At 40.4% G+C, this 66,168-nt stretch overlaps 2 protein-coding genes across 2 annotated transcripts; both read right to left on the bottom strand.

The window, feature by feature from the left end:
- Positions 1 to 10,028: 10,028 nt before the first annotated feature.
- On the bottom strand, positions 10,029 to 19,513 carry LOC132821684 (extracellular calcium-sensing receptor-like). The gene is made up of 6 exons (XM_060834392.1): positions 19,374 to 19,513; positions 18,509 to 18,800; positions 13,075 to 13,908; positions 12,742 to 12,969; positions 11,075 to 11,198; positions 10,029 to 10,960 (listed from the first exon to the last, which is right to left on the bottom strand). Exons 1-6 carry the CDS (start codon positions 19,442 to 19,444, stop codon positions 10,029 to 10,031), a joined length of 2,481 nt encoding a protein of 826 aa, XP_060690375.1. The 5' UTR covers positions 19,445 to 19,513.
- Positions 19,514 to 36,071: 16,558 nt separating this feature from the next.
- Positions 36,072 to 41,876, bottom strand: LOC132821683 (extracellular calcium-sensing receptor-like). The gene is made up of 6 exons (XM_060834391.1): positions 41,740 to 41,876; positions 41,095 to 41,386; positions 39,181 to 40,014; positions 38,835 to 39,062; positions 37,121 to 37,244; positions 36,072 to 37,000 (listed from the first exon to the last, which is right to left on the bottom strand). The coding sequence occupies exons 1-6, from the start codon at positions 41,826 to 41,828 to the stop codon at positions 36,072 to 36,074; spliced, it is 2,496 nt and encodes an 831-aa protein (XP_060690374.1). The 5' UTR covers positions 41,829 to 41,876.
- Between the last annotated feature and the right edge of the window lie 24,292 nt (positions 41,877 to 66,168).

Below are 66,168 nucleotides of genomic sequence, written 5' to 3'. Positions count from 1 at the left end.
TAGACTTAGTTACTGCTTCTGACATGACTTTCTGCATTCAACTTTGAAATAGGACTGATGCCTGACTTTGTGGCAATGTTAGAAAGGAGATATGCCAGGCCACGAGGTTACAAGTTATGATTAAATACGCACTTCTGCTAGTAACCCACAGTGCCTCAAACACACATAGCTTTTAAATAAAAGATCTGTTTGAAATCTATCCCAATTAGTATGGCATGATGGAGGATATCCTCACTGTGTAGATCAGTCTTTGGCTCCAGAAAGACTCAGCTGTTACTCCTTGTGATGCTGTCATAAGAATTCATGGAATTCATCACTAAAGCAGAACTGACTTCATTTCAGTAGCATATATTTGAGAATACAGCAGTTTGGGTTTCCAGGAATTTCAAACTGCCGTTCACCTTGATAGGAAATTTCACAATTTCTTCATTAACTTCTGTAAAACTTTTATTGATCTGGATTGTGAGAAAAATAATTGTGTTACCAATTTCAAACAGAGAGACTGCCATAGAAACAGATGTTCTAAAAAGTGTCATACTTAACATTAACTCTGATTCCCTCTCCACAGATGCTATCGGACCTGCTGACTTTCTCCAGTATATTCTATTTTTATTACAGAGGTCAACCATTTGCAGTTTTTTTTTCATTTACTTGTGTCCTAAATTAATTATAGTTTTAGACCCAAGTTTCTGCACTTAGGAAGAAGAAGTAAACAGATTAACTTAAAAGTTAACATTGGTAATTTCAATTTAATTCTCCCCAATATATGCAATTTGGAACAGATAAAGCAAAACAAAATAATACACCCCCTCTAGAGAAAAACTACAAACAGTTCTGTTACTTTTCTCAGATGCTTATCCAAATCATTGGGAAAAGAATGAACATTAAGATTTCAAAGTGAAACAAAACCTTCAACACTTACACCAGGAAGATAGAGGTCTTGCCAGCTAAATCTTGTGAGCTGCAAAATTCTCTGACAAATTCTTTAATATGTAATACAATACAATGAAATTAAACAATCATATTCAGTTTTCTTTCGTATGCAGCTTGGAGGCCAGAAGCTCGACAGTGTGAAAACATTTGGCCTAACAAGTCCACACAAGCTCTTTGAGGATCATCCCATTCAGATTTAATCCCTGCCTTATCCCTATAACCCGACATTTCACATGGGTAATTCACCAAGCCAACACATTCATCAACACTATAGTCAATTTAGCATGACCAGTCCACTGAACAGCCAGTTTTGGACTGTGGTAGCAAACTGGAGCACTCAGAGAAAAGTGATGTAGACACAAGGAGAATGTACAAACTCTGCACAGACAGTCACCCAAGGGTGGAGTTGAAACTGGGTCACTGGCACTGTGAGGTTGCAGTGTTAACCACTGAGCCACCATAGCACCTTAACTGTGCAGCTTAGAATTCAGGTAATGTTCAAGGCAACGGCTTTGAATTCCATCATAGCAGATGGTGAAATTTGAACTGAAATTTAAAAAAATCTGGAATTAAAACACAATCAAATGGTGACTGTTAAATCAAACTGATCATCATAAATAGTCAACTGTTTTAATAATACCCTTTAGGGAAGGAAATCTACCATCTTTACCCGGTATGGCCAACATGCAATTCTAGATCCACAGCAAAGTAGTTCACACCTGCTCTTTGAGAAGGTATAGCAAGTATATTTAGCTCACAGGGAATTAGTAATTGGCACCAATTGCTGGCTAGCAACGCCCATATCTCAAGAACAAATAAAATGAGAAAGGTACACAATGTCAAGAGAGATATGAGTGTGATCAGGAGAAACTTCTTTATTCAAAGATTTGAAAGAATTTGGAATGTGCTGCCTGGGAGAATTAAGGAGATGAATTCCAGGTGAACTGGATCTACATTTGAAAGTGATGAATTAAGAGGATTGTGGATAGCTGGCTAACTCTTCTAGGGGTCATTTTAGACACAATGAACTGAATGGCCTCCTTCTGTACTGTAAAATTCTATAGTTTTATGATTCTATAATTCTATGGCTATCTCTGAAATTGACTGTGAACTCAAGTTGTAAAATTTCATGTTATATTCTCAAATATTTAGTACAAGAATCATAATATCACTGTATTTAGAAATGCATAATATGATCAAGCAGACTCAGTATAGCTTCATGAAGTAGAAGCCTGGCAAGCTTACTACAATTCTTTGAGGAGATAACAAGGATGATTGATAAAGTGGAAGCACTCAATGCAATACTTTTGGATTTTCAGAAGGTGTTTGATAAGGTACAGCACATTAGACTGCTTAATAAGATTGTTTGTATAGTATATGAGCATGTTTAGAGGATTGGATAACTAATAAAAGACAGAGGGTTCAGACAAGTGGGCATATTCATGATGGCAATCTGGAACTAGTGGCATGTCGAAGTGACCAGTAGCAGTATAATAATAATTTGCAATAAGTTAATGACTTGGGTGAGTCCAGTGAAATACTAAAGTTGGGTTTGTGGATGATACAAAAATAGGGGTAACGGCAAGAGGATGATACAAAGAGTCCGCAGAGAGGAATGGGCAGGTTACGTGAGTTTGCAAAAATTTGACAGGTGGAATAATGCAGGTAAATGTGAGGTTATATGCTTCGGTCAGAAGAGTTCAGGAGCTGAAAGTTATTTCGTTGCAAAAAGACGCAGAGATATTTGGGAGTCCTTGTTCCTTAATGACAAAACGCCAGCGTCCATGTTTAATAGGTACGACAGAAAGAAAGGGAATTTTGTACCATCATCTAAGGAAAGATAAAGTAGCATTGGAAGCAGTGCAGAGAACATTCATCGGGCGATATCAAATATGGAGGGGCTGTCTTATTAAGTTGAGTTTGCAGATGACACCAAATTGGAGGTGTAGTGGACAGCGAAGAGGGTTACCTTAGATTACAACAGGATCTTGACCAGATGGACCAATGGGCCGAGAAGTGGGCAGATGGAGTTTAATTCAGATAAATGCGAGGTGCTGCATTTTGGGAAAGCAAATCTTAGCAGGACTTTTACACTTAGTGGTAAGGTTCTAGAGAGTGTTGCTGAACAAAGAGACCTTGGAGTGCAGGTTCATAGCTCCTTGAAAGTGGAGTCGCAGGTGGATAGGATAGTGAAGAAGGCATTTGGTATGCTTTCCTTTATCGGTCAGAGTACTGAGTACAGGAGTTGGGAGGTCATGTTGTGGCTGTATAGGACATTGGTTAGGCCTGTTAGGCCTGACTGTTAGGCCTGACGCAGAGGGTGGTACGTGTATGGAATGAGCTGCCAGAGGATGTGGTGGAGGCTGGTACAATTGCAACATTTAAGAGGAATTTGGATGCGTATATGAATAGGAAGGGTTTGGAGGATATGGGCTGGCAGGTGGCACTAGATTGGGTTGGGATATCTGGTCGGCATGGACGGGTTGGACCGAAGGGTCTGTTTCCATGCTGTACATCTCTATGACTCTATGAGGTTGAGTAGACATGGAACATACTCTTTGCAATATGGAAGAATGAAAAGAGAACTTATTGAAATATACAGGATTTTAGGGGTCTTCATGGAGAGTTTGCAGAAATGTAACTTCCATTTGTGGGAGAGCCTAGGACCAGAAGAAAAAAAGTCAGATTAAGGGGTTGCACAGTTAAGACAGTAAAAAGGAGGAATTTCTTCTAAGACTGTTGTGAATCTGTGGAATTCTTTCCCAGTTAGGGCTGTTGAGTCTCATTCAATCAATACAGCCAGGACTGAGAAAACGCTGATGTTTCAGCAATAAGGGAATCAAATGTTTTGGAGAAAAGACAGGAAAGCAGAGCTGAAGCTATAAGATCAGCCATGATCTCATTGAATGGTTGAACAGAATCAAAGAGTCGAATGTTCTACTTCCGCTCCAGTGTCTTCTGGTCTTATCAGCTTAATTTCAAGTACTTCAGAAGCAAAAGCATGACTCAAATTTCCTAAAGCCACACATGCAAGGAGCAATCAAATAAATAAGTTTTAACAACACTTACCAAGGCATTAAATAGAACAGCAGATAGCATTGAATGTAAAATAATAGACTTCATTAAGATGGCATTTTATCGGAATGTTAACAAGGCTTCCTTACACTTAGGGCAGCATTTAATGGAGGCAATGGTCTGCTAGAGAGATGGTGGAGATTGGTCCCTTTCAAGAGAGAATGCATATAAACTTGCAGTCAGTCACCAAACCGATCTTTCTCATGAAAGAGCGGCAAAATGGCCCTCGTTCCAATGGAAGCTGCCTGAGAAACAGAGGCAGGTGGGCAGTTCTTCATTAACAGTCTAACCAGGAGTGAGTGGTTGATGCTGGGATTACATGCACTTCAGACCGAGGATTGCATGGGCCTCAGTATAGATGAGTGATGGTTGGGTATGTGGCGCTAGTGGGGAAGAGAGCTGCAAAGTCAGCAGTAAGTGAGAGTGGAAGGGTAGGCTGGTGGAGTGGAAGGGGGCGTATCTGTGCAGACTTCACAATCCTGAAATTTGTTCATTATTGAGTACAATTAAATGAGTGTCCCTTGGAAACCTGCAAGACACCCTGACAGGGGAGTACAAGATGGGATCGGTGAGCCATTGAGTGGGCATTATCCTACATCACGTTTTAGGTGAGGCCCTGGGAGTTTTGGACCAGCATGCTTCTTTTGGAGATTGCCCATTATATTTAGCACCATTTAGGCACTTAACTGGAGAGTTAGAAGCCTTCAGTAGGATCAATGAATGAAAGACCAATGGCCAGGTATGATTGTGCATGAGTAGAGAATTCCTGTTGGTATGAGTTGCTGCTGTGGAGACTGAGAGTGCCTCCCACTGCATTCAACCACCCACCTTTTTTTTACAATGTTGAAATAAGATCATTTAGTTTAATTGGTGAAACAACTGTGTTTCAGTTGACATAATGGAAATATGCTGCACTGAAATGGCGACTTCCAATAAGTGATCAATAATCTGGATTGGAACAGAAAGTCACAGATGCCTGTGTCACAGCTGACAACTTAAAAATCAGAAAAGCTGTTGAGTCTTTCGTGCAAGGTCATTTAACAGTAGAGACATAAAATGATATTGCTGTGATGAAAGCCATTCAGCCCATTGTAACTGTGGATGTGTCAGATATCAAGCTCCACAAATATTTAGTGAGCACTGGAGAATGGATTTTTCTCTTCCAGACATCAGCTTGAAGCTGTTGCCAAGACATTGGGATCACTAGTTGTCAAACAAAGATCAAGCAAGATCATTGGCCAAACAAATTGTCGCATGCTCGTTGACAGCAAACCATAAAGTAAAATGCATTGATTTGTTTTAACAAATAGTTAACAAATAATTTAGAAATGCATGTCAGATTGAAATATACGATGAAAAATCGTGAGACAGGTTATTTTAAGAATATTGCTTTAAAAAACATAAATGTCATTTGGGGGAATTTCATATGCGGCAAACATGAAATCAATTTTTCACAGTGAATGAGAGCGCTCAGTAGTCATTATCAATATAATTTACCATTAGAAGCACAGTTACACATGATTCAATGTGTTGTGATCATTTGCAAATGTTTTCTCAAGAAGTTGTGTAAAACAAAGGATTATTTTCAATTAATTGAATTATCCTTGATTTCAAATGTGCCGAGAGGCTGGGCTAGCAATGTCTGCTGCAGGGAACCATATAACCACTGACATCATCTTCTGATCTTCCATGATCAGCTGGGCACATGTAAACTCCAGAAATTATGGACCAGAAATGATGGCAATCACCTACTGTTTTCCTGTCGATAATATGGCCAACTGGTTAGTGAGCACATACAACCGAGGTGTCACTATTAATAAAGGGAAAAAAGAAAATCACATGGTCCCTCAGGAAATGAACATAAAATACTTTAGAAACAGGCCAAATATCTTTTTTCCATATTGCTACCAATACGGTGAACTCAAAGATTCAAATCCCTTCCCTATTCCCACTGCCTCCACTACCCCTCAATGTCAAATTAGCAAATTCTTTTCTATCTGCTTTGTGAAATTGATATGAGTAACCGATTTTGCTCACTCCAAAGTACCAAACAGTTTCAGCACTGTTATTTTTTCATAGATAAGACAAGTTTAAAATTGAAACCATGCAAAGAACAAATTTATGCAATGGGAAGGGAACTAAAAGTGACTTTGATCCATGTTTAAATAATATATGGTCGATCATAATTTTCAACTCTGATTAAATGTATAAGATGATCCAAATTATTGGACCAATTTCAAAATTCCTGTTCCTGCTGGTGATTGTGACTTGGATCAATTTTGTAAAATGGGTGTTGGTCAAAATAATTATGAATTGAATTGAATGGAATTGAATTTATTGTTGCATGCACCAAGGCACAGTGAAAAGCTTTGTCTTGTGAGCAATACAGGCAGATCACAGTTAAGTAGCATAGATGAATAAATGATAGATAAGCAGCAGCAAAAATAAAAACATGGGTACAGTGATTGTTAAGAGTTTCTGAGATCATTCAGTATTCTAACAACAGTGGGGTAGAAACTCTTTCAAAACTGGCTGGTGTGCGCGATCAGACATCTGTACTTTCTCCCTGATGGTAGAGGTTGTAGAAAAAAAGTGCCATTGGTGGACCTATTAAAATATCTGCTCCTCATTCGTGAACAGTTTCAAAGCTTTGTTTGGAAGATACCGAGCCTGTTATGTTCATCTTTGTATTGTTTTCTTTCTTCAGAGGAATAATATAATGTAAATAAGCAGACCAAAGCTGGAGGCAAAAATAGCCATTACTTCAATTGCAACAGCATATTTCCTTCAAAAGCTTGTCAGCTACACAGAAGAAAAGCATGGTAAACATCATGTGCTTAGCTTCATTGAAGTTATCTGGAAGCTTTCAAGCTGAAAAAACTACCACAAAACACACACAGGATAGAAATCCAATATAACAGTGTACAGAATAGAAGGCTAACAAAGATCTTACTTTGCATTCAAACACGCTTATCTCATTCAACTGACTGGTGGTTTTCAAAGGATAAGGTGGAAGTGCAACTAACAGATCATACATGTTGCACATTGTACCAGTGTAAGAACACAAACCATCAGCCACTGTTGTCTTGGTCCAAACCACCTCATCATATTATTGCTAGGAAGCCTTGCTTTGAAAACCATCACCATAACAATTGTTTCACTCAATACATCAGAAATGCAAAGAACAAAACTAATATCAAATGCTACATGGCACCACAAACAAAACCAAAGGAAAGCTTCCATAATGACTGTAATTGAACACAGAAAACAAAGTGTGAGGGCAAAAAGAAGAAGGAATCTTAATTCAGAGTTATTAGTTTTAATAATCAGAGTGTGTCTATTGACGTAGAATATTGCAAATTCACCAACAGTGGCACAGGCTCCCAACACTGCCAGTGTGACCAGAAGGATTCCAGTTGTTTCAAAACAGGGGCAGAAGCTCGATTTCCTTTTGGATGCACTAATCCTGTCTTTCATTAGATTTGAATTCCAAAGGACATTTTACGCAATAAACAGAATCTAAAACGTAGCACAAGACTTGGCCTTTATATGAGGATTCTTAACACCAGTGCAGTGCAGACATCAAGTTTAATTATCAATTCCTTCTGCAATGGTGTTTTCTTACAAATTGTTTCAGGAATTTCATCTTGTGCATATTGTCCACATTTAAACAGCAAATAGATTGTCGATCAAATAAAGGTGTCATTCTCAGTTTTCAAATCCAAATCAGGGGGCATGTATAAAATGATCCAAATTATCAGCCCAACTTCAAAATTCCTCTTAGTGCTGGTTATTGTGACTTCATTCCGTTGTGTAAAATAGGTGCCAGTAAAGCATTCAGCTTTATGGCTCGACACTCACTATCACTACACCAAAGTATTACTTCCTGAAATATCCACTTTTCATTTATAGACTTGTTTTGCAGTAGTACTGTTCAATGGCTAAAATTAAAACAAGATTTAGAACTTTCTTACTTCATTCATGCAATGTGTGGGTTGTCGGACATGCTAGTCTTTCTTGCTCATCTCCAATTACATTTGAGCTGCCTTCTTGAAATGTTGCAATTCATTTGCTGCAGTTGATGCATAATATCCTAAGGGAATAAGTTTCAGGAGTTTGATTGACCCAGCAAAGTGGAAGCAACTGAGACATACTAAAATACAACTTGTAGGAATTGGTGCTCCCATGTATTTGCTGCCAATGTTCTTCCATATGGAACTTGGCATGGGTTTGGAAAGCGATGTCTAAGGAGCATTGTTGAATTTCTGCAGTCTATCTTGTAGATGCTCTGACTGAGCATGGGTGGTAGAGGAATGTTTATGGATGTTATGCCAATCAAGTGCCTACTTTTTCTTGGATGATGTCAAGCTTCTTGAAAGTTGTTGGAGTTGCACTCATCCAGAAAAAGGGGTATGTTATACCTGTGCCCTATCAGTGTTAGTTTGGCTTTGGAGAGTCTGGAGGTGAGTTACCTGCTGCAGGTTTCCTAGCTCTAACCTTTATTGTAGCCAGATTGTTTATTTGACTAGTTCAGTTCAGTTTCTGGTTAATTGCAACCCCTAGGATGTTGGTAGTGGAGGATTCAGTGATGCTGATGCCATTGAATATCAAGGATAGTTTCGTAAATCCTCTCTTGTTGGACATAATCATTGCTTGGCGCTTCTGTGGCACAAGTAGGTTTGTGACCAAGATGAATAGCACTTCACATCAAACAAATGAATCCATTGCTCTCTGAACATTTTTAAATTAAATCTATTCAACAACTTTTCAGTATGCATAAATTTGCACCACTTTGTTCATACATTAATTTGTCCATTCATTTTAAGATTTTTTTGCATTTATATCACTTATCTTTAATTGCACTGTCTTTCTTTTTGTTGGGCTAGCCCCTGGTCAGAATTTGCACAATATGGTCCCCCATTGGCATAAATATGGTTGCAGTAACGTAATTAGCTTGCATGATCCAGCAATAAAGTGAGGCCACAAATTAGCACAATTGGGCTTTGAGAAGGAGCTATCTCAAGGTAACAGGGTCTATTTTGAACAAAGAATCTTAAAAATTAATATGAAGGGAGTTCTGCTCAAACAGCAGCTGCAGAGGTCTGTAGGAGACAGTTTGACAAGAAATGCCTCAGAACAAACAGCGTGAAGTTTTAGCCATCATTAAAAAGAAAAGTGGCATTGTCCAATAGCAGGCACAGATGATAAGGGTAGGATTATGACTGGTAAAGATCTGTCAGACAAGTTCATTGAACTGTGAACATGATTGAGTTTTAGTCTTAGGAATGAAAAAGCTGTTGTCTTATTAGGCAAGATTAATTAGTCAGAGTAGGGACTGTAAATTTCAGCTCAGAATACAGTCTGTGAGTAGAATGATTCCTGATGAAGGGCCTTTGCCTGAAATGTCAATTTTCCTGCTCCTCGGATGCTGCCTGACCTGCTGTGCTTTTCTAGCACCACTCTAATCTTGTCTCATTCTGAAGTAGGTCGATGATCTACTTTTCAATATTGCTGTCAAAACGATGAAGTGAAGATTCCAAACCCTCCCCTATTCCCATGGCCACCATCAGTTCACTGTACCTCCACAGATCTCCTCAATGTCAAATTTAGCATGTTAATCATGTGTTTTGTGAAACCAAGGTGAGGAATCAATTTTGCATACTTCGCATCGTCAGGTTCACTGAGTTTGTTTGATAGATAAAGAAGGCTCTAAATCAAAACTCCACACAATGAAGAAATTGAAGGAATGGGAAGGGAACGAAAAGTGATTTTGCTCCCTATTTAAATAAGCATGGGTGACTCAGGATTTTCAATTTCGATTAAAAGGAATTTGGGGTAGATGTATAAAATGGTCCAAATTATCAGCTCAACTTGAAAATTCATCTTCCTGCTGACCCTTATGACTTTGTTCAATTGCGTAAAATGGGTGCTTTTGAAACATTCAGCTGTATGGCTCCCCCTGTGGACTTGCAATTCACTATCCTTGTGATGAAATAATTGTATTCTAAAATATGCACAATTCATTTATGAACATTTTCAAAGCTTTTTTTCAAAGCCACTGATCCCATCATGTTCCTCTTTGTATTGCTTTCTTTCTTAAGAAGAATAACATAGCATTTTGGAGCAAAAATGCAAATAAGCAGACCAAAGCTGGAGGCCAAGATAGCAAATACTTCAACTGCCACAGCATATTTCCCTGGCGAACTTATGTAAGCTGGAATGAACGTTATCCAAACTGCGCAAAAGATAAGCATGCTAAACGTTATGTGTTTAGCTTCGTTGAAGTTATCTGGAAGTCGTCGAGCGAGGAAAGCTACCACAAAACACATGCAGGACAAAAATCCAATATAGCCAAAAACACAATAAAAGGCGAACGAAGATCCTACATTGCACTCAAACACGATTAACTCATTCGAGCGACTGGTGTTTTTCAAAGGATACGGTGGAAATACAATTAACCAGGCAGTACATATTACACATTGTACCAGTGTAAGGATGTAAACCATCAGCCGTTGTTGTCTTGGTCCAAACCACTGCATCATATTATTGCTGGGAAATGTTGCTTTGAATGCCATCACCACGACAATTGTTTTACTCAATACACAAGAAATGCAAAGAACAAAACTAATACCAAAGGTGACATGGCAGAGCATACATGACCAAACTGAAGGTGTCCCAATGAATGTAATTGAACACAGAAAACAAAGTGTCAGGGCGAAAAGAAGAAGGAAGCTTAACTCAGAGTTATTAGCTTTTACAATTGGAGTGTGCCGACAGACATAGAATATTGCAAATACAACAACAGTGGCACAGGCTCCCAACAGCGCCAGTGTCACCAAAATGATTCCCATTGTCTCGAAAAAGGAAAGAAACACAATTTCTTTTGGAATACACTGGTCCCGTCTTTCATTAGATTTGAATTCCAATGGACATTTTATGCAATGAACAGCATCTACAAAAACAATACAAGACTTGGTTATTATAGAAAAAAGAATCAACTTTGCTGCCATGCAAACATCAGGTTTAAGCAGCAATGCCTTTGACATAGGCAACTGTGTTTTCTTACCAGTTGTGTTACTAATTTCACCGCGTGCACATTTTATGCAATCAAAACAGCAAATGGGTTGTCCTTTTCTTTCTGCTTTCCTTGTTCCTTGATGACAGTTTTCAGAGCAAACAGCTTTAGGAACCTGATCAGGAAGATGAATACAATGATGGAGATATAATTGTAATTCCATGTGTCAAATTCCCATTCTGATGTAGAGGACAAAAGCTGTTTGAATTATATGATTACGACTGTATTATTAAAGTACTGGTACAGTTTGTGACTGCATCAAATCTAGTTTAAAGCCATTTTAAAGTGCTTGGGATAGATTTGCAGATACAGCAGCACAACAATTTTAGTCAATTCAGATTCACATTATAGCACTCAGGATTTGTCTGTGTAGTTGCTTCATTTATTATTGAAGAAGGAAATAGGGAATGAAGTGAATTCAATCAAATGTATTTTCTAGTAAAACTCTTTAATGTTTAAAATGAAAACCAGATTCAGAAATAAAAAACACTTTTCTTAATTCATATAAACAAGGTGGTATTGCTGGCTGGGCCACAATGTCTTAAGGGAGTAAGTTAAAGTATTTTGATTGACCCAGCGATACTGAAGGAACTGACACAAACTTTCAAGTCAGGACACTTAGTGGTTGCCTGAAGAACGTGAAGGTGCTGGTGTTCCACATGTACTTGATACCAATATTCTTCTGTGTGGAACTGGTCCTGGGTTTTGAAGGTACAGTCTGAAGGAGCTTTTTGAATTTCTGCACTCCATCTTATCGATGCTGCTACTGAACATTGGTGGTAAATGTTTGTGGATATGGTACCAATCAAGTGGACTACTTATTTCCTGGATCGTCTCAAGCTTCTTGAGTTGTTGGAGGTGAACCCATCCAGAAAAGTATGAGTATTCACCACGGTCCAGAACGGTGACCGGTGGTGATTCGTATTTCGAAAGTGTAGAGGTGAAATACCTCTTGCAGGCTTCCTTGCCTCTGACCCATTCTTCTAGGCACAGAACTTATAGGAGTGTTCCAGTTCAGTTTCTGGACAATGGCAACCTCTCAAATGTTCATAGTGGGGAATTCAGTAATGCAGATGTCATTTAATATCAATGGGAGATGATGATATCCTCTATTGTTGGAGACAGTCATTGTTTGCCACTTGCGTTGAATAAATGTGTTTGTGACCAAGATGAATATGAACCATAATGTCCTCTGCCATGAAAGTAAATTGCTCCCTGAGCTTCTTTTTCAAACCTACTCAACTATTTTTCAGTATGCTTAGACTTCAACATCTTTGTTCACATATTCATTTGTTCATTTAGTGTCACTAAAGATGTAGCTACATCTACATTTCTTGTTCTTAAGCTGCACTGCTTTTTTTTCTAGATTTAAATACATCACATGCGTAAACTCATATGAAGTGGGTGCAAACGTAACATTTTCCAGCTCTGACATTCTGGGATGGTCAACCTAAGTGATCTTCGAATTATTAGGCAAAACCTTTTCAATTTAATAATGAATGATGAGTTAAATTACAATCTATCATCAAGAAATAGGCAGTAGTGGGTGGAATGCCTACTTCATAAAACCAGCAGCTTGTTTTTTCACTTTAGAGTTCAGAAATTGAAAAAGAAAAATCACATTGCTTAAAAAAGGGATTATTTTTCAACACTCTTACCGACTTCTGACCACCACTCCAAACGATTGCCTCTTCTGTTATTGAAAACTCTTCTCCAGAACGAGCTGACCCATCATAGTGACCAACGCTTACAATGTCAACATTACCGAGGGCATTTGGTTGCCAGTTTACAATGTCATATGTTGCGACAGGGTCTCCGTTTTCACCGAAATAAACCTTTTCCCCAATCTTGGTTATGAAACTCACTGTTCTCATGTAATATAGCAACTTCAAAAAAAATTGGAACATTAATTGGAAATATTCAACAGTGAATTGTACCATATTGGATATCCTCATAAATATAGTCATGAAACTACGTTAAATGTTCCTCACCTGCCATGGTTGAAAATTTGAAAGATTTACACAACTTCCATTGAAAAAAGGTCCTTCCCCTGTTTTACACAATGCCATATTGTGAAGTGCATGAGCTATCGCATAAGTTGCTTTATACACGTTGTAAGTGATTCTGTATTGCGACATATCAGTAAATTCATTTTGGACATTCTGTAGATTTTCTCTCCCTGTGCATTTCTTTAGCTCCGAGTCAGTTTTTTGAGAATTAGTTTTGTTTCCATCACTTACACTGCAGCTGAAACAACTTTCCCAAAATGTTTTTACCAAGAGGTTCCCTGGATATAAGGATGGATGAATTTTCATTAGGAACTCCCTCAATCCTGGTATACTGACTTTGTGAATTGCAACTCCAATTGCACCAGAAGCAATCTTTTTGCTTTCCTTCGGAGTAAGAAGAAATGTGGAAACCCATGATTCGCTTCCAATCCATTGTATGCCGCTGACATTTTGTCTAATCATTTCTTTTAGCAGAATATGCATGTTTGATTCTTCCACAAAGGCAACAACAACATTTGCAGAAGATGTTTTTATTGTGTCAATTGTTTTCAGTAACTTATCTCGAGTGTATGATTTGTGAAATGACTCAGAAAAAGCTATACAAACACCAAATTGTTGGACTGCTTCTTCAAATGCTTGCATTCCAAAGTTTCCATAGTCATCATCGCTCTTAACTGTCCCAATCCAGGTCCATCCGAAATGCTTCACCAGCTGGGCTAATGCTCGAACCTGATAGTAATCACTCGGTATTGTTCGAAAAAATGATGGATACTCCTTTCTATTGCTAAGGCACGCACATGTAGAAAAGTAGCTCACCTGTCAAAAATAAAGCATAACATTTGTGCTACAATTATAATGTGCAATTGTTCATGTTATCAAGGCATAGATATGGGTTGAGAAGAATAAATATTTCACCTTGCATCTTGCTGACAGGAGTAGCCTGTATAAAAGACAAAATTAATTACATATGTAATAATTTCAAAATGTTGCAAATTTACAAATGATCATTCCAAGCTTTGCTCTTTATTGATTCGCCTTGTCCTAACTGCAAACACACAATGTTCAATTCTCGCAATTTAACGTGAAGAATGCTGTTGAACATTCTTTTACTCTCTCGTTACTGGTTAATTGGAGATAATTCAAACTTTGTGAAGTGTTGTATTGATGGTCCACTGTCAATGCAGCCGTATGATCCTTCCCATTGAAGGCTTTGGAGGGAAAAGAAAAGCAAAGTGGAGTTTACATGGCTGATTCTAGTTGACCTGATTTTATACCATTGTCCCAACTTAAAATTACTCTTCATCCAACCACTCATACTTTTTGCAATATTCCCAATGCCATATGTTTCTAATTTAAATCCTGGATCAATGTCAGGGTCATTGAAATGTACAGTATGGAAACAGACCCTTCAGTCCAAATCATCCACGCCGACCAGATATCACAACCCAACCTAGTCCCACCTGCCAGCACCCGGTCCATATCCCACCAAACCCTTCTTATTCATATGCCCATCCAGATGCCTTTTAAATGTTGCAATTGTAACAGGCTCCACCACTTCCTCTGGCAGCTCATTCCATACACGTACCACCCACTGCGTGAAAAAATGCCCCTTAAGTCACTTTTTCTTTCCCCTCTCACCCTAAACCTATGCCCGCTAGTTTTGGCCTTCCCCAATACAGGGAAAAGACCTTGTCTTTTTATCCTATCCATGCTCCCCCCACGATTTTATAAACCTCTCTAAGGTCACCCCTCAGCCTCCGATGCTCCAGGGAAAACAGTCCCAGTCTATTTAGCCTCTCCCTACAGCTCAAATCCTCCAGCATTGGCAACATCTTACTGAATCTTTTCTGAACCCTTTCGAGTTTCACAACATCTTTCCGATAGGAAGGAGACCAGAATTGCACGCAATATTGCAAAAATGGCCTAACCAGTGTCCTGTGCAGCTGCAACATGACCTCCCAACTCCTGTACTCAATACTCTGACCAATAAGGGAAAGCATACTAAACGCCTTCTTCACTATCCTATCTACCTGCGACTCCACTTTCAAGGAGCTATGAATCTGCACACCAAGGTCTCTCTGTTCAGCAACGCTCCCCAGTACCTTACCATTAAGTGTATAAGTTCTACAAATATTTGCTTTTCCAAAATGCAGCTCCTCACATTTACATAAATTAAACTCCATCTGCCACTTCTCATCCCATTGGCCCATCTGATCAAGACCCCGTTGTAATCTGAGGTAACCTTCTTCACTGTCCACGACACCTCCAAGTTTGGTGTCATCTGCAAACTTACTAACAATACCTCTTATACTCACATCCAAATCATTTATATAAATGATGAAAAGTAGTGGACCCAACACCGATCCTTGTGAAACTCCACTGGTCATGGGTCTCCAGTCTGAAAAGCAAACCTCCACCACCACCCTCTGTCTTCTATCTTTGAGCCAGTTCTGCACTCAAATGGATAGTTCTCCCTGTATTCCATGAGATCTAACCTTGCTAATCAGTCTCCCATGGGGAACCTTGTCAAACACTTTACTGCAGAGCAGAACATATGTTGCTGGAAAAGCACAGCAGGTCAGGCAGCATCCAAGGAGCAGAAGAATTGATGTTTCGGGCATGAGCCCTTCTTCAGGAGCCTGAAGAATGGCTCATGCCTGAAACGTCGATTCTCCTGCTCCTTGGATGTTGCCTGACCTGCTGCACTTTTCCAGCAACACATTTTCAGCTCTGATCTCCAGCATCTGCAGTCCTCACTTTCTCCTAGAAGAAACACCTTACTGCAGTCCATATAGATCATGTCCACCACTCTGCCCTCATAAATCCTCTGTTACTTCTTCAAAAAACTCAATCAAGTTTTTGAGACATGGTTTCCCATGCACAAATCCATGTTGACTATCCCTAATCAGTCCTTGCTTTTCCAAATACATGTAAATCCTGTCCCTCAGGATTTCCTCCAACAACTTGCCCACCACCAACATCAGGCTCACTGGTCTATAGTTCCCTGGCTTGTCCTTACCACCTTTCTTAAACAATGGCACCACTTTATCCAACCTCCAGTCTTCCGGCATCTCACATGCGACTATCGATGAGACAAATATCTCAGCAAGGGGCCCAGCAATCACTTCTCTAGCTTCCCACAGAAGTCTAGGGTACACCTGATCAGGTCCTGGGGATATCTCCACTTAAGCATTTCCAGACATCTGGTACTTGGATATGGGCCGGGTGCTGGCAGGTGGGACTAAATTGGGTTGGGATATCTGGCCGGTATGGACAGGTTGGACCGAAGGGTCTGTTTCCATGCTGTACATCTCTATGACTATGAAGGTGTCGCCATCTATTTTCCTACATTCTATATCTTCCATGTCCTTTTCCACAGTAAATATTGGTGCAAAATACTCATTTAGTATCTCATCCATCTCCTGTGGCTCCACACAAAGGCCGCCTTGCTGATCTTGTCGAGCGCATGCTTTTAAATAAAAAGCCTGATCACAGGGTTCATTTATTCAATGAGCAGTTTCCAAGAAGTGTGTTAATGTTAGAGTTAAAATGTGTGGCGGACAAATATGACAACTCACAAAGGTTTTGAAAAGTGAGTGATTTTACACTTAACAATGTTTTGTAAGGGCTGGAGTGCTAACTCACAAATTAAGTTAACATGACTCATGATGGTAATTCATAGCATTGACAAACATATGCATGAAAGCAAAATGCTGTTGGGCTCTTGTGGCGTAGTGCTAGGGGACTCAACAGCAGATGAAAAGCCATCTTACCTTTCTCAGAGGTTGCTATAGCATCACTAGATATCATGATTTGGAGATGCCGGTGTTGGACTGGGGTGTACAAAGTTAAAAATCACACAACACCAGGTTATTGTCCAACAGGTTTAATTGGAAGCACTAACTTTTGGAGCACCACTCCTTTGTCAGGTGGTTGTGGAGTACACAATTGTAAGACACAGAATTTTTAGCAAAAGTTTACAGTATGATGTAACTGAAATTATACATTGAAAAATACCTTGATTGTTTGTTAAGTCTCTCATCTGTTAGAATGACCATGATAGTTTCACTTCTCTCATATGTAAACCATAAAACCTTTTTTAAAAAGTTACATTCTCAGGTTAACTGTAACAACTGGTGTCGGAAGATGTTGAAGGTATCAACCCCCTGTGTTCTGTTGTCTGTGCCATAATGTTTAGACTGATTCTAATTTAAAAAATGAGTTACCAGAGTCTTACATGGATTCATGCAGTTTTTGAGCAAAGTACAACGTGACTCTGTTAATTCACTTTTTAGATTAGAATCAGTCTAAACATTATGGCACAGACAACAGAACACAGGGGGCTAACACCTTCAACATCTTAACTGGGCTGACACCAATTGTTACAGTTAACCTGAGAACGAAACTTTTAAAAAACGCTTTGTGATTTACATATGAAAGAAGTGAAACTATCATGGTCATTCTAGCAGATGAGAGACTTAACAATCAAGGTATTTTTCAATGTATAATTTCAGTTACATCACACTGTAAATTTTTGCTATAAATTCTGTCTTACAATTGTGTACTCCACAACCACCTGACGAAGGAGCAGCATTCCAAAAGCTAATGCTTCCAATTAAACCTGTTGGACTATAACCTGGTATTGTGTGATTTATCACTAGATAGGCTGGAATAAAACATCAATGAAAGTTATGACAAAGTAGTCAGTTTGATTCTTTTCAGATGTGGTTCATACTGTACATGTGGGATCTCTTAATACGACGAAAGGCTGAAGGTGGTCTTGCTGATGTTATTGGCATCTCACCATAACAACCAGTGGAGATTAAATTCAAGGATTAAATCTACAATAGGAAGTTTGTCCCAGTAATAGTGTCCACAATGCAATTATTGGCATGAAAACAAATGCTCCCATTTGGTTCATTAATGTCCACCTTCCATGTGACTCCGTGTACAGCCATTCACTCTTAACCTTGCTCACAGATGACCTGGAAGCCAGTTCAAGGGTAACTGGAGACTGGAAACAAATATTGATTTTGACAGCACAATCTACATCTCCAGAAAGAATGAAAATAAATTAAAACTGCAAAATTTTGTCTGGAATGTTCAAAGTTTTCTTCCTCATTTTTATTTATCTTCACGTTTCTGAAATGAGACTTTCGTAGCAGTATCTTCAAAGAGGAGTAGTAGTAGCATCATTATAAAGCTGCGGCTATTCCAAGTAAAAGAGAAATCAACAGCAAATTTCTGGGCGGGCACACCATCCTGAATTAATACATGAATGGGATGTCACTCACGAATTTAGTCTGTTTTAGATCACCAACAATCTTCCCAAATTTTGCATTGACAATGGATTAAATGACACATTTAACATCACATCATAAAATGCTGACCCAAATTACAAAACACCATCTCTTACCATAGGGATTCTGAAGGTACCAATGGAAGGTGCTATTGCTAAAGTCTGCGTAGATCCAGAATCAGCGACAATCGCAGAAACAATGGAGGAGCTTTTACAGTTAGCAGAATGTGCATTTGCCTCAGGGTTGTTTAGAAACGCCAAGGCTGCTTTTAACGATAACTGGGGCAAATTACAGGAATCATATATGCGGTATCCCAGAGTGACCCCAGGAAGCAGAGTTGTGTCGTTATTTATTTCCTCTATGGCAAAAATCATCGCCAGCGCAAAACGGAAGTGTCTGAACTGAAAGCTGCAGAGAAGGTGTACAAAAAAATTTAAAAAGGCATAAAAAACAACGAGAAAAAAATTCGATCGGGGGAACCCGATGTGTCAGCGATACTGTCTTTAATATGGAATTCGGTATATCTATGCTTGAACGCAAAATCTTCACTGACATTAAACAAAGATCTGACAATGTGCCCAAGTTCAACTAAGACGTTAAGGGGATCCCAGATTCCCTTTTTAAATCCCATAGATTTCAAAGAAGATAAGGAGAGCTTTCACAATGTCTTAACCAATAATTAGTCCTCATTCCAAAATGATAACGCAGGTTTCAGAGTTTTGATCACAGGACTAATTGTGGGAGCATGTGGTGGCTACATTGATTGCTATTTAACCGATATTCAGCATTGACTACATTTCAAAAGTACCTGATTTGTTATTAAGCCCTTTGGCACGAGATTGCAAAAATAAAGTTAACAACGTTTCTAATTGGCTTCGCACATTAACGCAGAATGTAATCATATATAAATGTGAAGCAGGTCGAAGGCAGATGATTTCCAATTTACTGAACAGAGTGGAGCCACTAATGTCACACACTAACCTGAGGCATTTTGCCGGCTCCAAGTGATTGCTGAATGAGAGGTCTCGATGCTCAACGTGGTAAGAGTGCATTGGAAAGATGCCACCCAATGTGATATCTCCATCCTTCGACAAACTCAATAAATCAACCCTACCCCAACTTTTGCAAGCCCGCTCATTACTGGACCAGGCCAGGGCAATAGCAGAATTAACCATTAAAAGAAACCAATAATGCATTTTTACAGGGCAAGTAACTGGTCTTGCCTGATAGTAGGGTGAGTGATTTTTATAAGCGCTTGCTATTTTCATGAATATTAAGTTAATGTGTGCCCAATCGATTTCAATGTCTGCTAAACATAATTTGTTTTAGCTAGTCCCTTAAGAAAACACATCACCACTTTAGTCAACATGAGACTCACAAATTAAATAATTGCAATTGTAGTCATCTGTGTACCTTCAATCCATTTACAGTGAGAAAGCATTGGAAACGTAGAAGACGAGGCAACAACAGTGTACAGAGAAACATTGTTGAGGTTAATACAATATCACAATCTCTGAAATGAAGTTCCAGGAGAAAACTTGAAGTGGAGATTCGGGACCATAATATCTGGAGCAACTAAATGTCCTGTACTTACATTTCTTATAAAGAGATTAGTATCGTGATTCAAAATTTGATGTTCTCATATTGGACAGGACCATGCTAATTCTGGTCAGATCAGTGTTCGCGGTGCATCACACAAATGCATTCGTGTGCTAAAAGCCACCAATTCTGGATTTGCAAACTGCCTGCACGACTTTGAATTATTTGAAACTATGAAATATCTCAAACCTATGCGCGACAAATAACCTGCTTAATGCTGTGACAATGCAATGGATTTGTGAGTGGCATGTTTCACTGAAGGGATGCAGCTTTTAGCATTTAAATACCTAGAAGCTCAGCACTGTCCTAATGACAGCCCCCAGCGCCCCCACCCAATTTATCTTTCCACCCTGGAGGCTCCCTGTCTCTATTCCTGATGAAGGGATTTTGCCCGAAAAATCGATTTTGCTGTTCCTCGGACGCTGCCTGACCTGCTGTGCTTTTCCAGCACCACTCTGATCCTAAACCAAGGTTTTCATGAAGTCAGGAGCTGAGTGGCTGTGGTGAAATCCAAATGGAGCATCCCTGGGGTTCAGATTATTACTGAATAATTTGCAGTTGATAACACGATCAATAACAATTTTCATCCCTTTACTGATGATATGGATGAGGAGAACGTGAGGACTGCAGATTCTGGAGATCAGAGTGGAGAGTGTGGTTCTGAAAAAGCACAGCAGGTCAAAGAGCATCTAAGGAGCAAGTGAATCGATGTTTCGGGCATAAGCCCTTTATCAAGAATGAGGCCCCATTCCAGCCTAGTTCCTGATGAAGGTCTCATGTCTGAAACGTTGATTCTCTTCCTCCTCCGATGCTGCCTGAACTGCTGTGCTTTTCCAGCACACTGATGATATAGATTATACTGGAGTGACAACTGAACAGTTTGAGGAAACTTGCAACTTACTTACTTTCCATTTCATTGATGTACTTCCTTTTTGTGAATGGGAATCTTGTGTGAGTTTTCTCTTTCCCGTACTTGTTCAATCTTCTATTCATTCTGTGACAGCGCTAAAAATCTTGCAATTGATCCATTGGTCATGGCTTATTTAGTTCTTTTGATCCATGTTACTTCTATCTTTTGGCTTGCAAGTCCTAGCTTGCTGGTTGACATTTCATTTTTAGGTATACTAGATTATTGTTTCTATCATGACCTGTGTTATTGCGGGTCCATTGCTAAGTTGACATTGATGGTCGCTAGCAGTTTTGCTACTTAACACAAAATGGCTGAAAGGGGTAATAGTTACATACAACAGATGTTCACAGCTAGACTTATACAATATAACAAATAAGGTGTTATTCTCTGTGGGAAGAAACATCAGCAAAGTTAATCAAGTGTCTGAAAACAGGCCATTCAAAATAAAGAAGCATTGTATTAAGGGACATTTTTGTGAGTATGAGAAAATGCTGGGTATCATTGTTGAAATGTGTGGTGCTGGAAAAGCACAGCAGGTCAGCCAGCATCTAAGGAGCAGGAGAATCGATGTTTCAGGCATAAGCCCTTCATCAGAAATAAGAGAAGGAGTGGAAGGCGGCTGAGAGATAATTTGGAGAAGGGGTGGGGCTGGGGAAGGTAGCTAGGAAGGCAATAGCTAAATGCAGGTGAGGCTGATGGTGATCGATCAGAGTGAAGGGTGGAGTGGATAGGTGGGAAGGAAGATGGACAGGTAGGACAGCTCAAGAGTGTGGTGCCGAGGGTGGGGAGGTAGGGAGATGAGGAAACTGGTGAAATCGATGTTGATGCTGTGTGGTTGGAGGGTCCCAAGGTGGAAGTTGAGGTGTTTTTCTCCAGGAACCAGGTGGTTAGGATTTGCTGGTGGAGGAGGCCCAGGACTTGCATGTCTTGGCAGAGTGGGAGCGGGAATTGAAATGGTTGGCAACTGGACGGTGGGGTCTTTGGGTGTGTGTGTCCCAGAGATGTTCTCTGAATCATTTTGGTGCATGTGTCAGCCTAGTGTAGCCTCAGTCCCAAGTTTGTCATTGAGTAAAAAATAAAAGGAAAGGTCTGAAGCTCTTTTCGGGTAGAAGTGACCTGTACAAGAAGGACTGATTGCACCTAAATTGGAAGGGGACTAATATACTGGCAGGGAGATTTGCTTGAGCTGCTTGGGAGGATTTAAACTAGTAAGATGGGGGGGAAAGAGCTCAATCTGAGACTGGTACAATTGAGAACAGAAGTGAGTCAAACAGTCAGGGCAGGCAGGGACAAAGCAGAGAACAAGGTAGTACTGATAAATTATTTCAATGCTAGGGGCCTAACAGGGAAGGCAAATGAACTCAGGGCATGATTAGGAACATGGGACTGGGATATCATAGCAATCACAGAAACATGGCTCAGGGATGGACAGGACTGACAGCTTAATGTTCCAGGATACAAATGCTACAGGAAGGACAGAAAGGGAGGCAAGACAGGAGGGGGAGTGGCATTTTTGATAAGGGATAGCATTACAACTGTACTGAGGGAGGATATTCCCAGAAATACATCCACGGAAGTTATTTAGGTGGAACTGAGAAATAAGAAAGTGATGATCACCTTATTGGGACTGTATTATAGACCGTCTAATAGTCAGAGGGAAATTGAGAAACAAATTTATGAGGAGATCACAATTATCTGTAAGAATAATGGGGTGGTTATGGTAGGGATTTTAACTTTCCAAACGTAGACTGGGACTGCCATAGTGTTAAGGGTTTCGATGGAGAGGAATTTGTTAAGTGTGTACAAGAAAATTTTCTGATTTAGTATGTGGATGTACCTACTTGAGAAGGTGCAAACTTGACCTACTCTTGGGAAATAAGGCAAGTCAGGTGACTGAGGTGTCAGTGAGGGAGCACAATGTGAAGCTTTCAGAAATGAGATAACAAGAGTCCAGAGAAAGTATATTCCTGTTAGGGTGAAAGGAAAGGCTGCTAGATATAGGGAATGCTGGATGACTAAAGAAATTGAGGGTTTGATTAAGAAAAAGAAGGAAGCATATATCAGGTATAGACAGGATAGATCGAGTGAATCCTTAGAAGAATACAAAGGCAGTCGGAGTATACTTCAGAGGGAAATCAGGAGGGCAAAAAGGAAACATGAGATAGCTTTGACAAGTAGAGTTAAGGAGAATCCAAAGGGTTTTTACAAATACATTAAGGACAAAAGGGTAACAAGGGAGAGAGTAGGGCCCCTCAGAGATCAGCAAGACAGCCTATGTTTGAAACTGCTGGTGATGAGGAGATACTAAACAAATACTTTGCATCAGTGTTGACTGTGGAAGAGGACACGGAAGATATAGGATGTAGGGAAATAGATGGTGACATGTTGCAAAATGTCCATATTACAAATGAGGAAGTGCTGGATGTCTTGAAAAGTATAAAAGTGGATAAATCCCCAGGACTTGATCAAGAGTGTACTAGAACTCTGTGGGAAGCTAGGGAAGTGATTGCAGGGACTCTTACTGAGATGTTTTATCATCGATAGTCACAGGTGAGGTGCCAAAAGACTGGAGGTTGGCTATTGTGATGCCACTGTTCAGGAAGAGTGGTAAGGACATGTCAGGGAATTATAGACCAGTGAGCCTGACATCAGTGGTGGGCAGGTTGTTGGACGGAATCCTGAGGAACAGGATGTACATGTATTTGGAAAGGCAAGGACTGATTAGGGATAAAGAGGAATAGTCAACATGGCTTTTTGTGTGGGAAATCATGTCTCACAAACTTGATTGAGTTTTTTGAAGAGGTAAGAAAGAGGGTTGATGTGGGCAGAGTGGTAGATGTGATTTATGTGGACTTCAATAAGGCATTTGACAAGGTTCCCTATGGGAGACTAGTTAGCAAAGTTAGATTTCGTGGAATACAGGGAGAACTAGCCATTTGGATGCAGGACTGGCTCAAAGATAGAAGACAGAGGGTTGTGGTGGAGGTTTGTTTTTCAGACTGGAGGCCTGTGACCAGTGCAGTGCCACAAGGATTGGTGCTGGGTCCACTATTTTTCATCATTTATATAAATGATTTGGATGTGAGCTTAAGAGAGATAGTTAGTAAGTTTGCAGATGACACCAAAATTGAAGGTGTTGTTGACAGCGAAGAATTACAATGGGATCTTGATCAGTTGGGCCAATGGGCTGAGAAGTGGCAGATGGAGCTTAAGTTAGATAAATGCGAGGTACTGCATTTGGGGAAAGCAAATCTTAGCAGGACTTATACACTTAATGGTAAGGTCCTCAGGAGTGTTTCTGAACAAAGGGACCTTGGAGTGCAGGTTCATAGCTCATTGATAGTGGAGTTGCAGGTAGATAGAACAGTGAAGGAGGTATTTGGTATGCTTTCCTTTGTTGGTCAGACTATTGAGTACCGGAGTTGGAAGGTCATGTTGCAGCTGCACAGGACATTGGTTAGACCACTGTTGGAATATTGCATGAAATTCTGGTCTCCTTCCTATTGGAAAGATGTTGCGAAATTTGAAAGGTTTCAGAAAAAACTTCCAAGGATATTGCCAGGGTTGGAGGATTTGAGCCAGAGGGAGAGGTTGAATAGGCTAGGGCTGTTTTCCCTGGAGAGTCAGAAGCTGAAGGGTGACCTTAATAGAACATAGAACATAGAACATTATAGTGCAGCACAGGCCCTTCGGCCCTCGATGTTGCGCCAACCTGTCATATCAATCTGAAGCCCATCTAACCTACGTTATTCAATGTACATCCATACGCTTGTCCAATGATGACTTAAATGTACTTAAAGTTGGTGAATCTACTATCGTTGCAGGCAAAGCATTCCATACCCTTACTACTCTCTGAGTAAAGAAACTACCTCTGACATCTGTCCTATATCTATCATCCCTCAATTTAAAGCTATGCCCCCTCGTGCTCACCGTCACCATTTTTGGAAAAAGGCTCTCCCTGTCCACCCTATCTAATCTTCTGATTATCTTATATGTCTCTATTAAATCACCTCTAAACCTTCTTCTTAGCCTCAAGTCGCTCAGCCTTTCCTCATAAGACCTTCCCTCCATACCAGGCAACATCCTAGTTAACCTTCTCTGCACCCTTTCCAAAGCTTCCACATCCTTCTTATAATGCAGTGACCAGAACTGTACACAATACTCCAAGTGCAGCCGCACCAGAGTTTTGTACAGCTGTAGCATAACCTCATGGTTCTGAAACTCGATCCCTCTATTAATAAAAGCTAAAATGCTCTATGCCTTCTTAACAACCCTGTCAACCTGGGTGGCAACTTTCAAGGATCTGTGTACCTGGACACTGAGATCTCTCTGCTCATCTACACTACCAAGAATCTTATCATTAACCCAGTTCTTCGCATTCTGGTTATTCCGACCAAAGTGAATCACCTCACACTTGTCTGCATTAAGCTCCATTTTCCACCTTTCAGCCCAGCTCTGCAGCTTATCTCTGTCTCTCTGTAACCTACAACATCCTTCGTTACTATCCACAACTTCACCGACCTTAGTGTCGTCTGCAAATTTACTAACCCACCCTTCTACAACCTCATCCAGGTCGTTTATAAAACCGATGGACCCAACACCGATCCTTGCAGTACACCACTGGTAAATGGACTCCAGGATGAACATTTCACCATCTGACTTCTTTCAACAAGCCAATTACTGATCCAAACTGCTTTATCTCCCACAATCCCATTCTTCTGCATTTTGTACAATAGCCTACTGTGGGGAACCTTATCGAACGCCTTGCTGAAATCCATATACTGGCTTACTCTCATCTACCTGTTTGGTCACCTTCTCAAAGAACTCAATAAGATTTGTGCGGCATGATCTATCCTTCACAAAACCATGCTGACTATCCCTAATCAAATTATTCTTTTCTAGATGATTATAAATTCTATCTCTTATAACCTTTTCCAACACTCTACCAACAACTAAAGTAAGGCTCACTGGTTTATAATTACCAGGATTGTCTCTATTCCCCTTCTTAAACAGGGAACCACATTTGCAATCCTCCAGTCTTCTGGCACTATTCCTGCAGACAATGACGATTTAAAGATCAATGCCAAAGGCTCGGCAATCTCCTCCTTGGCTTCCCAGAGGATCCTAGGATAAATCCCATTCGGCCCAGGGAACCTATCTATTTTCACACTCTGCAGGATTACTAATACCTCTTCCTTGTGAACCTCAAACCCACCTAGTCTAGTAGCCTGTATCTCAGTATCCTTCTTGACAACATTGTCATTTTCTAGAGTGAATACTGTCGAAAAATATCTATTTAGTGCTTCCCCTATCTCCTCTGATGCCACACACAATTTCCCACTACTATCTTTGATTGACCCTAATCTTACTCTTGTCATTCTTTTATTCCTTAAATACCTGTAGAAAGCCTTAGGGTTTACCCTGATCCTATCCACCAAAAACTTCTCATGTCTCCTCCTGGCTCTTCTGAGCTCTCTCTTTAGGTCTTTCCTAGCTACCTTGTAACCCTCAAGCACCCTAACTGAGCCTTCATATCTCATCCTAACATAAGCCTTCTTCTTCCTCCTGACCAGAGATTCTACTTCCTTCGTAAACTACGGCTCCCGTGCTCTACAGCTTCCTCCCTGCCTGACAGGTACATACTTATCTAGGACACACAGGAGCTTTTCCTTTAATAAGCTCCACATTTCTAATGTGCTTATCCCCTGCAGTTTCCTTCCCCATCCTATGCTTCCTAAATCTTGCCTAAGCGCATCATAATTGCCTTTTCCCCAGCTGTAACTCTTGCCCAGTGGTATACACCTATCCCTTTCTATCACTAAAGTAAACATAACAGAATTGTGATTGCTATCACCAAAGTGCTCACCTACTTCCAAGTCTAACATCTGGCCGGTCTCATTACCCAGTACCAAACCTGATGTGGCTTCACCCCTTGTTGGCCTGTCTACATACTGTATCAGGAAGCACCTCCACACATACTGGACAAAAACTGACCCATCAAGAGTACTCGTACAATCGTGTTCCCAGTCAATATATGGAAAGTTGAAGCCCCCCATGACAATGACCCCGTCTCTCTCACTCTTATCGAGAATCATCTTTGCTATCCTTTCCTCTACATCTCTGGAACTATTCGGAGGCCTATAGAAAACTCCAAACAGGGTGACTTCTCCTTTCCTGTTTCTAACTTCAGCCCATACTACCTCAGTTGACAAGTCCCCAAACACTCTTTCTGCAACTGTAATACTGTCCTTGACCAACAATGCCACACCTCCCCTTTTTTTACCATCTTCCCTGTTCTTCCTGAAACATCTAAATCTTGGAACCTGCAACAACCATTCCTGTCCCTGCTTTAACCATGTCTTTGAAATGGCCACAACATCGAAGTCCCAGGTACCAACTCATGCTGCAAGTTCACCCACCTTATTCTGGATGCTCCTGGCGTTGAAGTAGACACACTTCAAACCAACTTCTTGCTTGCCGGTGCCATCTTACATCCCTAAAACCTGATTTCGGACCTCCCTACTCTCAACCTATTCTATACTTGAACTACAATTTTGGGTCCCATCCCCCTGCTGGATTAGTTTAAACCCACCCCAATAGCCTTAGCGAATTTTCCCCCCAGGAAATTGGTACCCCTCTGATTCATATGAAGACCATCCTGCTTGCAGAGGTCCCACCTACCTGAGAAAGAGCCCCAATTATCCAAGAATCCAAAACCCTGCCTCCTGCACCATCCCTGTAACCGTACGTTCAACTCCTCTCTCTCCCTATTCCTTGTCTCACTAGCACGTGGCACGGGCAACAAACCAGAGACACAACTCTGTTCGTTCTAGCTCTAAGCTTCCATCCTAACTCCCTGAATTTCTGCATTAAATCTCCATCTCTCTTCCTATTTATGTCGCTGGTGCTATGTGGACCATGACTTGGGGCTGCATCCCCTCCCTGTTAAGGATTCCAAAAACATGATCAGAGACATCACGAACCCTGGCACCTGAGAGGCAACACACCAACGTGAGTCTCTCGCGTCCCCACAGAATCCCTTATTTGTCCCCCTAACTATGGAGTCCCCAAGGATTACTGCTCTGTTCCTCTTCCCCTTTCCCTTCTGAGCAGCAGGGACAGACTCTGTTCCAGAACCCTATACCCCACTGCTTTCCCTTGGTAAGTCGTCACCCCCAACAGTGTCCAAAATGATATACTTATTGTTGAAAGGAATGGCCACAGGGGATCCCTGCATTGCCTGCTGGTTCCCTTTCCATCCCCTGTCTGTAAACCATCTGCCTTTTTCTTGTACCTTAGGAGTGACTACCTCCCTGTAACTCCTCTCAATAACCCCCTTTGCCTTCCCAATGATACGAAGTTCATCCAGCTCCAGCTCCAGTTCCCTAACGCGGTTTTCGAAGAGCTGGAGTTGGGTGCACTTCCTGCAGATGTAGTCAGCAGGGACACTAGTGGTGACCCTTACCTCCCACATTCCGCAGGAGGAACATTCAACTGCCCTATCCTCCAATCGCACTATTCTAAATTCCCAAAAAGACTGTTGAAAAAATAAGGAAGGAATAAAAAAAAACACGTTACTTTACCAAGCTGGTACACAGATCCTTTTTTTTTGGTTAGAGGAGGAGGATGGGTGGGAGACACCACCCGAGTAGTGTTTTGGGTAATACAACTACGCAAATATATGACTTCCCAGAAGTCCTTCGCTCCTCCCTCGCACCTGTCGGCAAATGGAGGCCCGACTCCTGAGGTAAGTTCCTTTTAATGCGGGAAAACTCACCCTTCCCGGCAGACCACGCTTCACCAATCCTTCTCTCCTCGCCGCTCTGGCAAAATGGAGGCCCGACCCCCAAGGTAAGTTCCTTTTAATGCAGGAAAACTCACCCTTCCCGGTAGCCCTTGCTTCACCACTTCCCTCTATGGGTTTATAAAATCATGAGGGCATGGATAGGATAAATAGACAAAGTCTTTTCCTTGGGGTAGGGGAGTCCAGAGCTAGAAGGCATAGATTAGGGGGAGAGGGTAAAGATATAAAAGAGACCTAAGGGGCAACTTTTTCATGCAGAGGGTGGCACGTGTATGGAATGAGCTGCCAGAGGAAATGGTGGAGGCTGGTACAATTGCAACATTTAAGAGGCATCTGGATGGGTATATGAATAGGAAGGGTTTGGAGGGATATGGTCCGGGTGCTGGCAGGTGGGACTAGATTGGGTTGGGATATCTGGTCAGCATGGATGGGTTGGACTGAAGGGTCTGTTTCTGTGCTGTACATCTCTATAACTCTATGGTCTACAGTATTCTGAACTGTTCAGGTAACTGTAGAATTAGAAAGGCCAATGACAAATTATTGTGAAAAGGTTAGTTGCATCAAAATTTTTAAAGACAATAAAGATGCCCAATGCATTATTAGGGAAGATGAAGTATTAAATGGTTTAAACTCAACCTCCAAAAAATGATTGGCAGAGGAGAAAATTTGTAAAAAGAGAGGTCACGACTAGAAAAGTTAAACAATTAAAACTTAAGTGCAGATGTCGATAATTCAAACAAATTCTTACATCTTAAGCTTAAACAAAAGTGTATTAAAGACAGATTAAAATGTATATCATTACATCACTGAGTTGTTTGTGGAATCTAAGCAAATTTCATTTAATGGCTTGGTAAAGTTGTAAAGAGATTGAATTTCACCCTCATCAGTGGAATTCAAATAGATGCTTTTCATTAAGAAAAGGATAATTAGTAATGGAGCTCAGAGTGTAATCAGTACAAATTTATTTAAAAATGGAATTTTAGCTTAAATTCCACTAATGGCATGCAAATAGCAAGGGTAGTAAACTGCAGTTGCAAATGAGAAGGCCTGTTGTTTGATCTTTTAGATTGAACTGAGAGGGGGTTGTTCTCAATTTGTCAGCTGTGTCGCAGTAACCTTATTATTTGATTTGATTTTAAAGACTTCACAACATAGAACACAGAACATTACAGTGCAGTACAGGCCCTTTGGTCCTCAATGTTGTGCCGACCTGTGAAATCAATCTGAAGCCCATCTAACCTATACTATTCCATTATCATCCATATATTTATCCAATGATCATTTCAATGCCATTAAAGTTTGCAAGTCTACTGCTATTGCAGGCAGGCAGTAAAGAACTTACCCTCTGACATCTGTCCTCTATCTATCACCCCTCAATTTAAAGCTATGTCCCCTCATGCTCGCCATCACCATCTGAGGAAAAAGGTTCTCACTGTCCACCCTATCTAATCCTTTGATCATCTTGTATGTTTCTATTAAGTCACCTCTTAACCTTTTCTCTAATGAAAACAGCCTCAAATCCCTCAGCCTTTTCTCATAAGACCTTTCCTCCACACCAGGCAGCATCCCGGTAAATGTCCTCTGAACCCTTTCCAATGCTTCCACTTCCTTCCTATAATGCTGTGACCAGAACGGTACACAATACTCCAAGTGCCGCACCAGAGTTTTATACAGCTGCAATATGACCTCATGGCTCCAAAACTTAATCCCTCTACCAATCAAAGCTAACACACTGTACACCTTCTTAACAACCCTATCAATCTGGGTGGCAACTTTCAAGGATCTATGCACTTGGACAAAGAGATCTCTCTGCTTATCCACATTACCAAGAATCTTTCTATTAGCCCAGTACTCTGCATTCGTGTTACTTCTTCCAAAGTGAATCTCCTCACACTTTTCCACATTAAACTCCATTTGCCACCTCTCAGCCCAGCTCTGCAGCTTCTCTATGTCCCTTCATAACCTGCAACATCTTTCCACATTGTCCACAACTCCACTGCACTTTCGTGACATCTGCAAATTTACTAACCCGTTCTTCTACGCTCTCATCCAGGTCATTTAGGTAAGGAGTAAATGTATGGGTGGGTTGCGCTTCGGCGGGTCGGTGTTTCATGAATGTATTTTAGGAAGGAAATCTAGCATCTTTGGCCTGCACACAACTCTCATCCCACGACAAAATTGTTCACAATTTCCCTCTGAGCTGGCAATGCAAAAATATTTTGTTCACAGGGAATTAGGGATTGACAACAATCATTGGGCAGTAATGCCCATATCCCCAAAATGATTAAAAGAAGAAAGGATCACAATTTCAAGATTGTCAGCAAGGGAGCTAAGAGTTCAATGAGGGAAACCTTCATTAATTAGAGGGCTACAGATATTGGACTAAAGAAAGGACTAACTAGGCACCTCGTTTAGCCCTGCAAAATTCTATGATTCTAAGGTTGTCCCTGTAAGAATATTGGATCTCACATTGCCAAATTTCAAGTCATTTCTCAAGTATCTAGTTCAATAATCACAATATCAGAACATTTAGAAATGCATCATATGATTAGGCAGAGTAGCTTCATGAAGAGGAAATCATTCCTAACAAATTTACAAGAATTCTTTGAGGAGGTAACAAGAAAGATTCATAAAAGGGAAGCAGTGGATGTAATACATTTGAACTTCCACAAGGTGTTTTTATAAGGTATTACACATTAGACTATTGAATAAGATATGATCACATCTTGTTGGTGATAGAGGATTTAATAACTAATTATAAACAGAAAGTTAATAAAAATGGACAGTTTCAGGATGGCTAAGAGAAAATGAGGTCTGCAGTTGCTGGAGATCAGAGTCGAGTGCGGTGCTGGAAAAGCAAAGCATGTCAGGCAGCATTCAAGATGCAGGAGAATTAACGTTTTGGGCATAAGCCCTTCATCAGGAATGAGGCTTGTGGACTGGGGTGGCTGAGAGATAAATGGGAGGTGAGTGGGGCTGGGAATGTGAAAGGTAGATGAAGGTGGGGGGAAAGGTGATAGGTGGGAAGTAAGATGGCCAGGTCAAGAGGGCAGTACCGAGTTGGAAGCTTGGGACTGGGATAAGGTGAGGGGAGGGGAAATGAGGAAACTGGTGAAATCCACATTGATCCCATGTGGTTGCAGGGTCCCAAGGCGGAAGATGAGGCTTTCTTCCTCCAGGTGTGGGGTGGTTAGGGCTTGGAAAATCCCCATTTTCAGGATGGAAAATAATAACTCAGTGTACCAGCAGGATTATTGCTAGAGTCACAATTATTTTCAATATATCAATGACTTTGATGTGGAAAGGAAATATTTGATGTCAGGTTTGTGGATAACACAAAAATAGGTTGGAAAGCAAGTGATGAGTATAACACAAACAGTCTGAAGAGTGATATGAACACGGTAAGTGAGTGGGCAAAATATTGGCAGATGAATGTAATGTGGTGAAACATGATGTTATGCTCTTTGGCAGGAAGAATTCAGGAGCTGAATATTTTTAAATGAAGAAAGACTGCAGAAGGTTATAAAACAGAGACTTTTGGGAGTCCGTGTTCATGAATCCCAAAAAACTAGAATCCAATTTATTGGGTAATACAGAGTGCAAAGGAATGTTAGCTTTTATTTCAAAGGGAATAGTATGTCAATGGAGGGATGATTTAGTAAAACAATACAACAGACTAAGCAGATGACAGCAGGAATTCTGAAGCTAATTCATAGCAGACATGACAAAAGCTGATCAGAAATGTGTGCAGGTAGAAAGATGATGTGGTAGTTAAAAGGCACATGATATTTGTTAAAGAGAACTACACAACTACCCTGTAATTTGCACACAAAGGTGATAGTTGCAGGGACACTAAGCAAGGGAAACTAAGCACAAATGGCTAAAGTCAGTGAAAAGGTAGTGTCAGTCTTTAGTTTTAACACTCTGGAAGTTCTCATTCAGATAGCAATGCAAAAAAGAGAGAACTGTCTTTAAAATGGATAAGAGGAGCATGCCAGAAATAAGGCATGAATCAAGTTGACTGAAGAGGTCAGCAGCCATAGGATAGTTTCTGAACCTAGATTGAATGTCACAAGCAATTCAATTAACAAATTTTATCTGTCAAGCTGACTAGTATTGATTATAGTAAGTTCATATCCCGATAGTTTATAAATGGCAACCATATCATGGGTAACTTTGTTTAAATCTCAATGATTTGACACATTCAGATGCAAATGTCCAGAGTGGGATGCAAAACAATTTCATCAGGAGGCCCATGTGTCAGTCAGAATTGCATTACCAAGACTGAATGGTCCCTTGGAGTAGACATGGAAATACATTGCTTTTCATACAAGCTCGCCGAGGCTGTCATAGATATGAGAGTATATGAGAGATGAGTGACACTATACATGTCTCTAATTCCAGGAAACTGGTGAGGATCTGATGCTGGTGTTTAATACATGGTGTCATGATGCCAAACGAAGATGAGGCAACATAAACTGGATGGGTTGCGATAGTGTTAGAGGGTAAAATGTTTGTTGATGACATAAGTGAGTAAGGACACTAATTCTTGAGAATAGTAATTATCACACGCTTGTGTGCAAAGAAAAATCCAGATCAATGTCAGGCAGCATTAACTCAGAACTGTGTCATGCATAAATATTACTCTCATCTATCAATAGAGGTTGAGAAGCGAATGAACAATCAAGAAGGTTGTTAGGATGAAAATACCTCAATGATGTACCAGCTCAAGAAATATCAAAGCATCAGTTCACTTCATGCTCCAGCTGAGCAGATACTCTTGTATCTATGGGATTTTAAGTTTTTTCTTTAATGTTAATTCATTGGATACAGGTTTCACTGGCAGAGCCAACATTTATTGCCGATGTTGATTTGTCCTTAAGAAAGAGTTATCCAACTGCCTCCTTGACCCAGCATAGTTCATTTTGCACTGAAATCCTCTACAACATTGTAATGGAGAGAGGTCCATGTTTTTGAGCCAGCAACTAAATGAATGACAATACATTTTAAAATCTGAATGCTAAGTGGCCTGGAGGGAAATTTGCAGGTGTTAATGTTTCCATACATCTGCTGTCCTTATCCATTTGGATGATAGTTGTTATGATTCGGAAGTTGCTTTCGAATGAGTGTTGTTGAATTTCTCCAGTACATCATGATGATGGTACATACTGGTGTTTTTGTCCATTCATGGAGAAGGGAATGAATGTTTGTGGATGCAATGTAAATGAAGTCAGCTGCTTTGTCCTGGATGGTTTCATGCTTTGAGTATTATTGGGGATGCATTCATTCAGATAGATGGTGAGAATTCAATCACACCCCTGACTTGTACATTATTGAAAATAAGAAGTCTTAGCATAGTTTGAAGGTCAGTTGTTCCCTGCAGCTCTGATATGTTCTTAAAGCTGAAATGTATATATATAATTCTAGAGTCAGGGTAAACAATGAAAGGAAAAAGGCCATTTGGCCCATCTCACCTACAAAAGTAAAACATCCAGCACCAGAAATTCTAATCCTATTTTTGTGCACCTGGTCCATAGCCTTCAAGATCTTGGCATCACAAATACACATCTAAATACATGGAAAACTCAAGCTAGCCATTATAAGTTCTTAAGTTGCAGTTGGTTGTAACTCAGTTTCACAAGAATAAGGAGATCAAAACTGTCCCAATACCCCAAACATTAGTTTACTTATGTTCTGCATAAATCTAATAAATCTCCTGCACTTCTTTAATTCAGTCCAATTACAATAAAAACCAACATTTTATTTGTATTACTAATGTCTTGCTATAACATCATGCTATCTTTTGAGATTCATTTGAGTCATATGCAAGTCCTCTATACCAAAGCATTCGGTAGATATTCCCAATGAAATGATACTTCATTTCTCTAACTTTCTTACTGCCCACCCAACTAATCTACTTATATCCCTTTGTTTTGGTGTTGGAGAGGTGTGGTAATCAAAGTGCCCAGGAGGTGGATTGAAACTTAGATATTGTAATAAAGGTTAGCCCATACAATTTATCTGTGTACCTCTGCTGTTTCAAAAACTGACAGCTAAACGGTGACAATGACTGATCCATGGAAGATGTAAATTTATTTTTCGCTTATGGATCAAATGAAGTAGGAATTCACCTTCAAAGCAATATTACCATCCCACATCCCAGTTCCTAAGGTAACATCCCTCCATCCTAGGATTGGCATTCATCAAGGATTGTTGAATTGTCCTCCTGGGCCACTCACCACACCCAAGATAGTGATTTTAAAAAAAAGGTCGACAAATATCTTTTCATCCAGGATTGTTGACTTCTCCCACACTCAGAATTCAGTTCAAAGCAATGAAGCTTGATAAGTTAGACGTCCAAATCAAGCACCTTCATTCAGTCTATGAAAGATTTTCTTCCTGATGAGATAAGCATCTTGTGTTTAATAATGCTTTCTATAATTTTGCCCACAATGGGCACCAACATTTCTGTCATCTTTTGTTAAGAAAACACTTCATTTCTATGGATACATATTGTTGCAAAAGTGCATGAATAATGGAAAATGTGTTGAAACATAAACTTCTAGTCTCCAGAGCATTTATTCAGTGTAGAAAACCAAGTGTGTAATAGTCTGTAAAGAAAACAAACATTTCAAGAAGGGTTTATTAAATTAGGTGATTGCAGTGTGAAACTTATAGCTGTGATTTACAGCACCTCAGTGAGAAGCTTTGTAATACATTTTAGCAAAAGCATTTTTTGTACAGAATAAGCATGCAAGGCGCGCTGGTTTATCAACAGAAGTGTCACCATTAAAAGAGGGAAAAGTAAATTATTTGTGTACTCACTTGGAAAAAGAATATAAAATGAATTTTGAAACAGGAAGAATATCTACTTTTCCATTTTGTCACCAAAACTATGATCTTGAAGATTCCAAATCATCCCTCATCCCCAACACCACCATTCTCTCACCCTCTCTCCACAAACCCCACAATGTCAAAGGAGCACATTTTTAGGGACATGTTTTGTGAAATCAATGCAGGATAGGTAATGGCGCCAGGTTTCAGCACTGATATTTTTGGACAGATAAAGCAATTTTCAAATCAAAATTCCACACAATAAAAAATTCAAGGAACAGGAAGGGAACTAAAGTTATAACATTTCAATAAATATGGGTTACTCACGATTTTCCATTCCCATGAAATGAAAGTCAGGGGAGATGTATAAAATTGCCCAAAATATCAGTTCAACTTCAAAACTCCTCTTCCATTGTTGATTATGTAAAATTGGTGCTGTAAAAATGTAAAATTGGTGCTTACTGGCTGTCCTAATGGAATTACCACTCACTACTTTTATGACAAATTAATTACCTTCTAAAATATCTGTACCTCATCGAAAATTTTCAAAGTTTTTTTTGGAAGCCACTGAGCCTATCATGTTCCTCTTTGTATTGTTTTCTTTCTTCAGAAGAATAAGATAACATTTTGGAGCAAAAATGCAAATAAGTAGACCAAAGCTGGATGCCAAAATAGCAAATACTTCAACCGCCACAGCATATTTCCCTGGTGAACTAATGTAAGCTGGAATGAAAGTTATCCAAACTGCACAAAAGATAAGCATGCTAAACGTTATGTGTTTCGCTTCATTGAAGTTGTCTGGAAGTTGTCGCGCTAGAAAAGCTACCACAAAACACACGCAGGATAGAAATCCAATATAACCAAGCACACAATAGAAGGCTAACGAAGAACCTACATTACATTCAAACACGATTATCTCATTAGAGTGACTAGTGTTTTTCAATGGATAAGGTGGAAATACAATTAACCAGGCAGTACATATTACACATTGTACCAGTGTGAGGATGTAAACCATCAGCCGCTGTTGTCTTGGTCCAAACCACTTCATCATATTATTGCTGGGAAATGTTGCTTTGAATGCCATCACCACGACAATTGTTTTACTCAATACACAAGATATGCAAAGAATAAAACTAATACCAAATGCTACATGGCAGAGCATACAAGTCCAAATGAAAGGTTCACCGATGAATGTAATTGAAGACAGAAAACAGAGTGTCAGGGCAAAAAGAAGCAGGAAGCTTAACTCGGAGTTATTAGCTTTAACAATCGGAGTGTGTCTATGGATGTAAAATATTATGAACACCCCGACAGTGGTGGAAGCTCCCAGTAACGCCAGTGTCATCAGAATGATTCCCATTGTCTCAAAAAAGGAAAGAAACTCAATTTGCTTTGGAATGCACTGATCCCGTCTTTCATTAGATTTGAGTTCCAATGGACATTTTATGCAATGAACTGAATCTGAAAAGACAAACAACACAAGACTTGGTCATTATATGATGAATCGTAACACCCTTGCTGTAATTCAGACGTCAAACCTATGCATTCATTTCTTTGGTATAGGTAATGATGTTTTCTTACCAGTTGTGTTACTAATTTCACCTTGTGCACATTGTATGCAATCAAAGCAGCAAATAGGGTGCCCTTCTCTTCCTGCTTTCCTTGTTCCTCGATGACAGCTTTCAGAGCAAACTGCTTTAGGAATCTGATGAGGAATACAATGGTGGAGAAATATTAATAATTCCATATAGCAAATGTACAGCATTCAGTCTAATGTACAGGGAGAAAGCTACTCATGTTTCATTTATTTGGGCAGTACTTTTAAAAATAATTTTGCAGTGTGACTACATTATATCAATTTTAAAACTATTTGAAAGTACTTGGGATAGATTTTAAGTTACAGAAGCAGAACATTTTTAGTGAAATCAGATTCACATTATAGCATGTGGAGTTGCTTCATATATTGTTTAAGAAAAGATAATAAATAGGATGAAAACTATTTGTACTAATTCTGTTTAATGGCTAAAATGAAACCCAGATTCAGCAGTAAAAATGATTTTCTTAATTGATTCATGCAATGGGGCAGTCACTGCCCAATCAGCATTTATTTATTATCCTTTGACCTGCCTTCTTGAGCTGTTACAATCCTTTTACTGTACTTAGACCCATAATGTCAGAAAGGAGTAAGATCCTAGATTTTCCTTCACTTTTTAAGGATGTGAAGGAATAGGCGTACACTTGCAAATCAAGAATGGGGAGTGACTGTGTGGCAAAATTGCAGGTTGCCATGTTCCAATGTACTTGCTGCCAATGTTCTTCTGAATGACAATGGCTACGGGATTGGGAAGCACAGTCTGAGGAGCATTGTTGAATTTCTGCTGTGTATTTTGTAGATGCTGCTACTGAACTTTGCTTGTAGGGAGGTGGGGTGAATGTTTGTGAATCTGGTGCCAAACAACAGGGCTGTTTTTTTTCACCAGGTAGTTTCAAGCTTCTTGAGAACCATTGGATCTGCACCTATCCGGGAAAGTTGGAGTATTCCATCACAGTACTGTGTCTTATAGGTGGTGGTTAACTTTTGGAAAGTCCACAGGTGAGTTACTTGCTGCAGGTTTCCTCATTGCTGACCTGCTTTTCTGTCCACATAACTTATATGACTAGTCCAGTTCAGTTTCTAGTCAATAGTAACAGCTAGGATATTGATAGTCAGGAAATCGCTGATGCCGATGCCAATCAATATCATATAGAAATTAATAGACCCTCCATTGTTGGCGATAGTCATTGCTTGGCACTTGGGTGGCAAAAATATGTTAGCAAATAAGATGAATATACCAATAATGCCCCTTGATATCAAACTAATGAATCCATTGCTCTCTGAATAATTTTTTCAAACCTATTCAGCTACATTTCAGTATGTTTCGGTGTTTACATCTTTGTTTGTTAATTTAAAATATAGTGACATTTATTAACTCTTGCTCTTTAACTGAAATTGTTTACTTTTTGTCAATTTTAATACATCAGTTATGTGTAAAATCTGGTGTTGAAGTGAGTGCATATAAAATATTTTTCACATCCTGTGGGGTTGATCAAGCCAAGTGATCTTTGAATGGTGAGCAGAAATTTTCCACCCAAGAATGCCTGTTAGGTTGCAACTTTACTCGGTATCAGGGAATGGGCAGCAGTGGTTGGCTGCCTATTTGATGCAACCACCAGTTTGCTTTTCCATATCAGATAAGCGAACTTGAAATTAAAAATCAGTTAGCACTTAAAATGGAAATTTCTGCATAAATCTTACCGACTTCTGACCGCCACTCCAAACAATTGCCTCTTCTGTTATTGAAAATTCTGCTCCCGAACGTGCTGATCCATCATAGTGTCCAACATTTACAATGTCAATATCACCAAGGGCATTTGGTTGCCAGTTTACAATGTCATATGTTGCGACAGGATCTCCATTTTCATCAAAATAAACTTTTTCACCAATCTTGTTTACGAAATTCACTGTTCTCATGTAGTACAATAACTTTAAATGAAATAAAATGGGAATACATTTATGCTAATTTTAAATGTTCAACTGTGAATTCTGCCACAATGCATATTTATGTAAATGTAGTCATGAAACTACGTTAAATGTTCCTCACCTGCCATGGTTGAAAGTTTGAAAGACTTGCACAACTCCCATTGGAGAAAGGTCCTTCCCCAATTTTACATGACACCATATTGTGAAGTGCATGAGCTATCGCATAAGTTGCTTTGTACACATTGTAAGTCACTCTGTACTGCCACACATCAGTAAATTCATTTTGGACATTCTGTAAATGTTCTCTCCCTGTGCATTCCTTAAGCTCTGGTTCAGTTTCTCGAGGACTTATTTTGATTCCACCACTCAGACTGCAGCCAAAGCAACTTTCCCAAAACTTTCTCACCAAGAGGTTCCCTGGATACAAGGATGGATGGACTTTCATTAGGAATTCCCTCAACCCTGGTATAATGACTTTGCGAATTGCAATTCCAATTGTACCAGTAGCAATCTTTTTACTTTCTTCTGGAGGAAGAAGCAACGTGGAAACCCATGATTCACTTCCAATCCATTGTATGCCGCTGACATTTTGTCTATTCATTTCTTTTAGAAGAACACCCATATTTGATTCACCCACAAAAGCAATGACAACTTTTGTCGAAGATGCTTTTATGGTGTCAATTGTTTTCAGTAACTTATCTCGTGAATGTGTTTTATGAAATGATTCGGAAAAAGCGATGCAAACACCTAATTGTTGGACTGCTTCTTCAAATGCATGCATTCCAAAGTTTCCATAGTCATCATCACTCTTAACTGTCCCAATCCAGGTCCATCCGAAATGCTTCACCAGCTGGGCTAATGCTCTAGCCTGATAGTAATCACTCGGTATTGTTCGAAAAAATGATGGGTATTCCTTTCTATTGCTCAGGCACGTACAAGTAGAAAAATAGCTAACCTGTTAAAAAATAGTGGCAACATTTGCATTTTGACTACAAACTTGTAGTTGTTTCTGATATCAAGGCATAGATATTGTTTGAATCGAGCAAAGCTTTGAAACTCGCGACATGCTTATGGGATTGGTCTATCTTAAACGCATAATAAACTACTTATTTAATAATGGCTGGATTGATTACTCATAAATAAAGTTAACTCATGATAGCACATGATAGGAACCCAGCAAAATATTGACAAATAGATGCACTAAAGCAAAACACTGTTGGGCACTTGTGCGCAGTGGGAACATACCAACCTGTGGATCAAAGGCCATCTCACCTTTCCCAGAGGTTGCGATAGCATCATTGGACAGGTTGATCAAAAAATCAAGTAAGACTCTGATACAGTAAATTCGTTAGTTTAATTACTTATGAAGTGGTTCATTTAGCATGTATACAATCTCTTATGATGAAAGGGTGAAAGTGGAGCAGTGCTGATGTCACTATGGCAAACTGTGAAAAGTAAATTAAGGGAATACATCTAGAATAGAAAGACAGCCCCAGTAATGGTGACCATGTAACTATGTCACGTCAAGCCTAAATGTGACTCCATGTAATGTGATTCACTTTTAATCACTGCTCACAGATGATCTAGAAACCAGTTCAGCTCAAGATTAACTGGGGACTGGAAGCAAACATTGATTTTGTCAGCACTCTGTATCTCATGAAATAAGAATGAACTAAATTTGCCAATCTTTCAGAAGCATTTTTGAAAGTTTCCTTTATCATATTTTACGTCTTTTTATCAATAGATTTCTGAAATGAGATGTTCAAAACAGAATCATCACAATGATAATAATCAACTGGTTATGATGCTGTAACTACACCAAGTCAAAAGGAATCAATTGTAATTGTACTGGGCACTCAGACAATCCTAATAGAATATTCTATTGCGAATGCAAATGAAGATCCTGGAATGTTTTGAATCACCAAAGAAGTTCCAAACTTTGCAAATGTGGATTAAATGACACATACAACATTGTATACCATTCAACCAAAATTTGTTTACTCTGCACAAACAATTTAATAATGCCAGATCTTACCATAGGGATTCTGAAGGTACCGATGGAAGGTGCTATGGCTAAAGACTGCGTGGATCCAGAATCAGCAACAATTGCAGAAACAATGGAGGATTTTTTGCAGTTACCAGTGGAAGTGTTTACCTCAGGGCTGTTTAGAAACTCCAAAGCTGCTTTTAATGATAACTGGGGCAAATTACAAGAATCGTATATGCGGTATCCCAGAGTAACCCCAGGAAGCAGAGTTGTATCATTGTTTATTTCCTCAATTGCAAAAATCATTGCCATGGCAAAACGGAAAGGTCTGAACTGAAAGCTGCGGAGAAGATGGAGAAACAAGACTTTTTTAAAAAACATAGAAAGTAGCAATGCAGTCATATTAGAGGGAACCACAGAATAGCTGTTCTTTGATATAATTCCAGATAGTAGTAATACCATTGTCTCCAAACTGGAAATTGATGAATCAATACCCCAATGGAGAGCCTTAAGTTCAAAATCTGACTTGACATTCAGCAAAGCCATGAGAACGTACCCAATTTCAAATAAAATGTTAAGGAGATACATAGATCCAATAGAAATATTTAGAAGAAAAGCAGGAGATCTCTCAAAATGATTTAACTGATAATTATTACTCATTCTAAAATGGAGCAATTAATAGCACCCACCAACCTGAGGCATTTTGCCGGCTCCAGTTGATTGCTGAATGAGAGGTCCGGATACTTAACGTGGTAATGCACTCCAAAAATTCCACCCAACATGATATCTCCATCTTTGGACAAGCCCAGTAAATCAAACCTACCCCAACGTTTGCAAACCTGATCATTACTGGACTGTGCTAGGGCAACAGCAGAAATTACTACTAAAATGGAGAAAGAATACATTTTTGTCAGTGCGAGAAACTATCCTTGGCTCAGTAGGGTGAGTCTGTTTTATAAGCTCTTGCTACTTTCATGAAAATTGTGTTCACGTATGCCTAACTGATTGTAATCTCTGCTAAATATCAACATATTATTTGACTAATCCCTTAAGAAAACACATCACCAGTTTAGTCAACATGAGACTCATGAAGATAATTCACTGCAATTGACACCTGTGCACCTTCAATCCAATTACAGATTTAAAGCACTGGAAATATATGGAAAACCAGGCAGAATCTGCATAGAGAAACACCGTCAATATTTGAATTCAATGAATCCTCAGAAATTCTAAAGTAGTCTTCCAGTAGAAAATAGAGTGGATATTTAGGTCCACAATATGTCAAGTTACTACAGGTTCAGGTCCTGGAATTGCTAGCAATGGGAATTGCCCCAGTATCCAACTTTAGGTGTCCCCATATTGTGTGGAACCATGTTAACTCTGAATGAGTCATTGTTCATTGTGTATCTCGCAAATGTGCAAATGTGCTAAAGATCGCAATTTCTTTAATTGAAAAGTGCCTGCTCTATTTCAAATAATTTAGAAGGACAAGAGATCTCAAACACTTTCATGGCAGGTTAAGCAAGCTGTATAACGTTGCGACTATGCAGTGGCTTTATGAGTGGTATGTTTCATGGACAGGATGCAGTCTCAGCCCAGAAATACCTCGTGGACTGTACACAATATCATGCTTAAATTTCAGTGCCCGATAGCTTGACAATGTTGTCCTTGCTGATGAAATGCTGGCTGCAATACTGGAAGCACCAAAGGCACATACAGTAAACACAACCGACTTCATCAGCAAGGACAAAGTGGTCAAGCTAGTGGACCTATGCCTTACCACCCACTTCACAAACCTACAGACAAACCATAACATCTCCGATATCAGCATTCATAGCAGAGGCAGTAATGCAGAGACTTGAACAAACAGCTCTGCCACTCATCCAACCTAAACTTTGGGTCAGTCACTTGGATGACACCTTTGTCATCATTAAATGAGACAACTTACAAGAAAGCTCAATACCATCCATAATATCCTTACTGGCATAAAATTCATGAAAGAGGAGGAAAACAATGACAAACTGCCATTTTGAGATGTTGCAATAGAGCGAACAGTCAACTTCAAACCAGCATCTGCAGGAAAACAACACATATGGATCAAATACTGAACTACAGAAGCAATCATCCCAACACCCATAAATGAAGCTGCATTTGAACGTTATTTCAACGAGCCACCACACACTGCAGCACAAAGGAATTATGAAGAGCAGAGGAAAAACTACTCAACACCATATTCAAAAAGTATAGGTACCCAATGAACACAGTCCACCAAATTCTCAGCAACAAACCCAAACAAGCAGACAAAACATGCCCAGAAACCCTAGCCACTCTCCCCTACATCAAAGGCATCTTGGAAATGACTGCCAGACGACTCAGATCTCTTGGCATCATGGGAGTCCACACACCCACCAGCAGCTAATGAACTTAAAATATCTAACACAGACAACAAGCAAAACGAACATCGTTTACAAAATACCGTTCAAGAATTGCAATAAACACTACATTGGACAAACAGGCAGAAAACTAACGTGCAGGATACATGAACATCAAGTAACCACAAAAAGACATGACCCACTATCACTACTATCCTTACTTAAAGATGAGGAAGGACACCACTTTGTTGATTGGGACAACACATGCATCGTAGGACAAGCCAAACAGAGACAAGTACAAAAATTCCTAGAAGCATGGCATTCCAACTGGAACTCGATCAACAAACACATTGATTTGGACCCCATCCACCACTCTCTGAGCAAAAGAACAGGAAATGACATCAACACAGGAAATAACATCACCAACCCAAGGAAACCTAAGCACATAAATAGAAAGCAGGACATAACACCAGCACTTCACCGAAGGCTCTCTGATGATGTTACCCAGTATGGTGACGAAACACCTGAAAATGAACTTTCAAGCTCAGTGAGCAAACTTACATCTGTATTTGGATTTTCTTAAGGTGCTTGATAAGGTTTCATACATTGGACTACTTAGTAAGATAAGAGCCTGTGTTGTTAGTGATAGTACATGAGCATGGATAGAAGATTGAATAACAAACAAAAGGCAAAGAGTTCAGACAAGCAAGTATTTTCATGATGTCAACCGGTAGTGTGCCAATGTGTTCAATACAAGCACCACAATTATTTGCATTAAAGTAATGACTTGGGATGAGGACATCAAAGTAGGTTTGGGGATGACACAAAAATGGATTCAATGTCACGTGGTGAGGATGACGCAAAGACTCTGCAGAGGGATATGGAGAGCTTAAGTGAGTTAGCAAAGATTTGGCAGATGGAATAATGTAGGGAAATGTCAGATCACGCACATTCACCATTTAAATAATATTCAGTTCTTCTATTCTACTTGCCAAAGACTGCAGAAAGGGATTTGAGAGTGCTCGTTCATGAATCACAAACAGCTCACATCCAAGTTTAGAGCTTACTATAGAAGGCAAAAGGAATATGGGAGCCTTATCTGAGGAAAGAACAACTAATATCAAAAGCATGCAGAGAACATTCATCTGGTGATATCAAGTAGGGAAGTGTTGCCTTATGAGTAGAGGTTAAGTAGATTGGGACTATACTCATTGGAATATAAAAGAATGACAAGAGACCTTATTGAAATATAAACGATGCTTTGGGATCTTCACTGAGTTGGTGTGGAAAGGTTACTTCCCTTTTGTGCGAGGTTCCAGGAGAAGAATAAAAGTTTTTAGAATAAGAGGTCACACACTTAAGACTGAGAAGAGGAGGAATTTCTTCTCAGAGAATTGTGAAACTGTGGAATTCTTTCCCATAGAGATCTGTTGAGGTTGTGTCAATCAGTCTATTCACGATCTTCCATCAATGAGGAAATCAAATGTTTGGTGAAAAGGCAGGAAAGTGGAGATGAGTTTATAAATTAAATGCTGAAGCAGAATCAATGAGCAAAATGACTTAGTTCCGGTCTTGTATCATATGGCCTTATTGGCTTAATTTCAATTACTTCAGAAGCAAAAACATGACTCTAAAGCTTCTAAGAAAACCATGCATAGTGTCATAGAGGTGTACAGCACAGAAACAGATCGTTCAATCCACCAATTATCTAAAATAAATGTAATTGCATTTGCCAACCTTTGGCCAATATTCCTCTAAACCATTCCTGTTCATTTTCCCATCCAGATGCCGTGTAAATGTTGTAATTTTACTAGCACTTCCTCACCATCATATTGCCACATAGGTCCTTTTAAATCTTCCCCTCTCACCTTAAAATTATGCTCTCCAGGCAGCAGTGATTGAGTGAATCGTTCGAGGAATGTAAGGATAGAGGAGTGCACTTAAATAGCAAATCAGGAGGCAAAATGGGACATGAGATAACTTTGGCAAATAGGGTTAAGGCGAATTCAAAAAGGTTTTACAAATATATTAAGGACAAGTAGTAACTAGGGAGAGAACAAGGCCCCTTAAAGATCAACGAGGACACCTACGTATGGAACCATAGGAGATGCATGACACTAATTGAGTATTTTGCAGAAGTGTTTACTCAAAAGACTTGATTGATTGATTTATTTTTTGCCATGTGTACCGAAGTACAGTGAAAAGCTTTGTATATGAGAAAAACAGGCAGGTCATAGTAAGCAAGGATGGACAGATCAGAAAGACTTAGACAGAGGCATGCTGGTTACATTGCATAGAGTGTTCACTTGGCCAGAATTTTTACACATTTAGAATTTAAGTTAGAAGTGTAGAAATGTTATAAGAAATGTTAGAGTTAGATCTTCTGCAGAGAGCTTGCAAGGAGTTGTAAAATGTGGACACCATCTTGGATAGGGAAGGTAGAGATCTTGGGGAAACAAATAGTGTTATCTTGAAAAGTGCCCATACAACAGAGGAGAGGTGCTGAAAGCCTTAAAATGCATAAAGTTGGATACATCCCCAAGACTGAATCAGGTATACTCTGGAACTTTGTAGGAAGCTAGGGAAGTAATTTCTGGGCACTTGCTGAGATACTGGTGTCATCAATAGTCACAGGTGAGGTGTCGAAAGACTGGAGGTTGGCTAACTTCATGCCATTATTTAAGAAACCGCACATTGGATAGGCCATTTTTGGAATACTGAATTCAATTATGGTCTCCCTGTTATAAGGAAGGTGCTATTAAATGTGAAACAGTTCAGAAAATAATTAACAAGAATGTTACCAGGATTGGAGGGTTTGAGCTACAGGGAGACGCTGATTAGGCTGATGCCATTTTCCCTGGAGCATCTGAGGCTGAGGGGGACCTTCAAGAGGTTTATAAAATTATGAGGGACGTGGATGCAGTTAGTAGTCAAGGTCTTTTACCTGTGGCAGAATGCAAAGAGCAATAAATAAATAAATTTAACCAACAATGCACAAAATAGAATAGCAGACAGCACTGAAAAAGCAAATATGGCAGGATTTATTATCCTTTTGGGAAAGAATGCACAGTCAATCACCAAATTGATCTTTATTATGATCAAGGATGAGCGGGAAAGAGTGCCCTCCTTCCAATGGAGAGCTATCAATGGAACACAGGCAGATGGATAGTACTTCATTAAATAGCTGCACAGAGAGTGAGTGGCTGATGCCAGGATTACACCCATTACAGGCCCAGGATCACCATTGGCCCAAGAATAGCTGAGTGATGGTGGGGGAGAAGGGGCTAGTGAGGAAGTCAGCAGCAAGGCCAGCAACAAGTGAAGGGGGAAGGATGGAATTGTGGAATGTGAACAGAACCTCTCACTGTATATCTCCATCCACATTCTTTCAAATGCTACAATAAAACTTTTCAGTTTAATTGGTGAAACAATTGTGTTTCATTGGACATAATGGTAATATGCTGCTCTGAAATAGCAGTCTCCAATAGTTTGGATAATAATTTGGATTGGAATGTAAACTCACAACCTTCTAAGTCAAGCTGACAGTGTGAAAAAACAGATAACCTGTTGACTCTTTCATAAGAACATAGGAACTAGGAGCAGGAGTTGGCCATCTGGCCCTTCGAGCCTGCTCCAACATTCAATAAGATCATGGCTGATCTTTTCGTGGACTCAGCTCCACTTACCCATCCTCTCACTGTATCCCTTAATGCCTTTATTGTTCAAAAAATATCTTAGCTTTAAAAGCATTTACTGAAGTCACGGGAACTACTTCACTCAGCAGGGAATTCCGTAGATTTCCGTAGGGTGAAGGTGTTCCTTCTCAATTTAGTTCTAAATCTGCTCCCACCAATCTTGAGGCTTTGCCCTCTTGTCCTAGTTTCACCTGCCAGTGGAAATATCCTCTCTACTTCTATCTTATCTTTACCCTTCATAATTTTATATGCTTCTATAAGATCCCCCTGCATTCTTCTAAGTTTCAATGAATATAATCCCAGTCAGCTCAGTCTCTCCTCATAAGCTAACTCCTCAACTCCGGAATCAATCTACTGATACTCCTCTGCACGCACTCTAGTGCCAGTACATCATTTCTCAAGGAGGAAGAGTAAAACTGCATGTAGTACTCCAGGTGTGGCCTCACCATCACTGTACAGCTGCAACATAACCTCCCTGCTGTTAAACTCAAACCCTTTAGCAATGAAGGAGAAAGTTCCATTTGCCTTCCTAATTACCTGTTGTACCTGCAGACCAACCTTCAGTGATTCATGCACGAGGACACCCAGGTCCCTCTGCAAAGCAGCATGCTGCAACGTTTTACCATTCAAGTTATAACCCATTTTACTTTTACCTCTATGAAGATAGATGACTTCATATTTATTAACATTGTATTCTATCTAGCCGAACTTTGCCTTACTCACTTAAAGTATTGATGTTCCTCTGCAAAGTTTCACAGTTCTCTGCACACTTTGCTCTTCCACTCATCTTAGTGTCATCTGCAAACTTTGACACACTTCACATGGTCCCCAACTCCAAATCATCAATATAAATTGTGAATAATTGCGACCCCAACACCGATCCCTGAGGCACACCACTAGTTACTGATTGCCAACCAGAATACTACTCATTTGTCCCCAATCTTTGCTTTCTATTAATCAACCAATCCTCTATCCATGCTAATACTTTATCCATAACGCTATGCATCTTTACCTTATGCAGCAGCCTCTTGTGCAGCATTTTGTTGAAGGCCGTTTGGCAATCTAGGTACACCACATCTACTGGGTCCCTCTTGCCCACCTTGCTTGCAATGTCTTCATCGAATTCCAAAAGATTAGTTAAGTGTGACCTGCCCTTCATGAACCCATGCTGTGTCTGCTCAACGGGACAATTTCTATCCAGATGCCTTGCTATTTCTCCCATGATAATAGACATATTCCCCACTGCAGAATTTAAACTAACTCATCTATAATTCCTCACCTTTTGTCTATCTCCCTTTTTAAAGAGTGATATCACATTTGCTGTTTTCCAATCTGCTGGAACTGTCCCAGAGTCCAGCGAACTTTGGAAAATTACAAGTGCGCTTGCTATTTCTCCCGCCATCTCTTTTAGTACCTTGGGATGCAATCCATCAGGGTGAGGACAAACAAATGGTTTAGAAATGCCTGTGAAATTGAAGCCAAAGATGAAAAATTGTGAAACAAGTTATGTTGAAAATATTGCAGGCTAGAGAAAAGGTTTGGAAAGAGTTGGCTGTGTAGGTCAGCAAACATGGAATACTTGGTGAACCTGGAATGAATGTCGTGAGTCATTCAGTCGCCTAATTTGATCTGTCAAGTTGATTAGTATTGATTACAAGTTCACAGCCCTTTAGTTTATAATAGCAACCAAACCATGAGTACATGTGGAAAATTCATGCATCAAACACTATCATATGTAAATGTTCACAGTGAGATGCAAAACTGCTCAATTGGAGCTCACATACCTATCAGAATTGGGCATTGTATTGCCAAGAGTATTGGAATAGCTTCTTGAAGAATCCATGGGAGTGTAATGCTTGTCGTGGAAGCTGTCAGGGGCTGATGTAGTGTTGAAGGTATACAAGAGATGAGTGACACTATATGTGTGTGTTTAGTTCCAGGGAATTGGACAAGAGCTGATGCTGGTGCATAACACATTGTCTCATTGACCCTGAAGGAAGGGGAGTCAATGGAATGCAGCAGGCTGAGGGTAACCTGTTTGTTTATCCAAGAGAGTGAGTAAAATAACAGGTAGAGACATTCTGTGAGTAATAATTGTAACAATTTTATGGGCACAGAAAAATCCAGATCAATGACAGGCAGCATTAATTCAGGAAATGAATAATGCATTAATATCATACATTACCTGGTTTGAGCTGTGAAGGATGACTCACAGGAAGATCTTCCATCTCAGAAAACAGTATGATATTAGTCCAGTGTATGATCCAGCAATGCAGCTACTCTTGTATCTGTGGGATTTTCAGTTTTTCTAAAATTAGCGCATGGATTCAGGTTTCTTTGGCAGGATCAGCACTTATTATTGATACCTGATTGCTTTTTGGGATGGTGTTGAAATGCCTTGTCAAATCACTATCATCCATTTAGTTTAAAGAGACCTATAATGTTGTTTGGGAGAGAGTTCCATAATTTTCATCCAGCAACTGAACGAGTGGCAATGTATTTCCAAGTTTATGTGCTGAATGGCTTGGAGAGGAACTTACATATAATAATGTTTCCATTATCTGCTGCTCTTGCCCTCATTGATGATAATAATTTTGGTTTTGGAAGGAGGCTTGGTAAATTGCCACAGTATATCTTACAGTTTGAATATTCTGGTTCTTCTGTCCGTGTTCAAGGGGGAATGAGTGCTTGTGGATGCAGTATAAATGAAGTCAGCCGCTCAGTCCTGGATGTTGTTAAGCTTCAGAAGTGTTGTTGGAGTTGCACTCATCCAGAGAAGTGGGGAGAGTTCCATCACATTTTTGATTGCAACTTGTACATGGCAAAAGGTTTTTGGGGAATCAGGAGCGAATTACTCCCCACAGTTCAATATGATGGCGCAGCAGAGCATGCAACGCTCAGGCTCCTGTGCCTGGGCTTGTCCTACTCATCTGCAATGTTCTGTTTTCCTTCTATTTTTTTCCTTAAATTTACCGGATAGAGGGAGATCTTCGGCAGGAGGCGGCTTCGATGGGCTCTGAAGTAGCAGCAGCAGTTTCAGAGGCAGTGTGACTGCAGAGTTAGTCGGTTGGCCTGTGGTGATCGAGACTCTCATTTCCTGGTGGAATAAGCCCCGGATGGTAGCATGGTGTGGGCTGAGAGGCCCAGAGTGGAACACTATCTGTGGCATAGCGTGGACTGGTATTGCCTGTAGCCGGACAGTCTCTCAGCATCATGTATTGGCTGGGATGCTCGGAGCAGAAATCTGGTGGCGGGATGCTGTAACAGCGGAGAAGGAAATGTTGGACTTTTATTTTATTGTCCCAATGGCATTTAAGAATGAGCAAGAATACACACTGTTTATTATTTTCATATTGAGTGCACATGAAAAGACTGCATATTCAAATTGTGTTCATAGCTTTTGATATACTCTTATGCCCAAAGTATTACATCTAGTCATAGAACAGAAAAACATCTATTAGTCCATCGCACCTGCACCAGTCAAAACAAACACAATCTATTCCAATTCCATTTCCAAAACTTGGCACATAGCAATGTATGCCTTGGCATCACAAGTACACATCTGGATCTTTCATACTTGTGTGGAAGTTTCTGCTTGTACTGCCTTTACAAGTAGGGAATTCCAGAATCCCAGCACCCTCTGGGTGAAAAGGTCCTTTTCTCCCTTACATCTCCACTAAATCTACTACCCCTTACCTTAAATCTATATCTCAGTCATTATTCCTTCCATAGGGGAAAAGGTTTCTTCCTCTCTAACATTTTGTAATTTTATCATTCTCAGTCATATACCTCGCCAAACCTCCTTTGCCATAAGGGAAACAATCTGATTCTATCCAATCATTCTTTGCATTGTTAAAAATACCCAGCCAGGTTACATCCTGCTGCAAAAAAAAAAGAACTGCTGATGCTGCAAATCAGACATGAAAGCAGAAATTGCTGGAAAAACTCAGCAGGTCTGGCAACATCTGTGGAGAGAAAGCAGACTTAACATCTCAGGTCCAGTGAACCTCTTCCGAACCGATTGTAGTTTGGGAAATGTGGCTGTCAAACCTGTTATTTTTCCAGCAATTTCTGTTTTTATTTCTAACATCCTGGTGAATTTTCTCTGGGCCCTCTCCAGTGAAATTGCATCTCTCCCAGAATGTGATTCCAGGACTACAAATAAAACACTGATGGTGACCTAAACAACATTTTATACAGTTTCAGCGTAACCTCCCTGCTATTAAACTCTTTGCCTGAGTTATTAAAGGCAAGTACAATATATTGCTTTTTAACCACTAACCTGATACCTTAAGGGACTGGTGTGCATTTTTTCATTCATTAACATGATTAGGGCATCACTGGCTAGGCCAACATTGCCCATCTCTAATTGCCCGGACAGAAGTTAAAGATCAACTATATTGTTGTGGGTCTAGTGTCACCTGCAGACCAGACAAGGTAAAGATGGCAGTCATCCTTCCGTAAAGGATACATGTGGATCTTTTAAACAACAATCAATTGTGAATTTGACTAGCTTCAGATCCACACACTAAAGGGCATTAGTGAACCAGGTGATGATGGATTTGTTGTGATTAGACTCCTAATCCAAGGTTGTTTTTATTTAATTCAATTTCCAGCATATGTCATGGTCGGACTTGGAAATGATTTCCCAGAATCTGGGTCTCTGGATTAACAGTCCAGCAATAATTCTACTGGGTCATTACCTCCCTCGCCCCTCTGAGCCTTGGTGCTTCCCATGATCCACCATTCATCATGTATTCCTTTGCCTTGTTCATCCTGCCCAATGTCATCATTCAACCAACTGCAATCACATTTAGTTTCTGGTTTATAGTGGTCACCAAAGATGTACATGAATACAAATGTCCACAATGAGTTGCAACATAGTGAAGTTAGTTCTAGCTGCTGAGTACTGTGCAGATATACATAATGCAGGTTATGGAGGTTGTGACAGCTGCAGCCAAACCATACAAGAGGACAAAGAGTTTATAAAAGTGGTGAAAGGGATGAAAGTGATAGTGAGCCTTATGATTCATCATTGAAGTGGCAGTCACTGCTGCAGAAATGTGCAGATCTCTGGCAAAGATTTCAAGGACTGTTTGTACCCATGTCCATAAAATAGTGATGTCCATCATGTTCTGAGTGTATGCAGCTCCCGTGCAGTGTGAGGACATGGACACTCTCCATTCAGAGTGGAAAACACAGCTTCCGAGAGAAAAAGGAATTAGATGCAAAACTACTTATTCAAAAGTGGTGCCATCAGCTTTGTGAACATTCTAAATTTTACAGAATAAACCTAAATTTTTCCTTTAGGTCCAGTATGTTTAATGTAAATGTATTAAAGTTCCATTCACTCTCTGCTTCCTTCTGAAGTAACTGATATTTGATTTGCATCCTAGTTCCTTAGGTTCCACCTGTGCAACTACTCTAAATTCATTATTATCGTGAATGCAGAAGTTTTCTGTAAATAAATGGCTCATCGGATTCAAATATACACAGGACCAAATTTACAACATAATATTGTATTGAATCAAAACCAAATTTCCACAGTTGACTATAACCAAATTTTTCATTCTCGACTTTAAAATTATATGTAAAATCAGCATAATGATATTTCTTTTAATGAATAAACATTCTTTATCTCAGGTACACTGCAAAACAATGGCAGAATTGATGGTTGGAAGCCATTTTATCCATCATGTGCTTTTTTGTATTTCTGTCTTTTTTCAGCACAATAATGTAACATTTGGGGGCAAAGATACAGAAAGCTAGTCCAAAACTGGATGTTAATATCACAAAGACTTCCACAGCTAAGGCACATTTGCCATGAGAGCTGACATATGCTCGAAAAAACATTATCCACACAGCACAGAAGGTAAGCATGATAAAGGTGATGCACTTAGCTTTATTGAAGTTGTTTGGAAGTTGTTAAGCTAGTAAAGCAGCCACAAAACACACAGAAAACAGAAATCCAATATAACCCAGTACACAATAAAAAGCTATTGGTGAACCTACATTGCATTCAAAAGCAATTATTTCACTGGGGTGGTATGGTGGCTCAGTGGTTAGCACTGCTACCTTACAGCACTGGGGTCCTAGGTTCAATTCCAGCTTTCGGTGACTATCTGTGTGGCATTTGTACATTCTCCCTGTGCCTGTGTGGGTTTCCTCCCACAGTCCAAAGATATGCAAGTCAGGTGAATTGGCCAAGCTAAATTACTCATAGTGTTCGGTCTGGGTTGGTTACTCTTTGGAGAGTCAGTGAGGACTGTTTGGGCCAAAGGGCCTGTTTCCACACTGTAGGGAATCTAATCTGAAGTAATCACTGTTCTTCAAAGGATAAGACTGAACATATTACACATTGCTCCAGTGTAAGGACACACACAGATTGACGCTGTTGTGTGGATACAAACCACCTCATCGTGTTATTGCTGGGATGCACTGCTTTAAATGCCATTACCACAACAAGTGTTTTACTGAAAACGCATGAAATACAAAGAACAAAAACTACACAAAATGCTGTGTGATGCAGTTGACAAGACCAGGTGGAAGGTTCTCCAAGGAATGTGATTGAACTCAGAAAACACAGAATTAATGCACAAAGAAGCAAAAAAATTCAACTCAGAATTGTTGGCTTTGACAATTGGAGTATTTCTGTGAATGTAAAACAAAACAAATATTTTGATTGTGATGGAGGCTCTAAGAAATGCCAGTGTCATCAAAATAATCCTCATCAGATTGCCAAAAGACAAAACTCAATGTCCTTTAAGACATATTCATCTTGTCTCCAGTTCGACCGATACTCCCATGAACATTTTATACAATCCAGCAAATCTTAACAGAAGGAAATAAAAGTGTATTGGACAATGAATCTTGTCAAAAGTCTAATTAATTCAATTCTGAACACTTCTGTCAGTAAGATTTCCCCTACATTCTATTCTTCATTTATACTGAAATATTCTGCAAACTGTGATTCAGGCAAAACTACAAAGATGTCTTAAAATACTGAAAATTATCTCTCAGCAAGCAATTACATCAGTCAATCTTTCTTGTTGGTCCTTACCAGTGATGTTGCTAATTTCACCGTTAGTGCATTTTATGCAGTCAAAGCAGCGAAGAGATTGCCCTTTCCTTGTTGGAGCAAATTGCTGTTGGAACCAAAAGGAGGATAAGTGAAATTCTTTATTTGTTATGTTCTACTGAACGTTCCACCTTTCTGAGTGAAAGTGGGAAGGAGAATATTGGTGACTCTTTAGCATTTCAGGTGGTAACTTTATTATAATGTATACATTTTAAACTTGAAATATATTAATATTTGAAAAATGTGATACTGGAAAAACACAACAGGCCAGGCAGCATCTGAGGAGCAGGAGAATCGACATTTCGGGCATAAGCCCTTCTTCAGGAATGAGGCTGGTGTGCCAAGCGGGCTGAGATAAAGGTAGGGGGGGAGGGAATTTGGGGGAGGGGCACTGGGAATCCGATGGGTGGAAGGTGGTGAGGGTGATAAGCCGGAGAGGGGGTGGGGGCAGAGAGGTCGGGAAGAAGATTGCAGGTCAAGAGGGTGGTGCTGAATCCGGGAATTAGAACTGAGATAAGGTGGGGGGAGGGAAATGAGGAAGCTGGAGAAATCTACATTCATCTCGTGTGGTTGGAGGGTTCCTAGGTGGAAGATGAGGTGCTCTTCCTCCAGGCGTCGTGTGGTCAGGGTCTGGCGATGGAGGAAGCCAAGAACCTGCATGTCCTTGGCGGAGTGGGAGGGGGAGTTAAAGTGTTCAGCCACAGGGCAGTTGGGTTGGTTGGTGCAGGTATCCCAGAGGTATTCCCTGAAATGTTCCGCAAGTAGGTGGCCTGTCTCCCTAGTGTAGAGGAGACCACATCGGGTGCAGCGGATACAGTAAATGATGTGTGTGGAGGTGCAGGTGAATTTGCGATGGATATGGAAGGATCCATTGGGGCCTTGGAGGGAGGTGAGGGGGGAAGTATGAGTGCAAGTTTTGCACTTCTTGGGGTTGCAGGGGAGTGGAGGTTGGGTTGGTGGGGGGTGTCGACCTGACGTGAGAGTCGTGGAGAGAGTGGTCTTTCCAGAACACTGATAGGGGTGGGGAGGGAAATCCCTGGTGATGGGGTCTGTTTGGAGGTGGCGGAAATGGCGGAGGATGATATGATGTATCCGAAGGTTGGTGGGGTGGAAGGTGAGTACCAGTGGGGTTCTGTCCTGATGGCGATTGGAGGGGCGGGGTTCAAGGGCGGAGGTGCGGGAAGTGGAGGAGATGCGGTGGAGAGCATCGTTGACCATGTCGGAGGGGAAATTGTGGTCTTTAAAGAAGGAGACCATTTGGGTAGCTCGGTAGTGGAATTGGTCCTCCGGGGAGCAGATGTGGCAGAGGCGAAGGAATTGGGAATATGGGATGGCATTTTTACAGGGGGCAGGGTGAGAGGCGGTGTAATCTAGGTAGCTGTGGGAGTCTGTCGGTTTGTAGTAAATATCTGTGTTGAGTCAGTTGCCCGAGATAGAAATTGAGGTGTCTAAGAAGGGAAGGGAGGAGTCTGAGATGGTCCAAATAAATTTGAGGTCAGGTGGAAGATGTTAGTAAAGTGGAAGAACTGTTCAACCTCCATGTGGGAGCATGAGGTAGCGCCAATACAATCATCGATGTAGCGGAGGAAAAGGTGTGGGTGGGGTGGCGGGGGGGGGGGGGGGGGGGGGGGGGGGGGGGGGGGGTTGTGCCAGTGTAGCTGTGGAAGATGGACTGTTCCACATATCCAACGAAGAGGCAGGCATAGTTGGAGCCCATGCAGGTGCCCATGGCTACTCCTTCGGTTTGGAGGAATTGAGAGGATTGGAAGGAGAAGTTGTTAAGAGTGAGGATCAGTTCAATCAGTCAAAGTTTTAAAATAATTTTGATGGTACCAAGTGAAATATCATCTGCTGGTAGGCAGCAGAGGAACTTCAACCCTGTTCCTGAATAAACATGGCATAAAAATCTATAATCAGAAATGCTGTCCATATAACTGGTCAAAAGTTTGTCAGGCCATCAATCACAATGCACCAATTTGGTTCACCTGAACAAGTTTGCAAATCTTTTCAAACCCTCTCATCCACAGAAAAAAAGTTGAATTTACAAACTGATTGATGGGGAAATTAATGGAAATGAATGCATAATACTCTCGGCATTGTAAATCTTAAATAAGTACATTAAGTGTGGCAGATATTGAGCCTGTCAGCATCAATGAAGAGTGGAATTGAGTTGACTTTTTAATTAAATCTGACTCTCCTTCAAAGTTTTCTTCTGCATTTCATGAAGAGTTAATTTTTAACTTGCCTGCTGGTTTGGAACATTTTATACATATCCTTTGACATTCATTTAATTGCAATTGAAAATCACGTATGAATAAATATGGATCTAAGTCACTTTTAGCTTCATCGACATGCCCTGAATTTCATCACTGGGTGGAGTTTTGATTTGAAACTTGGCCTGTTCAAGTATGCAAAATAGGTTACTCAAAACACAAAACACATGAAAAGAAAAGCTGCCTTCACTATGCAAATTTGACATGGAGGGAACTGGTGGCGAGAGGCTAGGGTAATGTTGGTGAGCAAAGTGAGCACTTAGAATTATTGAGTGCATCATTTAGGGGCAGAATGGAAAATTGGATTATTGGCTTGTTTCAGAATTAGTTTTATATTCGTCTCCCAAGAGAGAATATAAATAATTTGCTTATTCCTTTCTTGATGGAGACTTCTCTGCAATAATAATTTGCTAACCAGCGAGCCCTGCATGCTTATTTAATTAATACAAACCGTATGTCTTAGCTAAAATATGTTACTTATCTTCTCATTGAGGTGCTGTAATTCACTGATATGTTTTAAGTTGACAAGTCATTCTGGAAATGGTTGTTTTTCATGCAGACTATCATAGTTCATGCATAGTTTTCTACCTTGATTGATTGAAACCAATCGAAATTACAAATTGGTGTTTCAACATATTTACCCATTATTTGTACACATTACCTACAGAATGTTCAGGAATATTAATCCTTTGCTTTCCAAATAAAGGTAACAAAAATGTGGATCTTCATTGTGGACAACATTACTGAAACCATTATCAAACATTAGATGATTAGATACCTGATCAGGAATAATATCCTTCACGGAGTGATTGGAGGTGTTTGATTTGGAAGTCTTAATTATCTATCTTACTCACTCCCTTTGAACTGAATTGTGATGTCTTGTGGGCTGTTAGACCAGCTGCTTTGCATCTGTCTGATCAATGAGTTGCACACTTGGGCACCCATCATATGGTTGCTGTTTATAAACTACAAGGATGCGATTCTGTTATAATTAATAATCGTCACTTTGACAGATCAAAGTAGGTAATAGAATTGCTTGCGACATTCAGTCCAGGTTCAGCAACTACATTATGGCTACTGACCTCCATAGTCAACTCCATCCAAACTTTCTTTCTGGCTGGCTTCACTTGTCCAATATAAAGATAAATCTCTGTATTGCATTTCCATCTGAAGGAGGATAACCAGAATGATATTGAGATTACTGGGCTAGATATTGGGGAATATAACATAAAAAAATAGCAGCTTGGGTTTACAGGCAAAGTTACAATGTTAAAATTACAGAATCATAGCACCCTAGAATTTTATAGCACAGAGGAAGGACATTCCACTCATCCTGTTTGCACCGACTCCTAGAATTCTTTCCAGCTATTCCCATTCCCATGTTCTGTCACTGTCACTGACATCAAGGCAGCAACTGTCCATGATTGGCATCCAGGAGCCCTAATAAAATTAAAATCAATGTGAATCGGTAGGAGATTTCTCCATGCTTGATGTATTATGTATTACAAATGAAGATAATTGCAGTGTTAGATATCAGGAGATCAGAGCAGAAATTGCATTGGGTTGTGTCCTTGACCCAATCATCCTCACTTACTTTACCATTTACCATTCCTCCATAAGAAGTCCAGAAGTGGGAGCGTTCTCTGATGATTGCACAAAGCATAGCACTGTATGCAACTCATCAGACACTAAAACACCTCAAGGTGAAATGCAGCAAGACCTGAACAACATGAAGAACACAGAACACAGACATAGTGCATGGAACAATACAGGCCCTTCAGTCATTGATGTTGTGCTAACCTTTTATCCTACTCTAAGATCAAACTAATCAACATCCCCTTCATTTTAATATCATCCATGTGCCTATTCAAGAGTCACTTAAATGTCCATAATGTATCTGACTCTCCTACCACCACTGGCAGTGCATTCCATGCACCCACTACTCTCTGTGTAAACAACTGACTTTCTCCCCTAAATCTTCCACTAATTGCGTTAAAATTATGCCCCCTTGTGTTACTCATTTCTTCCCTTGGAAAAAGTCTCTGACTATTCACCTTATCCATGTCTCTCATCATCTTGTGCACCTCTAGCAAATCGCCTTTTATCCTTCTTCACTCCAATAAGTAATGGTTTAGCTCTCTCAATATTTCTTCATAAGGCATGCCCTGCAGTCCAGGCAGCACCATGGTAAATCTCCTCTGTGTCCTCTCTAAAGCTTCCACATCCTTGCTACAATGAGGCAACTGAAATGGAACACAATATTCCAAGTGTAGTCTAACCAGGGCGCAGTAGAATTGCAGCATAATCTTGTGGCTCTTAAACTCAATCCCCTGCTAATGAAATGCCACTTATCATCCCAGTTCTGCATCCGTCAATATCCTACTGCAACCTACAATGTCCACCACTCCACAAAGCTTTGTGTCATTGGTAAACTTACTAACCCCTTCCACTTCCTCATTCAAGTCATTTAGAAAAAAAAATCACAAAAGGCAGAGGTTCCAGAAAAGATCCCTGTGGCACACCACTGGTCATCGAGCTCCAGGCTGAATGCATTCTATCTACTACCACCCTCTGTCTTCCAAGGGCTAGCCAATTTTGTATCCAGACAGCTAAATTTCCCTGTATCCAATGCCTCCTTAGTTTCTGAATGAGCCTCCCACAGGGAAACATCAAACACCATGTTAAATTCCATGTACACCACATCCACTGCTCTAACTTCATCAATGTGTTTTGTCACATTCTCAAAGAATTCAATAAGGCTTGTGAGGCATGACCTGTCCCTCACAAAGCCATGATACTTTTAATCAAACAATGGTTTTCCAATTAGTCATTAATTCTGTCTCTCAGAATGCTCTCCAATAATTTGCCCACCACAGACATAAGACTGACTGGTTTGTAATTCCCAGGACTATCCCTATTCCCTTCCTTTAACAACGGAATAACATTTACCACCCTCCAGTCATCTGGCACTAATACAGTGACAGTGAGGACACAAAGATCATCACCACTTCAATAAACCTTGAATAAATCCTGTCTGGTCTATCCTTATGTTCTTCAAAATTTTCAGCACATCCTCCTTCTTAACATCCATCTGTTCAAGTTTATCAGCCTATTTCATGCTGTCTTTATAAACAACAAGGTCCCTTTCAGTAGTGAATACAGAGACAAGGTTTTCATTAAGGACCTCCTCTACCTCCTCAAGGTCCAGACACAAGTTCTCTCCACTATCCCTGAATGGCCCTTCCCTCACTCTGGCTATCTTCTTATTCTTCACATAAGTGTAGAATGATTTCGAGTTTTCGTTAATCCTACCTGATAAAGTTTTTCCATGTCCAATTATAGCTCTCTGAAGACCATTCTTCAGTTCTTTCCTGGCTACCGGTGTAACTCTCAAACCCTTTCTGATCCTTGCTTCCTCATCCTTAAGTAAGCTTCCTTCTTCCTCTAGACTAGATTTTCCACATCCCTTGTCATCCAAGTTTCCTCCACCCTACCATCCCTTTCTTGCCTCAGTGGGACAAACAAATCCAACACTATCAACAAGTGCTCCCCTCAACAATCTCCACATTTCTGTCATGCATGTTCCTGAGAACATCTGTTCCCAACTTAGGTGCCCCAGTTCCTACCTAATAGCATTGTGATTCCCCCTCCCCCAATTAAATGCTTTCTCATACTGTCTGCTGCTCTCCCTCTCCGTGACTATAGCAAAGGTCAGGCAATGGTGGTCACTATTACAGAAATGGTCTCCCATTGAAAGATCTGACGCCTGGCCTGGTTCATTGCCAAGCACCAAATACAATATGACCTCCTTTCTAGGTGGCCTATCTATATATTGAGTAAGGAATCCTTCCTGGACACGCCTTAAAAAACTGCTCCATCCAAATTATTTGAACTAAGGAGTTTCCAATCAATATTAGAGAATTAAAGTCAGCCAGGACAACATTCCTGTTACTTCTGCACCTTTCCAAAACCTGCCTCCAAATCTGCTTCTCCATGTCTCTGTTACTATTGGGAGGTCTGTAGAAAAGTCCCACTTAAACAACTGCTTCTTTCTGACAGTCATTCTGACTCAGTAGACAAACCCTCCCTTGCCGACCTCCCTTCCTGTAGCTGTGATAATATCCCTGCCATCCCCCACCTCTTTTACCTTGCTCCCTATTCTTTTTGAAACATCTAAACCATGGAACATCCAATAACCATTCATTCCCTTGTGATTATCCAAGTCACTATAATGGCATAAAATCATAGTTCCAAGTACTGATCCATGCTCTAAGTTCATCATCCTTATTCCTGATACTTCTTGCATTAAAATAGACACACTTCAACCCATCACCCTGACTACAACTTTGCCTTATAAACTGTTTATCTGTCCTCATAGACTCTCTTCATGCTGTATCTGGCTGTTCAGTAGGTACTCCATCCTCAGATCTGTGGCTCTGGTTCCTAACCCTTTACCAAACGCATTTAAACCCTCCCAAAGAGGTCTAGCAAACCTCCTACCCTGGATATAGGAGCTCCGCTAGTTCAGGTCCAACCCATCGTTTGTGTACAGATCCTAATTTTCATAGAAGGAATCCAAATGATGCACATATCTGAAGCCCTCCCTTCTACAACAATCCTGCAGCCACGTGTTCAGCTGCATTCGCTCTCTGCTCTTAGGCTCATGAGTCTGTGGCAATGGTAGCAATCCTGAGATTACTACTCCCCTCCTTCTGCCTTTTAGCTTCCAACCTAACTCTCCAGATTCATTTATCAGGCTTTCATCCTTTCTGAATTATGTGATTGGTATCGATGTGTTCCATGACTTCTGGTTGCTTTCCCATCCCCTCAAGAATCCTATAGACTTGATCCAAGACATCCCTGAACCTGACACCCCGGAGGCAGCATACCATCTGGGAGTCTTATTCGGGATCACAGAATCTCCTGTCTGTTGCACTCACCATTGAATCTTGTATCACTATCACTCTCTTATTCTCCTTCCCTCCTCCCCTCCTTCCCTGCTGAGCCACAGAGCCAGGCTCAGTGCCAGAGACCTGTCCACTGAGGCTTTCCCCAGGTGGGTCGTCCCGGCCAGTGGTACCTAAAACAGTATACTTATTGTTGAGGTGGATGGGCACAGGGGGTCCTGCACTGTCTGCCTATTCCCTTTCCCTCTCCTGATGGTCACCCAGCTACTTTGATCCTGTAACTGACGTGTGATGGTCTTCCTAAAACTGCTCTCTATCACCCTTTCAGCCTCCCAAATGATCCAATGTTCATCCAGTTCCAGCTCCAATTCCCTAACGCAGTTTGTGAAGTGCTGGACTTGGGTGCCCTTCTTACAGGCGAAGTCAGCAGGGACCCGAGTCATGACTCTTTGTCCCACATCCTGCAAGAGGAGCATGCAACTGCCCTCACCTCCATCCTTTCTGCTCTAAGTTACCAAGAGAGATTGAATACACAAATAAACACCTTCCCTTATCAACACACTGGGTCTTGTTTATAGTTAGAGGACGAGGACAGGCAGGAGAAACTACATATGTTGGATCCCGGGTTCAGCCACAGCCAGAATATATAACTTCACAAACCTAGAATCCCAGCATCCGCGTTCACTCCTGTTGAGACTTCGCTCCACCTATTCTCGAGGTAAGTATTTAACAGGAGAATGTATCTTCCCGGCAGCCCCTGATTCGTGCTGTCACCACTTCTATTGCTGCAATGGACTTAGGCTGATAAGCGACAAATAACATCAATGCCACGTAAGTCCAAGAAAACTGCCATCTGTATCAAGAAGTAATCCTATCTGTTTTCTTTGTCACTCAATGGCTTTACCATTGCAGAATCTATCCCCCACAATCAATAGCCTACAGCATACCATTGACCAGAAACCAAAATGAGCTCGGCATATCAGTAATGTGACCGCACGAGCAGGTCAGAAGCTAGGAGTTCTGCAGTAAGTAACACACTACCTCTGGGCAACAGCTATCCACTAGCTATAAGTCATAACCAGGAATGTCATGTCATATTCTCCACTTGATTGGATTAATACTTCTCCAGAAACACTCAAATCTTTTGACACAATCCAGGACAAAGCAGCTTGCTTGAACTCGATAGACAATAGACAATAAGTGCAGGAGTAGGCCATTCAGCCCTTCGAGCCTGCACCACCATTCAATATGATCATGGCTGATCATTCCTAATCAGTATCCGCTTTCTGCCTTATCTCCATAACCCTGATTCCACTATCTTTGAGAGCTCTATCCAACTCTTTCTTAAATGAATCCAGAGACTGGGCCTCCACTGCCCTCTGGGGCAGAGCATTCCACACAGCCACCACTCTCTGGGTGAAGAAATTTCTCCTCATCTCTGTCGTAAATGGTCTACCCCGTATTTTTAAGCTGAGTCCTCTGGTTCGGCACTCACCCATCAGCGGAAACATGTTTCCTGCTGCCAGAGTGTCCAATCCTTTCATAATCTTATATGTCTCAATCATATCCCCTCTCAGTCTTCTAAACTCAAGGGTATACAAGCCCAGTCGCTTTAGTCTTTCAGTGTAAGGTAATCCCTCCATTCCAGGAATTGACCTCGTGAACCTACGCTGCACTCCCTCAATAGCCAGAATGTTTTTCGTCAAATTTGGCGACCAGAACTGCACACAGTACTCCAGGTGTGGTCTCACCAGGGCCCTGTATAGCTGCAGAAGCACCTCTTTGCTTCTATACTCAATCCCTCTTGTTATGAAGGCCAGCATGCTATTTGCCTTCTTCACTACCTGCTGTACCTGCATGCTTGCCTTCATTGACTGGTGTACAAGAACACCCAGATCTCTTTGTATTGCCCCTTTACCTAAATTAATTCCATTGAGGTAGTAATCTGCCTTCCTGTTCTTGCCACCAAAGTGGATAACCATACATTTATCCACATTAAACTGCATCTGCCATGCATCTGCCCACTCACCTAACTTGTTCAGGTCACCCTGTAATCTCCTAACATCCTCATCACATTTCACCCTGCAACCCAGCTTTGTATCATCAGCAAATTTGCTAATGTTACTATTAATACCATCTTCTATATCATTAACATATATTGTAAAAGGCTGCGGTCCCAGCACGGACCCCACAGGTCACTGCCTGCCATTCCGAAATGGAGCCGTTTATCACTTCCCTTTGTTTCCTGTCAGCCAACCAATTTTCAATCCAATCTAGTACTTTGTCCCCAATACCATGCGCCCTATGTTTACTCACTAACCTCCTATGTGGAACTTTATCAAAAGCTTTCTGAAAGTCCAGGTACACTACATATACTGGATCTCCCTTGTCCATCTTCAGAGTTACATCCTCAAAAAACTCCAGAAGATTAGTCAAGCATGATTCCCCTTCATAAATCCATGCTGACTCTGTTCTATCCTGTTACTACTAACCAGATGTGCCGTAATCTCATCCTTTATAATAGACTCCAGCATCTTTTCCACCACTGAGGTCAGACTAACTGGTCTATAATTTCCTGCTTTCTCTCTCTCACCTTTCTTAAAAAGTGGTATAACATTAGCCACTCTCCAATCCTCAGGTACCGATCCCGAATCTATCGAATTCTGGAAAATAATCACCAACGCATCCATGATTTCCTGAGCCACCTCCTTCAGTACCCTGGGATGTAGACCATCAGGCCCCGGGGACTTATCAACCTTCAGACCTAACGGTCTCTCCAACACCAAATCCTGGCAAATATAGATTCCCTTAAGTTCAGGTCCTTCAGTCACTGTTACCTCAGGGAGATTGCTTGTGTCTTCCCAGTGAACACAGATCTGAAGTACCAATTCAATTCTTCTGCCATTTCTTTGTTCCCCATAATATATTCCCCTGTTTCTGTCTTCAAGGGCCCAATTTTAGTCCTAACCATTTTTTTTGTCTTGCACATACTTGAAAAAGCTTTTACTATCCTCCTTTATATTATTGGCCAGTTTACCTTCATACCTCATTTTTCCTCTGCGTATTTCCTTCTTAGTAATCCTCTGTTGTTCTTTAAAAGCTTCCCAGTCCTCTGTTTTCCCACTTATCTTTGCTATGTTATACTTTTTCTCATTTAACTTTATAACTCAAAGTTATAACTCAATTGGAATCAATTTGGAATAATTTCAGATAACAAAACTCCCTATTTTCAAGCTTGAACAGAGTTGCGATGAATTATGGTGGTTTGGAAACAGTGCAAACTTCAGCCCTTCTTTGTTGTTGAAGCAAAAAATGCATTGGTGAACAGCTAAACATTGCTAACATTTATAGAGACAGTAAAAGAAGGCAGGATGAGAAATGCAATCAGCAAGATTTCATTCTATGCAGGGATATCCAAAATGATTTCTTATCGAGCACCTTAACCATTTGGCCATGACCACAGACAAGCAGTCAACTTGATTGGTACCCCGCCCACCACATTCAGCATGCAGTTACTTTATCACTGGTGCACAAGAGGAATAGTTACACTCTCTCCAAGATGCATAGTAGCACCATTGCTCCTTCGACAACATCTCTTTCTCTCTCGAGGGGAAAAGACAGCAGATGCATAGAAATACCAACACCCACAGGTTTCCTTCCAACAGTGCAGATTAGTAAGCCACTTAATTCTGATTGATTGATGCATTGTCACCATATTCAGAACTATGGATAGGCAAATTAAAAAAAAGGGCAATACTTGCATATATTTCTTTTGCATGCAGCCCAGATATCATCAAAAAATGCTTTTGCAGCAGAAATAAGCACTTTTCAGTGGGTCTTGTGTAACATTGGTGAACTTATCTGAGTGTGGTCCCATTTACTCTCTTCTAATATCGCTTAAGAGAATGATAAGAAAATATCTAACTGTAGACTTAATAAGCCCAATTAATGATCTTAAATCTGTCCTGATTCTTCAGCAATTGATACCTATCAATCAAACTACAGTTATGGTGGTCATTGGGCTCTGGCATTCAAAGATGATATGGTGTTGCATCCAGAAGGCATGTCAAGCCTGAGGGCTGAATGCTGTCAGCGAAACATGCCACTCACATATCCACTGCATAGTTGCAGCATTAAACAGATTGTTCTTTATAGCCTGCCATACAGATGTTTGAATCTTTTACCTCACTATGTAATTTAAAATAAGGGGAGCAGTTTTCACATCCAGAAGTAGTGGCATTTTGCACATTTGCGAGAGGAACAAGAAATGATTTGACATGAAGTAACATTGCCATGCATAATAGGAGAATAGCTGAAGGGAGATTAATAAACTGTTCTCATCGCTAGCAAATGTCAGCACTGGACTTCTTCTTTTGCAGTTTTGAATTACTCTGGAAAAATCTATCTCCAAGTTTTCCACTGGAAGACCACACCAGAGTTCTGAGAATCCTTGGACTCGCACATCTTTGGACTGTGGGAGGAAACTGGAGTACTTGGAGGAAACCCACACAGTTTTGGGTGAATGGCAAACTTGTCGGGCAGTTGTCTGAGGCTCGAATTGACCCCACATTCCTTCTGAGATGGCCATTCTGGTAAGTGTGCCACCGTCTGCCTCAATTGGATTGAAAGGTCACAGGTGGATACATTTGTAATTATTTCCTTCGAGATTCGCATGTTGTGGAAAGTGATAACATGGTTTCTTAAGAGAGTATCAAACTAATTTGTTTATGTTCAACAGAGGTGGAAATTGATTCAGCATTCATTAAGACAATTTTCACAGAAATATCTGGAGCTTAT

The sequence above is a fragment of the Hemiscyllium ocellatum genome, chromosome 13, assembly GCF_020745735.1.
Source record: "Hemiscyllium ocellatum isolate sHemOce1 chromosome 13, sHemOce1.pat.X.cur, whole genome shotgun sequence".
NCBI lineage: Eukaryota > Metazoa > Chordata > Chondrichthyes > Orectolobiformes > Hemiscylliidae > Hemiscyllium > Hemiscyllium ocellatum.
This window is presented reverse-complemented; position numbering and strand designations above follow the sequence as displayed.

What these genes read in the sequence shown, in the direction of transcription:
- LOC132821684 (XM_060834392.1), bottom strand. Translation starts at nt 19,444, where the DNA reads ATGCACTCTTACCACGTTGAGCATCGAGACCTCTCATTCAGCAATCAC. An exon ending in GGAGTGGTGGTCAGAAGTCG is followed by an intron (nt 11,199 to 12,741) that starts GTAAGAGTGTTG and finishes CTTCCTGATCAG; the next exon opens with GTTCCTAAAGCTGTTTGCTC. An exon ending in TGAAATTAGTAACACAACTG is followed by an intron (nt 10,961 to 11,074) that starts GTAAGAAAACAC and finishes TTGTTTTTGTAG; the next exon opens with ATGCTGTTCATTGCATAAAA.
- LOC132821683 (XM_060834391.1), bottom strand. Translation starts at nt 41,828, where the DNA reads ATGTTGGGTGGAATTTTTGGAGTGCATTACCACGTTAAGTATCCGGAC. An exon ending in GTACCTTCAGAATCCCTATG is followed by an intron (nt 40,015 to 41,094) that starts GTAAGATCTGGC and finishes ATTTTTTAACAG; the next exon opens with GTTAGCTATTTTTCTACTTG. An exon ending in TGAAATTAGTAACACAACTG is followed by an intron (nt 37,001 to 37,120) that starts GTAAGAAAACAT and finishes TTGTCTTTTCAG; the next exon opens with ATTCAGTTCATTGCATAAAA.